The sequence below is a fragment of the Amborella trichopoda genome, chromosome 13, assembly GCF_054954075.1.
Source record: "Amborella trichopoda isolate Santa Cruz 75 chromosome 13, AtrichopodaSantaCruz75HAP2 v2.0, whole genome shotgun sequence".
Lineage (NCBI taxonomy): Eukaryota > Viridiplantae > Streptophyta > Magnoliopsida > Amborellales > Amborellaceae > Amborella > Amborella trichopoda.
The window spans coordinates 11134517-11206605 of record NC_142348.1 but is presented as its reverse complement, the minus strand read 5'-3'; the positions used below and the strand labels follow the sequence as shown (position 1 = coordinate 11206605).

The 72089-nt window shown below is 35.0% G+C and overlaps 1 protein-coding gene and 1 long non-coding RNA gene across 18 annotated transcripts; one reads left to right on the top strand and one right to left on the bottom strand.

Annotated features, from left to right (window-relative positions):
• The first annotated feature begins 22685 nt into the window (after window positions 1–22685).
• Window positions 22686–31551, top strand: ABA4 (abscisic acid (aba)-deficient 4). Of its 17 annotated transcripts, none has more exons than XM_020665930.2 (7): window positions 22716–23031; window positions 23153–23226; window positions 23750–23963; window positions 25913–26013; window positions 30050–30178; window positions 30508–30596; window positions 31169–31551. In XM_020665930.2, exons 1-7 carry the CDS (start codon window positions 23028–23030, stop codon window positions 31305–31307), a joined length of 750 nt encoding a protein of 249 aa, XP_020521589.1. In that variant the 5' UTR covers window positions 22716–23027; the 3' UTR covers window positions 31308–31551. The 17 variants fall into 17 exon arrangements, with proteins under 17 accessions (XP_088711047.1, XP_020521589.1, XP_088711044.1 ...); XM_088854918.1 differs by having other exon boundaries at window positions 30803–31373; XM_011624283.3 differs by having other exon boundaries at window positions 22838–23031; window positions 23134–23226.
• A 1065-nt stretch (window positions 31552–32616) lies between these two features.
• Window positions 32617–70326, bottom strand: LOC110007065 (uncharacterized). The gene is made up of 2 exons (XR_002280584.2): window positions 69996–70326; window positions 32617–33049 (listed from the first exon to the last, which is right to left on the bottom strand). It is a non-coding gene; the product is annotated as an uncharacterized LOC110007065 (long non-coding RNA).
• Window positions 70327–72089: the final 1763 nt, after the last annotated feature.

Sequence of the window (72089 nt, the reverse complement as noted above, 5' to 3'; positions counted from 1 at the left end):
GTAGTAACCTAGAAAATATATAGATAGAGAAATGTCATTTAAAATTTCATAAAAATAAAATTTAGAATGAAACATTCTAATGATATAAATATATATTTACCTAAAACATTCTAATGACATAAATATATATTTACTTGCATAATGAATTGGACATCCAAATTTGGTATTCTACCTTATTTTTATAATCTCGATCACTTTACTAACAAAACTATACTTCTCCCCAATAGCTGATTTGGCCCTCTCGATACCTTCATAAAGGATGCCCATGGTAGCTTTTTTGTGAGCATCCACTATTCTTAACACCGTGACCAAAGGGGCGGTGGGCTCCACGATACTAGAACATCGAGACCAGAACCTCCTATTTGAGACTATGTCATCCACTTTTAGCCCGGTACTGGACTTTGAGAGGCGGTCATTTAACCACTCTTCACTGATAAACAATCTCTTTATTGCACCTTCAGATTCCTGAATGGAGTCCACAGCCAAGTAATCTGTCGCAAAGTGGGTTATGGCAGGCCTAATTATCTCTTTTTTCTTAGACTGTTCTCTGAACAAAAATAAAATTTTAGAATGGTTAATATAAATCTTGACACCAATCTCGCTTCCTATAGAGTCTCCTTCACAATTTTGATCTCACCGATCTCCTCTAACATAAGATCGATGTTGTGTGCAACACACGGGGTCCATACTAGATGCTTCCTCTTATCTATCAACTTGCTGCGCACAGAAACACATGCGCGTAATAAATTGGACTACATGTTTATCTCCCACCTCCTCCACTATCTGATCATATAGTCGTACGTAGAAGTTTGCATCCTTCTTCATCCCTGCTACGTCTTTGTTAGACAAAAAAGCTGTACCTTTTGGGGAATAGGCCAAGAAGTCTAAAAACTCATTTTTGCTAACTTTATTCGACCAACCATCACTCATGAGAGTAATGCCTGTTCTTGGTCAACTCTGTTTATATTCTTCAATCCACTTTCTAACTTCCTCGACCTCTTCATCCAATATTGGCCCACTGAGCTCATATGTCGTCAGGCGTTTTACCCTTGGCCCGGTTCTCTTGATTGCGTTGACCATAGGTAGAAAATATGGGCTATTGATTGCATCAAAGGGGATCCCTTTATGGTAGAACCATTTACCAACATATCTGTCCAACGAGTTTATCGTACCTTATACCATGCCTTTGAGGGTCATTTGTTCTGACTTAGGCTTTGAGAGAAATGGGTCTATACGACCATGACCTGCAATACTGGCACTCCTAGATAAGCTAGAAATAATTTCTTCAACGTCTGATTCCTCTTAATACATATTGCCACCAACCCCTCCATACATATTTGAGCTGAGCTCGCCATACATGCTCGAGCTGAGCCCGCCATGCATGTCTGAGCTAGGCCCACCATGCATGCCCATGTCATAACCACCACGCATTCTAAACCCGCGTTCTCTCTGGTATGGTTCCTATAAACTAATTCTTGTGGCCATCTCCAAGTCATTATTATAGTGCTCTTTTGGATCATTCCCGCTTGATGGAGTATATAAACTAGCTATCTCCTCATCCATCTTTTGCTTTGTAATTTTTTTACCTTTGGTAGCCTTGAGAAATGTCGCCATCTGCTTTCTTACATTATTAGGGACTATTGTACGCAGAAACATCTCCCTTAACCCCTGTCAAGTGTTGCTTGAACCTATGCACCCCACTACTTATCACTCTGTGGCAGTAATTACAAATAATTTGTCTTGTTTGTTGGGATCAAGTCTGGCCCCATGTTGTCATGCAGGGTCTTCTGCAAATCTTGTCATGGTTCAACTGTTTTAATATTTAAAAGGTTAAAAATTAACTAGACAGTTCAATATGACAAATGATCACCATGGGTAGTGATAATATGTAGGGGTAGTTCATGAAGTTATATTTGTTGTTAATACAAAATGTTTCTATTGACAAAAATATTTTAGTTTCTACTGGAAAAATAATTTATTTATGCAACATTATAGATAAAAATAGCCTATATCAGCCACTACATATAGAACAAAAAATTTACATTGATATAATATTAATAAAAAATATATTTACAATGGTATAGTAATTCACAATGCCAATACATATGGACTTGTGACAAATCTTCATTTCGACAAACATGAATTAGTTCCTACTGAGAAAAAAAAAATATTTATGCAACATTGTAGATAAAAATATGTCTGTATAAGTCACACTTAGAATCAACAAAAAAATTACAATAATATAGTCATCCATAATGCCACTACATGTATATTTGACACAAAAAACATTTACAATGATATAGTCATTCACAATGCCACAAATAAAATTTACAATGATATAGTTGGCACAATCCCAACTCAATTGAAATGATCACAAATAGTCGTACATCTCAATTACAAATATGCAAGATAATATAATAAAAAATACAAGCTCCAAACATGGCTACAACTCAATTATCAAGAACATACATTTTTTGCATTAAAAATTAATAATAAAATTGAAAAATGCGAGATAATATAATTATCATACATGCCACGATTTTTTTACAATGATATTCACTTTAATTTCTCATGATAATACAGTTTAACAACATGTATTTTTTGCATTAAAAATTTAAAAAATTAAAAATACATTTTTAATACAAAACTACAGTAAAAATATAATACAGTTTAACATCATGTATGTGTTAATGTATTTTTTTGCATTAATAACAAATTAAAAAATACAGTTTTGCATTAAAAATATAATAACATGTATTTTTTTGCATAAATAATCTATCAACATGCAATTTTTTTAACTAAAAATTTAACAATAAAAATTAAAAATATTGTTTAATTCCTCATGATAATAAAAAACTAGTCACAATTTTTCGAAAAATCACGATTTTTCAAAAAAATTGCCCATGAATTTAAAAAAAAAAAAAAAACGCAGTTCTTCACAGACCCACATAACATAAGTCATTCCAACTCAAAATTCCGCCTCAAATCGAATAAATTACATCAAATTGAATACATGTTTTGATAAATAACACTATAAGGAATCAAAGCCCTATAATTTTAACACATTATTATCAAAATATTAAATAAAATCGATTGAATTGAGGGAGAAAAAAAAAACGCAGTTCTTCACAGACATCAGTCATTCAATTCCAAAAATCAAGCTCAAATTGAATAAATCAGATCAAATTGAATACATATGATGATAAACAACACTATAACGAATCAAAACCCTATAAATTTAACACATTATTTGCGAAATATTGAGTGAAATTGATAGAATGGAGGCAAAAAAAAAAAAAAAACTCAATCCATTTTTTCACAGACATCAGTCTTTTTTTCTCAAAAATCAAACTCAAATTAAATAAATATAATCAAATTGAATACATGTGATAATAAACAACACTACAACGAATCAAAAGCTTATAAATTTAACATATTATTTACAAAATAATGAGTAAAATTGATAGAATGGCGGAAAAAAAAAAAAAACGCAGTCCATTTTTTTTTCACAGACATCAGTCTTTTTTTCTCAAAAATCAAACTCAAATTGAATACATGTGATGATAAACAACACTATAACGAATCAAAAGCCTATAAATTTAACATATTATTTGTAAAATATTGAGTGAATTTGATAGAATGGCAGAAAAAAAAAAAAAAACGCAGTCCTTACCTGTTTTTCGTGCACCCGTGGCTTCAAATTCAAATTTAATATGTATTCGTCTAAAATACTCACAAATTATGAACAAAAACTTATGAACAACACTTTTACGATCATTAACCCTCAGATTTTATAAAAAATGATGCCCTCTTTGCTTGAAATAAAAGAAATGGCAAAACCCTAAAACGTTTTTAGGGTTCTTCATAGATCCAAGTTTTTTTTATCAAAATCGGTGATTTTTACTACCTTTTATTAACTGAAATGGCTGAAAAATTTAAAATAAAGCTTGCAAGATTCGATTATAAAGCTGAAAAAGATGAAAAATGATAAGAAAATGACAAAAAACATGAAAATCGTGAAGAACACTATGCAGCCCATTTTCTTGGACGAGTCTCAACAGTGACTCGGTGATTCACTATTGGGAATCGCCCGGTTCTCTCTGGACACGGGCGATTCTCGGTATTGTAGTAGAACCGGCACGGGGTCTGCCGATTCTCAAGTCGAACCGGGCTAGTCCTGTTCTACTTGCCGAGTTTTCAAACACTGCTTGTTAATATATCATTGCATAATAATTAAGGGTTTATCTTTATAAAATAGACATTTGATCCACCATCTTTTTCTCTTACTTTTACCTCTCATTAAGTCGCGTGGCATCTAAGTAAGCCCATTGCATTTAAATTTGACACCTCCTTTATGAGGTGATAGGTGTACTCTCTCTCTAAAATTCTATCTTTCTCTCTAGGGCAAACTCTTAAGTTCTCTACTCACTACTCCATTAGAGCTCACTGTGGAAGTTTGAGGAGACTGTGTAAGAAGGAGTTGGGAGCATTGTTTCTCATCCGGTAGGTAGATTTAGAAGCTATATATTATTAATTTTATTCAAGCATGAGGTGTAGAAGAGTAGAATGTAGGAACACGTGTATAGATGTGCAAGAGTAAGCCTGAAATCTTGGAAATTGAGTGTTAGAATCCATGCGTGGTTAGCCTATATTAATTGTGAAAATGTTTGTAAAATCCTCCTGTGAATTTAGTTAAGTTGAAAAAGGTTTTGACTTAATATTAGACTTTGGCTTGAAAGACATTATATATGCTTTAGTAGGTAGTAAAATTGGGGAATGAATTAGGAAATGAAAATTCCAAGAATTGTGGGTATTTTTGTATTGAATTATTCAATAATTAAATGGTAGCCAAATGGACCCAAATTGGTCTTAAATGAAAGATATGTTTGTCTAATATAATTTTACTTCTTGTAATATCTTAAAATTCTTCATATTTTAGGATTTATAGTCCATAATGTATAAATATATCACTGTTGACTAACAACATAAATTCCAGCCACAGTCACCTACATTTTACCGAACTTTTGGCCAATCAATAAGTGTCCAAATACGTCCAAATCACCATCATTTAAAGGTATATGGGAGCACTCAAAATTGCATGTAAAGACTTTCGTGAAAAAACCACTAGATTGAAAGCTACACCCATTTTATGTGGATTAGGTCATTATTGACAGAACTTTCCAGAAATTGTGCATGCTCAAGTATGAATGCTATTTAGTGAATGCCTATGATATTCAATTAGTGCATGTGAATGTTATACAGTGAATGAAATGTTATTTAGTAAATGTTATGTGATATTCAATTGGTGAATATGAATGCTATACCTTGAAAGCGATGTGAATGCTATTTAGTGAATGTACATATTATGTAGCGAGTATCATGACATGAGTGTGAATGTTAATTAGTGAGTGCCATGAAATATTCATATGCTGAAATGCCATATAATGAATGTTACGTAATGAAATTCTATATGCTGGCAATGTGAAAGGCCTGAGTGCGAAAGAATGAATACTAAGTGAAGAGTGTTGTGATTGATAATAGTGAAGTGATTCAGTGACACCACGCACGAGTTACTCGTGGTGGTATGATGTGACTTGATAAGAGAGTAAGACCGACAATGTTTATTAACTCCATGTAAGGTAGGAGGGAAATTAGGTTGAAAGTGTAATGAGCGGGTCGCCCCCGAATGATAGTAGAAGTCCTAAATAATGGGATTTGGCTTGGCCAGATGACTAGGGCTTCTATTTTGAGAATAGGTGAATCTAAGGAGTGATTGGATATGCGAATATGAATGATGATGATAGTTATATTGATTATATGACAGGCATGATGTTCGATATGCCATCCGTGATAATTATATTGATAAGATTGCTAAATTGAATGTCTTTTCCACTATGAGTGTTTATAGTCAAAAGAATTATTTATGATGCCTGGATGGATATATCACTGATGCATAGCAACTAGATCCTCCTACTGGGCTTTATAGCTCATTTCTCTTTTCCATCCCTGTAGAGTAGAAGCTGCAGATCAAGAATAGCCAGTAGGGTGATCGATCTAATTGACGAATGCTCGTACCTTCCAAGGAGATCTTTTGCTTGTATGTGTCTAGCGACCGTGGGCCATGTTTTTGTCTATATTGAAGTTAGATGTTGTGTTCTTAGGCCTTCGATGCCTTGAACAATTATATTTCTCCAAGTTGTTTATGTAATAATATAAGTTTCAATTTTATTTTACTTAGATCTTGTACATTTTTTTGTAGAGTTTCTTTACTTTCTTGGTTTGCTTGGTTTACCGCTTTATTAAAGCAACGCGCCACTCCGACCTGAGTGGCATTCGCTACGTCTAAATCACAAACCCGTACCCTGTCACCCTCCGACGAGAACGGTAGGGGCCAGGGAGTGGGGTTGTGACAACAGAGGCCGTGGCAGTCACCGTATATTTTTTGCAAAAAAATTACGTGAAAAAAATCTTGTCACAGACATGCTATATCCATGAGGAACTACCACGTACATGCGTGACAGTCTTTAATCCATACCGTCCAAAAAAATCGGACGGCGCCGAGCCTATGAACGAAAAGGATAAAACCTTCATGGGAGGAAGGGCCAAAAGCTTCTACAAAAAAAAAATAAAAGAAAATTTGGAGGAAAGGCCACCCACTGGAAAGAAGTATAAAATTTGCAATAAGAGTGGACATGACCGGCGTAACTGTCTGGTGCTGACGCGTGGGATGTAAGTGCTTGTTTGCTTTATGTATTGAACATAATAAGCATAAGTGATATGGGAATCCTTTTTCTTGGTTATTATATCCATTTGGTATGTGATTTTTTGGTTATCACATCCATTTGGTATGTGATTTTGTCAACGGACAGTGGATATAAGGAGGCGAAAACATTGTTCTCTATCGTCTATAAGCATTGGGAAGACTTTTCTTATGTATATATACTACCAGAAAATCATGACTATGCGATGAACTTTGGACGGTGATGAGGGTAGACGAAATCACTATTCAATTTCGCCTATAGGCGTTGGAAAGAATTTTCCTGTATATATATATATATATATATATATATATATATATATTGAACAGTGATTTCGCCTACCCTCATCACTATTCAAAGTTCATCGCACAGTCACGATTGTCTAGTAGTATTTTAGTTTTAATTTTTGTTTTACAAATCAGAATGATCTGAAATTTAAAGCGTGTGTACATTTTAGTGAGACGTACCAAATAAAAATATAAAAAAAATAATTTGTAAAAATAATTGATCAAAATACCCATGAAAACTTTTGGGGGTATTTTGATCAATGTTTTCATGTAAAATATTTTTTTGATATTTTCGTAGATTCACTTATTTTTTCATGTACATACGCTCCAAATTTCAGGTCATTCCGATTTATAGAAAAAAAATAAAAAATAAACACTACCGAACAATCGTGACCGTGCGATGAACTTTGGATGGTGATGAGGGTAAGCAAAAGCACCGTTCATTTTCACTTATAGGCGTTTTGTAGTATCTTCCACATATATATATATATATATATATATATAACGACCCAGATTTTTTGGGCTTAGAAACACGCGCGGCAGTAGGAGATAGCCGCCGTGCGTGAAGGAGAATTAGTTGACGTGTGTGTAATGTTATCGTCGTGCGTGTAGGAGAGTTAACCGTCGTGCGTGAAGGAGAGTTAGCCGTTGTGCGTGTAATGTAGCCGTCGTGCGTGTGATGTAGCCACCGTGCGTGTAATGCTAAGCCCATGCATGCCCCTTATGAGCCATTTGTCCTCTGCATGCTGTCACACACGCCACTTATCCATTTGCAAGAGGATGGTAGTGCCACCTCGCAATTTTGGGCTGCCACCTCCCTCTCTTGAGCTACTTAAGCCCCTTCTCTCCTCTCCCAAGCCTTTGTTTTTCTCTCCCACTCTTGGAAACCCACTCTCAACACTTAGAGTTTCCACCCCCTTTTTGAAGCCTTTGAGGGAAAGCTTGGGACTTGACTTTGTGGGGAATTTTGGGGACACATTTAATTTTAGGTAAGTGGATCTTATACTTATGTCTCCTTAGTTTTGATTTAAGCACAGTGTGAGCATGGGGATGTGGCTGCATGTTAGTAAATTTGTACTTGTTTGGGCTCTATTTTTCTAGGATTAAGGCTCTCATTTGCATGATAAGTTGAGCACTAAAAATACTTTTGTTGGCTATGAAAATTTGTGGAATAGTACTCATATGCATCTAATTTAAGATGAAAAAGGTCTTAAGTTAATACACATTCTAGTTTGAGAGTTTTTTATCACTCTATAATGTATGCCAAAGCTTTGTTGTGAAATTCCAAGAACTCTACATGTTTTTTAAATAAATTGTTGACTGATCAAACGGTGTTCAAATGACTTCAAACTGCCTTTATTTGAAATATGGATGTGTCTACTTCAAATTTGATTATGAAACTATCTTGAAATTCCTCATGGATTAGGAATTATGCCCCAGAATGTATGGGCATGTCACTGTCGTTTGTTGCAGGAATTCCTAGAACTATTGTTCATATTACATTGAACTTTAACTAGCCAAATTGTGTCCAAACGACTTCAAACAAATTTTAAATGAAAGCTATGTGTGTCTACATCAAATTTGGTCTGAAACCATGTCTGAATTCTTCATAAATTGAGAATTATGCCTCTATTTGTGTGAGTATATCACTATTATTAGTTGCAGAAATTTCAGAAATGTTGTTTGTCTTATGAAAGATTGTTCTCGGACCAATATGTCTCTGATTAAGGCTAAACCCCTTCTAAATGAACGATGGATGAGTTTACCTTCAAGTTGCTTTTGGGACTGTGACTAAGATCCCCATGGAAGGGAAGTTATGTTGAATTTTACGAGGCCTTCATGATGAAAATTGTTCTGTTAAGAAATATTGAATGTGCATGCTTATGATAGAGTGAACGCTCATGAACTCTTGAAAAATTGTGATTTGACATGCTTGGTATGAGTGAATGAATGTTTGAGGTATGCACGTGCATGGTTATGATTTGGAATGATATGAACCCTTATGCAATGGAACACCCATTGGTAGTGGGAATCTGATATTATATAACTATGATATGACTGTGATTATTGATATGAACCACTACGAAATAGGACATCCATTGGTAGTGGGAATCTGTTGTGATAAGCATGTGATATGAATCACAGGGACACCCATTGGTAGTATGATATGAGATTTCTGAGACTTTTGATATAATACACTACGCAATGGGTCATCTGTTGGTAGTGTAATCTATTCTGATGAGATAAGATGCCGGTAGTTATGATCTTACCTCGACCCCAATGATAGGAATGGAGTCGGGAAGTGAATATGAATATTTGCGAGGGTCGTGCCCCCCAGATCTATATGGGCACTATGCATTGGGTCACCCATTGGTAGTGTAACACCTTCTCGCTTAAAAGGCATAAGGAGATGGTTGTGTCTTGTAAGGCCACAGCTTATCGAAAGCCCCAAAGCGCTTTAGGGATTGTATGTGTGCGTGAAGACATTACGAAATGGGTCCACCATTGTTTTCCCTCCTGAATGGGAGTAGAAGTTCCAACCTACATGGTAGCTTAGCCTAATCCATGGGACTTCTACTTCGGGAGTAGGCTGCACTAGGATTGCCTGTATGCACTATGCGATTCGCCTGAAACTCTGATCTGTTATTTTTGAAAAAATGATAAGGTAACTGTTAGCTCATGCGATGTATGATACTCTGACATCTAATTTACACTTCTTCCACCATTGCTAAAAGAATTGCGACACATGACTCCATGTTATGGCACCTGCATGAATCTTGGGCAATGTTTATGAATATCGTTGTATCGGTCGGAATACTTGATGTTGATCCGCTTACTGGGCTTTATAGCTCATCCCTTTAATTTTCCTTATATAGAGTGACAACCTACGGTCCTTGAGAGTAGACTGCTGGCCATTAGCGGTTGGTGGCTGACGTTTTGAGCTTGACGGGAGAAGGCTTTACCATATTAGTAGGTGTCTGGTGGCAATGGCCACCTAGTTGTTTTGTGAGAACTCCTGTATTTTTGCTGTTGGGCCTGTAGTACCTCGAACATGATTGTAATTAAAATTTGAAGCCTGTATATATATGTATATATATATATATATATATATATATATATATATATATATATATATATATATATATATATATATATATATATATATATATATATATATATAAGTTGATTTTATTTTATTTTTTTCAGTTCTTTGTACCTGTGCGCTTGGTTTTTGTTTTTCTTTCGCGGTTTGTTTTGATTCTGCCTCTAAAAAACGTTGAGCGCACTCCCACTTGAGTGGCATTCACTACTTCTGGTTGCAGTCCCGCACTTCGTCGCCCTCCGGCAAGTATGGTAGGGGTCAGGGGTGGGGTCGTGACAATATATATATATATATATATATGTTATGGATATGTGTCCATGGTGGAGGATTCTTTTTGAGTCTATCATGTAATGGTTTAGCATCGATAGCCAAGTTAGGATAAAAATCACTAACATAATTTAAACGTCCTAAGAATCGTTGAAGCTCTTTTTTATCAAGTATTTGATCAGGAAATTTATTAGCAAATTGGATTGATCTATCAATGGGAATGATTGTGCCGTGGTGGATCATGTGTCCTAGAAATCTAAATCAGATATTGAAGGTTCTTTTTGTTGAGAAGTATGTTGGTCACTTACTCTCTTCATTATTGAAGCAAAATTATATTCATCAGGAGATTTATTGATGGGAAGTGTTTTACCTTTATTTTTTGTTATAGAAATGAATCGAGTAATGACATATCTTTTTTCATCTGGATCTGTTATTTTATCGATAATGTCTAGGATGAAATTATCTTCTTGGGTAAGTGTATGAAGATTCTGTGAAGGTATAGGACAACTACAATCATTATCTTTTATTGGAGTAGATGGTTCCGAGTCTGTTGACATAGAAGAATCAGATGAGTCTGTCCACAACAGATCATCGTCGTGTATATTTTCTATATAAGAATTGGAAGAATTATCTGAAGATGTAGAATCATAATTGATAATATTGTATAATTTTGTTTTGATTGTATCATCTAAATGTAATGATTCTATTTTCGTTTTTAATTTACATTGATGTTTATAATGTCCTACTTTACCACACTTATAACATACTGGTAGTTTTCTCTTACCTTTTGTATTTGGAGAAAATTTATTGATAAGTTTTCTTTTAGATTTTTTATATTTTTTATAGTCTTTATTAGATTTGGATTTATACTTGTCTTTTTTATATTTTTTCTTTTTCTTATATAATTTTTCAGGCATTTGTTTCCTATCAAGATAATATCCAAATTGTTCGCAAAAGTCACCAAGTTCTTTCCTCTTGGTTGTTTGTTGTTTATCCAATTGTCTTTTGAGTTTCATATCTGTGCATAAGGCTAAGCCTTCAGCACATATTTCTGCGGAGAGTTTTCCAAGTGTATAAGCTGAATATACAATGATTCCATTATGTTTTTTCCTAAGTCTTTCCTTGACTTTTTCAGCAAATAAATATGGTAGACCGGCTATGAATTTCTCTTTCCAGTGGTTTAGCTGACAATCCTCTCGTATTAATAATCGTGAGAAAAATACATCTTTATACCATTTATAATGAGATAATGTAGGTCAGCGAAGATTAGATAGCAGATCTTCTGATCTTGCTGCTAACAATGTTGTACTACCTACAAAGTGAAGTGTAATGGTATATATGAGAGTATTAACGGCATCACTTTCCGTATAGATTATTTCTTGATTTTGTTCATTTCTGGCTGTCCATTGTCTCGTATTGGTGAGGATTCTATTTTTTGTTTCATCATCCACATAAAAATCCCACCATCCTCGTAACCAGCCAGTAAATCCATTGACTATTGCTTTTGCAACCTCTTGATCTGGGTTGCCTGCCATTTTATTTGCAGAGGCAGACATGGTCATATGTCTCATGACATCTAAAATTTTTAATTTCGATAGACCATCTATAGTCCAGTTGACTATTGATCTTCCTGAATAGGATACTACTTGTTGTATAGCATCCTCTTCAAGTTGGATGTCTACGGGTGTAGGACTTTTATGATATGGAAGGGCAGTAATTGGTTTCCAATTTTTTCCATAACTTATGCTATTCAGATCAATAGGAGTGGTATCCATAAATGCATTCTCTTGATTCTGAATAGTATCTTCAATTATTGATTCTTTTTGGAGCATCATGGTCTCATGCTCTGGTATTTTCGTTTTGCCTTTGTCTGAAGATTCAGGTATTGGACTAGGTATATTTGGTGTAAGAATAGTAATCTTGGGAGATGGTATTCCTTTAATATCTAGTTGAGATAGCTTGGCTATTAATTGATCCATTAATGATTTATTATTGTCTCCAATATGAAATTTATTTTTATTTAATTTTGGAGGTGCTTTGAACAAAACTGCTTTAGGAGGAGAAGGAACTAGTTTTTCTTTGGACACTATTCTTTCTATTCTTTCTGCCTGTTTTCCTAAGGATTGCATATACGAATTTGTATAGTTGTTTTGTTCTACAATATGAGGTATCAATTTTTGTTTCTTACCAAGTTCTTTAGGTAAGACTTTATATGAAGTAGCAATGATATCATATAAAGATTGAGGTGGTTCTCTTTTCGTAGATGGAGTGACTCCTTTAAGTATTATACTCTTTTCAGGAGGATGTGTACTAACAGTTGTAGTACCATCTGTATTGATATAGGTTTTTTCTTCCAAAGATTGAATAGTTTCAAATGAAGGAATATGTAGTTTATCTTGATATTTTTCTTTTAGCCATATAAAATATCCTTTTGGTTCTCTTTCTTTTTTGAGAAATTTATTATATTTTGCTTGTAATAATTCTCTTATTTTTAATGGTATTTTCGAAAGATACCATTCTCTAATTTGTTTATTTTCAGCTGAAATATAATCTTGTTTAATATAATTGATCATGATTTTTCTCTTCTTTCTTTCTACTTTCCTTTCTAATTTTGCTGCTAAACAGGCTGCCATTTCTTCATCAGTATAATGATCATAGGTTACTAAATAGGCTGCTATTTGTTCATCAGTATAGCTACAATTATTGTCTATATTTTCTTCAATTTGTAATGTTAATATTTGAAAATCTTCTATATTGGGTTCAGGAGTATAGGTAGGCAGAACAACATGATCGGCTGTTCGTCGTATGCCTTGGAATTGTAAATCGGAATAAGGTATAGTTTGGGAAGAAGAAGATTGAGAAGGAAGAGGAAGTATAATGACATCAGGAGTAGTAGAACAAGATTTTCTACTTGGTATTATTGGTTTTTTATTTCTTTTCCTGTTCACATTTATATCATCCTGTATTTGTTGGAATTTGATTTCAATTGTCTTTTGAGTTTCATATCTGTGCATAAGGCTAAGCCTTCAGCACATATTTCTGCGGAGAGTTCTCCAAGTGTATAAGCTGAATATACAATGATTCCATTATGTTTTTTCCTAAGTCTTTCCTTGACTTTTTCAGCAAATAAATATGGTAGACCGTCTATGAATTTCTCTTTCCAGTGGTCTAGCTGACAGTCTTCTCGTATTAATAATCGTGAGAAAAATACATCTTTATACCATTTATAATGAGATAATGTAGGACGACAAAGATTAGATAGCAGATCTTCTGATCTTGCTACTAACAATGTTGTACTGCCTACAAAGTGAAGTGTAAAGGTATATATGAGAGTATTAACGGCATCACTTTCCGTATAGATTATTTCTTGATCTTGTTCATTTCTGGCTATCCATTGTCTCGTATTGGTGATGATTCTATTTTTTGTTTCATCATCTAAATGTAATGATTCTATTTTCTTTTGTAATTTACATTGATGTTTATAATGTCCTACTTTACCACACTTATAACATACTGGTAGTTTTCTCTTACCTTTTGTATTTGGAGAAAATTTATTGATAAGTTTTCTTTTAGATTTTTTATATTTTTTATAATCCTTATTAGATTTGGATTTATACCTGTCTTTTTTATATTTTTTCTTTTTCTTATATAATTTTTCAGGCATTTGTTTTCTATCAAGAAAATATCCAAATTGTTCGCAAAAGTCACCAAGTTCTTTTCTCTTAGTTGTTTGTTGTTTATCCAATTCTGAATGTGATCTTCAATGTCATTTATTATAATTTGTTCCTTATTTTTCACTCTAAGTGTTTGAGATGAAGTTGCAGTTTTACTAGTAAGATTCCTAATTAAATTTGTCATCCGTAGGTTGCGAATAATGCCAATCTGGACGATCAAGGGTCCAGCGTGTTCCCCAAAGCGGCTCTCTTGGCCTTGGCGGGTACTTTGCAATGGACTTCTTTCGTCTCTTGCCTTAACTCTCGGACCAACTTTCTTGGATGTAAATTTACTTTGGTTTCTTTAGTAAAGATGTAACTTTTATCTCTTTTTTACAGTTTACTGTTTAAGAACAGTATTACTGTTTGTTTCAGTTTAACTGTTTGCACAGTTCCACTGTTTGAACAGTTCTACTGTATGGCTCTGATACCAAAACGCCCAGGATCTACAGTCCGATCCTATGTATTAATATTTTAGAGAGTCTAAGGTAGTGATTATGAGTCTAGAGAGTCTAGAGTAATTTCTAAAGTAAATATGTAAATATGAGACTATTATATTTCATAATTTCTTGCAGGATTTTATAATAATTTAAAATGAAGAGAATTATGCAAAGGAGGGGTATGATGGATAGATCAATAATAAACCATTGAGCATAATTAAAATCTCCAATTTTGACACTGAATAATATTTTAAATTGCATAATAAAAACGACTTGTATTGATATTACAACCACTGTATAAACAAACTGTATTGATATTACAACCACTGTATAAACAAACTACTACAAACTAACAAACTATTACAAATACTATGAAAACAAACTGTTATGCCATAAACACATAAGTACAAACTTGAGAAACAAATTTGTTACAGACAGACGAAGAAATAAACAAGGATAAAATAGAACTAGAAAGGATTTTGAAAACAGTAGACTTACTGTTTACATATACAGATACAGATGAAATAGAATTTGATCAAATCATAATAGAAGAACCATAAGAGATTCCCGAAATATCAGAAAAGAAACCTTATCTGGTAACTCTCCCTTCAGTTAATCTACTAGACAAAATACTAATTCAAAAATGGTTTGTCCAAGTCAAAATTATAGTGGCAAAAGATTATAGTTTTGAAACTTCAGCCTTAATAGACTTAGGTGCCGATCTGAATTGCATCAATGAAGGTCTTGTACCGTCAAAATATTTTGATAAGACAAGCCCAAATACAGCCAATACCTCTTTTGATTTTCCAACCTATTTACGAAACATGCTGCAAACAATCCCAATGCCTCAAAAGAAATATTAGAACAGCAAATGAAAGAAATATTTGCTGAAGCCAGCCGAAAACCAATTTCGTCTGACGAAACAGTCCAATCATCACCACTACATACCAATCAGTACTTACACCTCAGTGAAGTGGATCCAGCAGAAGAGACAGATCCTGAAGAAGAGGATCCAGAAGAATTCAGTCAGAGACCTTGACATAGATAAAGCTGCACCGACATATAGTCCAAAAGAAGAATAGTCTCATTGTTCATAGGGTAGATTAATACTATGCTTTTTTCTTTCCCAGAAAGCATTAGGATGCTCACTACATATAGTGGTTTCTATTTGTTTTTGTAATGATTGAATCTTTTGTTGGATTAAAGGATCCTGTATTTGTTTTTCTATTTATTTATATTTAATTCCTTGTTTTAATGTACAAAGAAATGTTTCTTTGTTTTGTAATTGACTTTTGACATTGTTTATTTCCTTTAATTTGGGTTTATGTATAAAATCAAAGTGTGTTTTGTTCTACAATATGAGGTATCAATTCTTGTTTCTTACCAAGTTCTTTAGGTAAGACTTTATATGAAGTAGCAATGATATCATATAAAGATTGAGGTGGTTCTCCTTTCGTAGATGGAGTGACTCCTTTAAGTATTATACTCTTTTCAGGAGGATGTGTACTAGCAGTTATAGTACCATTTGTACTGATATAGGTTTTTTCTTCCAAAGTTTGAATAGTTTCAAATGAAGGAATATGTAGTTTATCTTGATATTTTTCTTTTAGCCATATAAAATATCATTTTGGTTCTCTTTCTTTTTTGAGAAATTTATTATATTTTGCTTGTAATAATTCTCTTATTTTTAATGGTATTTTCGAAAGATACCATTCTCTAATTTGTTTATTTTCAACTGAAATATAATCTTGTTTAATATAATTGATCATGATTTTTCTCTTCTTTCTTTCTACTTTCCTTTCTAATTTTGCTGCTAAACAGGCTGCCATTTCTTCATCAGTATAATAATCATAGGTTGCTAAATAGGCTGCTATTTGTTCATCAGTATAGCTACAATTATTGTCTATATTTTCTTCAATTTGTAATGTTAATATTTGAAAATCTTCTATATTGGGTTCAGGAGTATAGGTAGGCAGAACAACATGATCGGCTGTTCGTCGTATGCCTTGGAATTGTAAATCGGAATAAGGTATAGTTTGGGAAGAAGAAGATTGAGAAGGAAGAGGAAGTATAATGACATCAGGAGTAGTAGAACAAGATTTTCTACTTGGTATTATTGGTTTTTTATTTCTTTTCTTGTTCACATTTATATCATCCTGTATTTGTTGGAATTTGATTTCAATATTTCCATCTGGATGTTCAATTATTTGATTTGAAATATTATGACTTGGTACTTCTTGGGGTTGATTTGCATGTTGCAATGCCCAAGACTGTGGTAGCACAATATCTGACCATTTTATTGTTTTAGGTACAATAGTATGGGATTTTTCCATATTTGTTTGGAATAATATTGTTTGATCTTTCTTATCCATTCTCATAATATTAGGACAAAGGGTATTCATTACCTTATAATATATTCTGTATGCTATAGCTAAATTCTGGGAACCATGTACTATATGGAATTCATGGGTTTTCAGATTTATTGATAGTATATCTAAGATATTTGGGTCAGTTAAAGTGTGTATATATATATATATATATATATATATATATATGTATGTATATATATATGTATCTATGTATATATATATATATATATATACATATATATATATATATATATATATATATATATATATATATATATATATACATATATGTATGTATATATCTATATATATATATATATATATGTATATATCTATATATATATATATATATATATATATATATATATATATATATATATATATATATATATATATATATAAACACTACGCAACGCCTATAGGTGAAAATTAACAGTAATTTTGCCTATGCTCATCACCGTTCAAAGTTCATCGCATGATCACAGTTATCTAGTAATGTTTCAATTTTCATTTCTTTTCTATAAATCGGAATGATATGAAATTTAGAGTGTATGTTCATCAAAACTAGGAGAATCTAATAAAAATATAAAAACAATAATTTGTAAAATATAAATTGACCAAAAAACCCCTGAAATTTTATAGGGGTATTTTGGTCAATTTATATTTTACAAAATAATTTTTTCATTTTTTTATTAGGTGCACCTCACTAAGATGTATATAAACTCTAAATTTTAGATCATTCCAACTTATAGAAAAAAATAAAAATTGAAACACTACCGGACAATTGTGACCGTGCGATGACTTTTGGATGGTGACGAGGGTAGGAGAAATCACTGTTCATTTTCACCTATAGGCGTTGGGAAGAATTTTCCATATAAGTGAAAATGTACAGTGATTTCGTCAACCCTCATCACCGTCCAAAGTTCATCGCAAGATCACGATTGTCCTGTAGTTTTTCAATTTCATTTTTCACAAATCAAAATGATTTGAAATTTGGAAGGTATGTACATCTTAGTGAGGCGCATCTAATAAAAATATGAAAAAAATAATTTAAAAAATATAAATTGACCAAAATACCCCCGTAAATTTTTGGGGGTATTTTGGTCAATCTATATTTTTGAATTATTTTTTTTTCATATTTTTATTAGGTGCGCCTTACTAAGATGTATATACACTCCAATTTTGAAGTAATTTGGATTTTTAGAAAAAAAATGAAAAATGAAACACTATCAAACAATTGTGATTGTGCGATGAAGTTTGGATAATGATGAGGGTACGAAATCACTGTTCATTTTGCCTATAGGAGTTGGGAAGAGTTTTCACGCACACACATACACACACACACATATATATATATTGAATATTTGGGATTGATCAAATATATAAGAAAAGGAATAATATTAAATAGAATAATTCATTATAAAAATTTGAGACTTGAACGTAAAATATATACAAAAAAACCTCTTTTAAATATTTTTTTTTAAAAAAAGTTTTGTTGATTTCCCTAAAGGATGAGGTTTGCATTAGGTTGCAACTTAACAAACAAAGTACGGCGCACCTCCAAACTTTGCTATGAGATTCAATTTTGGTGTAGAAATTTTTTGGTTGGCTTAAGAATCTATTTTTATCACTAAATATAAGAATTTAAAATCTAAAAATTAATCAAATCAAACAGATCTATAAACATCTGAAAATCTTGAAAATGGGCGGTCCAGATAATGTGTTGCAATATATATATATATATATATATATATATATATATATATATATATATGGGAAAAGATGTTGTGCGCCTAGGTGCATACTGCTGCAATAAACGCCCACAATCTGGGTCGATCTGACAATCACGGATGTCTGATAGTGTTTTAATTTTAATTTATTTTTTAAAAATACAAATTACTTGAAATTTTAGACATGTATTCTTCGAAAATAAGTTGATCTACGAAAAATATCAAAAAAAATTTACATGAAATAAATTGATCAAAATATCCCCGAAACTTTTTGAGGGGTATTTTGGTCAATTTTTTTCCACGAATTATTTTTTTATATTTTTATTAGGTGAAAATTAATGAGAAGAATACACGTCTAAAATTTAAAGTGATTTGGATTTATAGAAAAATATTTAAAATTCAAATATTATTGAACATCTGTGAGCGTCAGATCGGCCACAGAATGGCCCAGATTCAATCTAGGCCATTGACATATGGGCATACAACAGTGACTCTTATATATATATATATATATATATATATATATATATATATATATATACGCTGAGATTAGCCCACTAGCTCACATGAATATATGGGCCCAGTCGATCTGAGGGTCACGACCTCATTTCATATTTTAATTTTAATTGTTTTATACAAATCGTAATAATTTGAAATTTTAGGTGTGTATTCTTCTCATCAAGACACGCCTAATAAAAATATTTTATAAATAATTTTCAAAAACAAAATTGACCAAAATATCTCTGAAACATTACAAGGGTATTTTGTTCAATTTATTTATTACGAACTATTTTTTTGATATTTTTATTAGATTCTCATATTTTTTAAGAATACATGCATAAAATTTCAAATTATTTTAAGAATACGTCTATGATCGGTTGATTGGCTCAGATTCATTCTGGGCCGTGGGTATTTACTGTAGCAGTATGCACCTGGGCACACAATGTCTTTTCCCATATATATATATATATATATATATATATATATATATATATATATATATATATATATATATATATATATATATATATATATATATATATATATATATGAGCAATGATCCAATGCAATGGTTGCATCATAGTATAATGCAACAACACTTCTAGAAAACACGTTTGTGGTATTTGTATGACCCCAAATTTTGCACGCACACTCTCGTCATCTCAATAATCAATCCCCCCAAAAAAAAAGTTCAATTTGAACCCTAGATAAGGTCAAAATGAATCCGTTCCAAAAACGAATCTAGACTATTCATTTTGTGAATTTTAATATCATAGCCTTTATAAACTCAAAATCATTTTCTTTCTTTTTTAACATTGTTCATCTAATGATAATAAAGCCATCCAAAAAAAATTGGAAATGGAAAAATCCTTCTAAGGCCTAGATCTAAGCATCTCCCCAAAATGAACGGCCTATGTTAATTGGACTAAAAAAATACTTTCTAGATTGTGTTTTCCATTTTTTCTTTTTTTGTGATTGTTCATTATAATGAAAAAAGTATATATTTCAAAGTTTGGATCAAACAAATGGCCAAAAGATGGGTTTTTAAGGTTATTGCATCATATTTCTTTACATACTTTACAACGGTTGCATGAAATCATTGCCTATATATATATATATATATATATATATATATATATATATATATATATATATATATATATATATATATATATATATATATATATATATATATATATATATATATATATATATATATATATATATATATAGGGCACTGCCCACATATGGGTAGTGATTTCATGCAATAGTTGTATAGTAATATAATGCAACAACCTCCAAAAATCATGTTGGGGCAATTTTTTTGATCCAAATTTTAAAATATACATTAGTTTCATTCTAATGAACAATTACAAAAAAGAAAAATTTGAAATTGCAACCTAGAAAGTATTTTTTTAGCTTAGAACTAGGCCCCAAAATAATCTTTTTCTTTCCAAATTTTTTAGATAATTTTTTAATCATTAGATTAACAATATGAAAAAAGAAAAAAAATGATTTTAAATTCATAAAGGCCCAGATCTTGAAATTCATCAACTGGACGATCTAGATTTGTAATTGGAAGGAACTCATTTTGACTATATATATAGGGTGCAAATTAGTTTTTTTTAAAAAAATTGATTATTGAGATGAAATGAATATGTGTGCAGAATTTTAAGCCATACAAATACCACAAACATGGTTTTCTAGAAGTGTGGTAGCCTTATCTATGATACAACCGTTAGATGAAATCACTGCCAATTTAAAGGTTGTATGGGGAATGATTTCATGCAACGGCTGTATAGTAGTATTATACAACCATCTTCAAAAACCATTTTAGAGACATTTGTTTGACATAAATTTTTAAATGTACACTCTTTTCATTCTGAAGAACAATCACAAAAAGGAAAATTTTGAAAAAATACTCTAGAAAGTTTTCATTCTAGCCCAATTAATATGAGTCATCCATTTTATTGAGATGGTTAGATATAGGCCTCAGAAGGATTGTTATTCCCAAAAAATTTTTATAGCGTTATCATCACTAGATTAATAATGCTAAAAAATAAAAAAGTGATTTTTAATTATTTAAGACATAGATATTGAAATTCACCAAATGGATGGTCGAGATTCACTGTTGGATGGGTACTAATTTTGACCATATCTAGGGTGCAAATTGAATTTTTTTTTTTTTTTTTTTTTTCCGTAGGATTGATTATGAGGATGAAGAGAATGTGTGTACAAAATTTGAGGTTATACAAATGCCAAGAATATGGTTTTCTAGAGATGTGGAAGACATTACAAAACGCATATGGGCGAAAATGAATAGTATTTTCACCCATAGTCTCGGTAGCTTCCGATTTTTTTCGACGGCATGGATTAAAGACCGTCACGCATGTCCATGGTAGTCCATCACAGATATAGCATGTCCGTGATGGTTTTATTCACGCAAATTTGACGCAAAAAATATACAGTGACCACCACAGCCCCCGTAGGTCCGTGGCAGTATTTAGACAAAACCGTCACGGACATAGCATGTCTATGATGGGGGGTGAAACACTATAGTAATTCGCCTATAGGCGGTTTTAAGACTTTTCATATATATATATATATATATATATATATATATATATATATATATATATATATATATATATATATATATATATATATATATATATAATATTTGTTGAAATATATAGTATTTTAATAAATTTACCTATATATATGATGTGCATGTATATATTTAAAGAGTGTGGTTTTTATAAAGTTGCAACCTTAAACAATCCAATTAAGGCGCACCTCCAAATTTTATCATAACATGTAATTTTGGTGTAAAAAATTCTTAGGATTATCTTAAAATCTATTTTCATCTCTAACTATAAATTTTTAAACTCCAAAAAATGGTTAAGATTCAGTATATCTATAAGCATATAAAAAATCTTGAAAATAGACTGCCTAGATAATGTGTTGCAAGATGCACTATTTCTGTGAATCAACATCATTTTTTTTTTCATATCATACATCTCGATGTTGAGATGATCAATTTAGGATTTTTCAACATTAAACCAACCTTTTCAGATAGATTTTTGAGGTGCATCTTTAATTCTACATTTTAAGGTTGAACTTTATATATACTTTTTCCTTACATTTAGACATTTTTTTTTTTTGAGTTAAAACAATGCTAATAATCTCCATATACAAACATCATAAAGATCCCACAATCTAAAAGGTTTTTACGGAAATTTGTTTCATGCAACGGGACTATATTTCTACATTTGTGGTCCCCGAGTTATAAAGCATCCATCTTAAAGAGGGATGTAAATAAGTGGTCTATCTAAAAATAATTGAAACTAACCGTCCAAATGTTTGCTTATAAAATTATTATTTTTACTTTTTAAAATTTATTTATTTTTTCATATTCATGATCTCCATGTTAAAGATTACATGTCCATAAAAATTAGGTCCAAAAATCCCTCTCCAAAACAAATTTTTAAGAGGCCACTCATTTCTACATGGACTCATACAAATCCTCTTCTTTTCTGAAAGCCCTTGGTTCTCAAGCCTTGCTTTCACCCCTAGTGGATTGTGAATTCTAGCTGGAAAGGTCAAAGGTGTTATTGCATACTTACTCTTCCAAATTCATATATGGTCAGGACTTTCCAATCACATAGCAATTCCTTCAGAGTGGGCTACTCCAAACTCCAAACTTTAGATATATGGACAATAGGCCCCGAAAAGGAAAATAATTACTTTAATGGTGTACTTCTTCTTGTGAGCGACCAGTGCGGAACAACCCACATGGGCCCATCTGGGAAATTGTCCAAATGCTCACCTGCTTGTATAATGGAGTCAGCTGCTTTTGATGGGTGCGCCAAATTTTTATTAAATTCAATGACTTTTCACAGCACTATGATTTTGCCTTTTCCCTGGAACTTAGCAAACTGTATCTCTTCATGAGTTTTCTCCAGGTGGCTCGTATTTTTACAGGTAGCTCTCTCGTGCTCTTCTTGCTCAATAAAATGGCGCTCTTTTACTCATGCAAGGCTTCAAACTCTCTGCAGGTGCACCTTTTATTCATGTATATGTGTTGGATGTTTCATTCATTCGCTATTTGTTCTTCATTATCTGTCCACTGGTGGCCTTTTCATGATGTTTTGATGGAAAATATAAAAACCCAACTTGGTATTTGAGAACTGGTTTTCTCATTTCACTGATGATGACACTTGTGAATTGTCTGAGAAAAATCCCCATTCTCTAATAAATACAGTAGCTTGCCAAACCATTTTACACATGGTTTTTGGACTTGGTTGTTGTAGTGCCTCCAATGGGCAACTATCATAGTCATGGTTATGTTAGAGGGCTTACTAATCAGTGTGTCTTGTGTGCTATGTCATGCTTGCAGATCTTTGCAAATTATGAGGGTTATATTTGTAATCTTGGTTCTCCTTGTTTAACAAATTCTGAAACTTTGGATGCCTTCCTATTTCTGATGATTTGGGAAAATCAGTCATTGGATGCAAATTTGTGCACAAATGCTGAAATCAAACCTCTTTTTTATACTGTAACATATTCATTCTCTTGTAGGTCCATTGGTCATACCACCCTAGACAATTCAGCCACTTGTATAGTTTGAAAAGAAAGGATGTCTTGGCTTTCACAGAAATGGGAATTGAACACAGACATAGTCACATTCTGAGAAGGGAGCCGAGCTTTATTGGAGGAACCAAACTTATACTTATTCCGCGGAAAATGACATCCTTACCCTCTAATACCAAGGGATTACGTGTTTCTGCTTCGTGTAATACTTCTATATTTGCGGCTGTATTTTGCTTCTAAATGCATTATTTGTTGATTTATTTATGTTCTTTTTGTTTATTAGATTAGATGTGCTGATATCCAAAATGTATGTAGGTTTAGTGTGCCTGTTATGCAAACAAGGATATTGAATATTTGATCCATACACAATGTTTCATTCTGATTGTTCTAAGTCTGTTATTGAAAAAGCCAAGATGTGTGCTTTATAATTACGTTGATCCTACTGAGACAATATGGCTTTCTCAAATGTTAAATTTTGGCTTTCAATGTATGAATGTGCTTCCTCAATTGAATGTACTATTCAGATTTTTTTATTTTTGTAATTGTCCTCTATAATTCTTCACTACAAAGAAATCACAACAGTCTTTGAAACTTTGGTTTTCTCAGAGAATGCTACTCCTCGTTTATAATCTTTACGTTGTGATGTTATGTTGGAATGTATGTGCCATCCCTGGACAGAAAAATCAGTGTTTGTCCTTGTTAGAAAAGAAAACGTATTCTCTCAATGTGTGTGTGTATGTGCACATGCTCACTTTGGAGTTTAGATGGAGTTTCGATACATTTGTGTCTAGCTGAGTGTGATAATAAGTGTTCTTCAAAAAGAGGTAGCCTCGGGCATTTTTTTTTCTTATGTTTGAAGTTAGTTGTCACTAAAAATTTCTAGGCATGTTTACTGCCCCTAACAGCCCACAACAGTCTCTAGGGTCTTTTGCATCATGCATCATGATACTCTTGCTCAGAAGTTCTAAGAAGTGTAAAAGTGTAGAAAAGTCGTCTTTAATGACTTCAGAGTTTCATTATGGGCATCACTTTTAGTCCCCATGATGTTTTTCGTCTTTACTTCATTTTTATCTCCCAAAAAAAAAACCGTCAAGTTGCATTTTTTTTTCATGTTTCTTGGTTTGGTAATTGTCAAGTTGTTGATTTTTAATGCAAAAATTGGGAAAGCGACGATGTTAGTTTGCTAGCTCAAATGACACATTTCCTGATAATTTCCTTTTAGTCAAAACGAAATGTTTAAAATTTCTGTTATGTATGTTCTGACGTATATGGAGATTTGAACCATCTTCCAGCAAAAATCTGATTTATGTTTTTGTGATCCCTCATGCTTGAAAGTACAATTTTTCCAAAACAGATGGATGAATATAGGATGTGAATTGAAACAGAAAATCTTTACCGTTTCATTTAAACATGAGTTGTTTTAATGAAAATGGAAATACACTTGTCTGGTTGGATAAAGTTGTTCTAGTTTTAGTTAGCACTGATTTGGTGCTTTTCATTTGGCAGGCCTTTTGCCAATTTGAAATGCATCGGTGCATTTCTTTGCGCCAGCTCAGCTTAAACAAGTCCCTCATGTTGTAAAAAGGCCCAATTTCATTATCATGTGCTTCCATGACTCTGTATGTTCTTAGTGAAGTCAATTGCCTGATTCTTCTCTGCTTTGTCTATGTTTTATGATAGCGGTCTAATATTAGCATTAGAATAAAATGCAAGGTTCCAAAATTTGAAGTTCTGAATGTGGTCAAAATAAAATATCGATCAAAGTCAAAAGAGAAATGAGAAATGGAATAAAACCAAAATCTATGACTTCAGTCAAAGTTCACCTCTAAGATTGAAGAAAATGTGCCAATTTTTATAAATGCAAGACGCACACGCACAGAGTCAATGATTGCTGAAATTTAGACAAAAGTTAGCAGGCTTCAGCCTGAGTTTCAGAGGAACAACTCCTGCACTTTGTATAGACGTTAGCCCTCTAGGCTATTTTTGGTTTTCCCAGTCGAAATTGGGCCCAATCTGCCTGATTACTACATGCAAATAATACTTTTAAAGGCTGCCCAATGCATCTTGTCTGCATGGAGCATGTTGGGGAGGTCTTTTATTGCATATAGAAAGAGCATTCTCTCACGTTTTCTCATAACTGATCTCCTACAGGGTTCACAAGTTCACAGATTGCTAGTGGAGTCTTCACAATGGGAACGGCTGCTGTTCTTCCATTCTACACGCTCATGGTTCTAGCCCCTAAAGTGGAACTGGTGAGATGAAGATACCATAGTTAATTTCCCTTTCTTGCAGACTTTTCTTGTCTAACCTATAAGTTTTCTTGGTGAGGATAAAAGGAATCTTATCTAAATTATCTCAAATTTCTTGCAGACTTTTCTTGTCTAACCTCTAAGTTTTCTTGGTGAGGATAAAGGAATTTTATCTAAATTATCTCACAATTTGAGAAAAATAAATTTCAAAGAAACCATACGATAATAAAATGAAAAAACAAATCTTTGACACAGAAAAATTGGTATAAAGCCTAGGACAGTAAATATTACGTGAGGCTGGTGGTGCTGCTAAATGTAATGAACTACATAAGCATTTATATTTCAAGCAAAGTATATAGCGAGCTATTTAATCCAGTTGTAACTATAAAAGAAGAAGCTATTTTTTCCAATATTCAAAAGCCTCGTCCCAATTGGAGTTCACGGCATTAGGAGTGAGGGTGGGAGGGAGGGAAGGAGTTCTAAAGTGATGTCTATGACATACTTATTAACATGGAAATTTGCTGTATAGAGCGAGAGAGAGAGCTTTAAGATCATGTCTATGACATACTTATTAACATGGAAATTGCTATGTAGTTTAAAATGTGTAATGTGCATCATGAATAAAGAATTGGCAAAAACATATTGTAACATAAAGAACTACCAATAATAATTTATTGAAGTGAGAAACATAAAGAACTAAATATAGTTCACTAAGTCGACTTACTGACAAGGTTACTTTGATATCAATCATATTTGGCGCAACTGGCCTTGGGTTAGAAGATACTCTGGATGTGTGACACTTCCAGCCTCTGAAAGTTTATTTCTCAGGACTACGGATAGAGGGCAACACACTCAAAGTGACTTAGTGGGATATCTTGGCCACCGCTAGCCTTTGGAGACTGATGCATGTGCTAGAAAACTCCCCAAAGATTGTTAGTGGAGAGGGATGTCTTGATTATGGGATCTTTTTACATGCATATAGCTTTGTGAAAAAGGGGAAGATTGCATGTCAATGACTCTTTCCTTTGTAATGCTTTGTTTTATGCATCCATGTGTTATTATATTATTGAAGGAAGATCTAGATTTTATTGTTTTCTTTTTATTTATTTTTTGGAAAATTTAACTGCATTTCATCACCCAAAATTGATGTACAAATATGGCTTTTCAATGTACAACACAGGGCCTACAGACACTAGATCCCAAAATTATACCCCACTCATCAAACAATGTTACCGCTATATGTTTTGGTGACTCCATCACAAGCAAGCGGATTGGCTTTTCCTCATTAGACTCACACCTCACATGGTTGAAGGAAGCTTGCATATCCTTTATGAGTGTCCTTTTCTTCAAATACATGGAGGCACCAAGGACATGTCCTTACCCATCGCCCAGCTGATGACTTTGTTTACTTCCCCCTCCCCCTTATTATGATTCAGTACCATCTTGTATAAATGTTTCTAAGCCCCCTCAAAATGCCTCTGATGCCGGCAGGCCTTGAATTCCCATTTGAACTTCCATTGAAGTTCAATACCCATCCCTCAGATGGCAAGTTCCATTTAGTAGATATACCATACTCAAAGTCAGCCACTGAAAAACCCCCAAAACCCCTTTGTAGATCTGGCCCACAAGATCATTGTAGCCTTGACTCATTCTTGCAGCTTGTTTGCCTTGTTTCCCTTGTCATTGAATTTTCCTGTCATTCCTCTCTGGCGATATCAGCGAAGGTATAGCCAACAGGGTTAATTTCCTAATTAATTAGGACATTCTTAGGCAGTGGTGGGGTGAATCATTGTACAAACAAATTCTTGATAAATGCATGATAGACCCATAATACCAAACAAAGGTTAGCACAAACATCCATACTTGCATAGGTGCCATATAATGTAAGAATTTGTGATTTTAAAATCCCCTTTGTACATTGTACAGTTCTTTGGGATTCACATTCCTGTCATAGCTAACACCTTGTTCGAAACTACCACCCATTAGAAACCTTGGGTATTTGGCGCTCCTAGGATCATCCAATCCCCATGAGCTATGGATTTCCTCAGTGGTTCTGGTGATGATTCGATGCACTGACCTCAGCCAGAACTCCATATCAGCTTATCTACTACTTCCAGGTTGAAAAAAGGTCTGTTTCAAGTCCTGTAGCATCTTTCTTTAATGCTCACATGACATCCCGAGTCCAATGCGTCTTGTAGAAAGTATCATTCACTGTTTCAGTAACTGTGATATTTGGATTAGTAGCCAAAGCTTAGGGTATTGTTCACGCTGAGGTTGATTTCCAATTTACTAAACCAAAACCTTGTGTGTGTCTACCATTTCCCACATGCATTTTTCCACAAATATTTACCTGCAGCTGTTTATACCATTCCATTTCTCAGAGAATCTACCTTTGCTAGAATACTCCGCAGCCACCCAACTTCTCCAGTGCCATGCTTGCCACCTGCTGTCATCACTGGTCAGACAGCTTTCTGGACCTTCACCACCACTTTCAATAGCACAGCCTTCTTCATGTCCTTGATTTTGCGGATGCTCAGCCTCCCTTTACACTTCGGCTTACATGCCATGTCCTAAATCACTCAATGAAATTTGCGTTTAATCACTTAATCACCCCGAAAGAAGGTCTGGCGTTGTCATTTTAGTTGTGTTTGTGATATACAAGGAAATGGAATAGAGGAACATATAGCTGACGGCTCTGTCAATGTTATCCTGCCTCCCAATGACAAAAGTCTAGGTTTCCGAGCTGCTGTCTTTCTGCTATATCTTTACATGAACCCTTATAAAGCTCTTTTGGTTTGCATAGGCACAACTGCGGACATGGTATTTGTTGGCAGCTTGTCAACGCCACTTCCTACACATACTGTCAAACCCTGGAGTTCTTGAGACAGAGACCCTATCAGTTTAGTTGTGGACATGCTAACTCTTAAGCCACCTCAAAAGCATCTCAAAAACATCTATAGGCTGTTCATTTGTTCCTTGCTTGCATCACAGGATACTAACATATCATTTGCATATTGCATATTGGAAACCGATAGGCCTTTCAGCAAGGCCTTCAATCCTGATTCGGTTGAACCGCATAGACCCCATCTAGCATATGACTGGAGCTATTCAGCACAATTAAGAACAAGAAAGTGGGGAGAGAGGGTCTTGTTGGAAAATCCTTAGGTAGTGCATTGATAAGCACTTAAAAAATGTAAAAGTGGGCAAACAACTTGAATTACAGTTCATTTCTCCATCAGTCTCATTTTGTCATCAGGAACTGCCCAGCCCCAGAATGGAAAGCTTTTCTGAAATCTAATTTGCATGTTTCTATGGGATTTGTTCTATAGCTTGTATGCACTCGTGCTCCCAAGGCTCTGTGAAGTATCTGCTTATCCTTGACAAATGCAGCGTGTGGTTGAGAGTTGAGAGATTACGGGAGGCAATACTTCTCCCAGCCTACCAGCAATGACTTTTGCTAGTATCTTATAGACATTCCTCAGTAAATTAGGGGCTCTTAGATATTTTATCTAGCACCAATAGAAAGAAAATATCTGGAATTACTGTAGTAACTTTTTTTTCGCAGGTAATTCTTTTTTTTTCCTGCATTATGCCTTTGATAGATTCCTACAAATACATGCCTGTCATCCTATATTAACAATTTTGAATATTGACTAATGTAGTGTTTTACTAGAAAAGCATATATTCTTTTATCAATTTTGTAAGTTTGCAATACCAGTAATCTACTCAATATGCTTCCAATTCATGAAGGCCTAGTGTGTTGCTTTGTGTATTTGTGTGGGTTACATAGATAAGTGTGTAATTTCACTATCTTTACATTTCTTTATTTTTTCTACTTGTCTTGGGTAATGATTTCATATATTTCATTTATGTTCCTTTCTGTCCATAGCTATCCCTTAACATTTTTAATATATTGTTAATTCAGAGGAAAGCTTATGAATCAAAGTTCCATTTTTATTCTCAATCTGCTCTAAGCTTCAGTGCACTCATGATAATATTGATTATGATCATATATTTTCTGTATTACTATAAAATACAGACCAGGAGATCCATGGAAAGCAATATACCCTACATTGTGCTTGGAGCTTTGTATGCTTATCTTCTCTATCTCTCTTGGACACCTGACACCCTACGGCTAATGTTTACTAGTAAATACTGGCTCCCTGAGGTGTGTATTTAATAGTTCCACATTGCCTATTAGTGTTGACATACTGCACGTCTCCACACTCTCTTTTGTTTGGCTCTCTATGTTATGAGGACAAAGTACACATAAAAGGACCACCTCAATTCCTGATGATATACAGGGAGATCCACTTCCCTGGGGCTGGATAGGACATTCATCCAGCTATATATAACCTCCACCGTGTATTATCAGAACAGTGGATTGTCCTCTGAATTACCATATAACATCCTTGATTGCATTCTGAAATACACTTCCCATGTTGTGTCCGCTCCATCTTTCTTAATTAGTGATACTATATGAGGCTCTTTGTGCAGTTGCCTGGTATAGCACAAATGTTCTCGAATGAGATGACTCTGGCTTCTGCATGGCTCCACTTATTGACTGTTGATCTTTTTGCAGCAAGGTATGCTATAAAGAAGTTTTTAGTTGTTCCATATATCTACTTCTGTAGCATGGCAAAGGATAATAATAGGTCGTCCTTTTGTAGTTTGCTTTAGTGCTAATAATATATTATTTCTTGAATCTGATGTCATTGCATGTGAAATGTGACTTGACTCAAATTATGAAGTCTTTCATCCTCTCTAAGAGTTTCATAATGAATCTTCTTAGGTACCTTTTGCCTCCTTTCCTCCAAATTTAGGATGCAGCAAAGGAATCCAATCATACAAAACAGTCATTTTTGTGAATATACCCTCCCTACGTTAGGATTCATGATTACTTTAGATGCTCGACCTCTAAAAGACCACAGTTCCTTAGTATTGACTTGGTATTCCATTCCTGTAGACCATGAGTGGTTGAATACCATGCAATATCTGGTCTTTCTTTTCCATGTAGAATGTCATTATTCTACATCTATGTAAAGAAAAATACATGTAATTTGATATAGTTATTTTGTTAATCTCTCTCTCTCTCTCTCTCTTTTTGGAAGATATGGGGCAGCTGCATATTAAGTGTCTTCTATGATTTCGTGTTCAGGCAGGTGTACCATGATGGACTTAAGAACCGGGTTGAGACCCGGCACTCAGTCTCTCTATGTCTACTTTTCTGTCCAATTGGGATCATATCCCATGCACTAACAAAGATACTCTCAAAGAGCACTGATGATATGAAATGACATGTAGGCATTTCTCTTGTGAAGGACACATTAATATGGAAAATTGATGGATTTTGTGCCTTCTTATTCATGGTTTTTGGGTTAAAAGAATGAGCACCCATCGGCACAAGGCCAACTACATGAAGCCCTGACTGGTGTAGAAGGCAATGTGCTCATTTTGGGGCTACGTCAATGTTCAATTTCATAAAACCAGAATGTATTTTCTTTCCAGATATTGTTTTCACAGAAGTGCGTGTATTGAAAATGAAGTGGCATAGAAATGTACACATGGTTCACAAACAGTAAATAACATGTCATCTCGACTGTTAGTTGTCAACAGCTGATGGTTCAAGATGAACATGTATAAGCCAATTGAGCATAAGAATTGGTAAAGTCAACCATCCGTCGTCCACAATGGTCGGTTGATGTGATTTGAATTCACTATTTACATGCTGCAATGTATCATGGAATATTTTCCTATGGAAATTCAAGAACGGGGGTAACACTCAACATACTGGTAAAATTTGCTAACCCCTTAAAATGAGCTCTCTGTGTCTCACTCGCTCTAGACATATTCGCACAAGGCTATTTCTGAGCTGTATAATAGAATTTAGCCGAGATTGTAAAACAATTAAATTTGGCAATTAAAGTTAGTAAAGACGGACAAAAATCATTGTTTGGCAAATAACTTGGGGGTGTGTAGTTGAGTGAGAGAGCATCAAACTGTTTTAAGCTACTCAGAGGACTTCCGAACGGAATTCTCCTTTTCCTGAATCCGAGTTCTAAGGCTATGCTTCTGGTCTTGGCCAACAGGAAGAAAAGACATACTAGACATTGCCTCAAATCCCAAATAAAGGTGAATGCTTTCACTCTAACAAGGCTTGATCTCAGCCCAAATTGATTGGAATCCTGATAGAACTTGCTGAATTCCTATTTAAAATTTTCTTTTTCAATAATATGTAACACACATAATGCAAATGAAAGCTACTTTTGAGACCAAAGCAAGTGTTCTTCATGCAATTTTTGTCCGATAAAGAGAGAAGCTTGGTCGATTTGATCGCTCATAATGGCAAAATTGGCAAGATTATGTAAGAACTAGACCAAAGCTTTTCCTAAATTTGCCAAGAATATCTCTAATTTGGCAAATGCTGTATAGGCTCATACAAGCCCCAACCCCAAAATATTTGTTTTTTTTTTTTTCTTTTTACTTTTTTGGGTAAATCCAAAATGGTTTCTTCACCAAAAGAAAGAAAATCACAAACACAAACTGACAAAACTAAAAGTGGGTTGAATGTGCGAGCACAAAAATTTGTTTTCCACCATAATGGTCTAGAGTTTAACCTTGAAGGACTCCATTTCCACTATTAATGGTGTACAATTTACAGTATGTGGCAAAACTCGCTAAAAACTGATGAGCTACAAGCTGTGCAGATAGAAAGAACTCACAATGTGCGGAAGCCTCTGGAAGTCAATAGCAATATTACAGTACTAATTTGATACAAATACATATGACCAGAAAAGATTTACTCTCAAGCAGGAAAACTCATAGATAATACTGGTAATTACATGTACGTCAATATTACTTATTCTGTCATCTCTTGTGCCAAACTCTGTAAACTTGAGCTTTAAAAATCTTAATAAGTGCATGTGTCTCGTTCAGAGTCGAGTCCCAAGACATTCGCAAGCACATCTAAAGCTTTGGCATCTCCCATTCAATAACCTTTGAAGTCTTGGCTTTCCAATCACCTCTCCTGTCAACATCCCTGAGCCCAAAAGGTTTGGACTTCCAAAATTACTAACCTTGTACTCCTTGCTCTGGGTGGCTATGATTTCCAACGCCAGCACAGGGAGTCGCAATGAATCTATATTTCCTTGCCAGGAAAACTGCAAGAATTCTGACAATTTTTCTATAATAAAGTGTTTGTGTACGAGTATGTTTGTTGTGCATGCATGTGTGTGTGAGAGAGAGAGAGACTTTCTACAATGCAGCCCGCTCCATTGCCATGCATGCTACTTGTGCTCAAGTGGGAAGGAGGGAGAATTTCTAAAATGCAGCCTGCTCCATTGCCAGGCATGCTACTTGTGCGCAAGTGGGAAGAAGTGTGTATCAGGACGATGGTATTTATATAATTCAAGATTCTACTAATATCAACAATCAATCATTTTTCTAGGTAAACTTTCTCAACAAAAAAATAATCAAACATTTTTCTAGGTAAACTTTCTCAACAAAAAAACAATCAATCATTTTTCTACCGATTAAGGTTTCTAACACTTTAAGAGTAATGGTTTAAAGAGACTACTCATGTTTGTAATTATTCTAAGAATGGTACTCTGAAAAAGAGAGAGAGAGAGAGAGAGAGAGAGAGAGAGAGAGGAGAGAGAGAAATTAATCCAAAACCAAGGCACGTGTACTTCATATAATTGAGAAAAAAGCACAAAAAAATTTGGGTATTCAAACTATTCTGCATTGAGGTTACCATACCCGATATGGTTAAGTAAAAAGCATACTCGAATAGCCTCAGTATACAATCAATTCAATATTAAGGCCACCGCAATTGGTTAAAAAATGAGTTAACACACTTGATTCACTAGTTCAAAATCGATCCAAAATTAAAAGAAACCAACAAGTTCGATAAAGCTACAAAGCAGATATATATTTGAAGTAACCCTCATGGTGGCAAACAAACACCTCAAGACCTAGAAATGTAAGAAGAAATTATGACAATTATTAAGTGAAAGAAGCACTTAAAGAAATAATATTCATTCCAAACACCAAATACTTTCTGAGATTGATAAGTTGATTGCACAAGTGGATGACGATAAAGCTATTAACATTGTCCAAAACCTTGCAAAAATGTTCGATTTCTATACTTTCTTTAATAGAACATTGCCAACTCCCAACACACTAAGGCCCAATTGAGGTGGAGAAAGTAGATATCATATTTGACTATGCCATATCACAAACTAAGCCAAAACAAGTTTTTCTTGTTCCAATCCCAATCAGGTTTTGTAGCCTCCTTCAAATCAACAGGGTCCAAAAACGGACGAGCAAACATGATGCCATGGCGTTCTACATAGAAATACTTCGCAAAGGTTTTGAGCAATATTACATGGACATTGATGAGTATTGGTGACTCCAAGGATCTAAGGTGTTCATTACTTCGGTAGAACCACGTATGTAAGATTATTATTTAAAGATAAAAAAAAAAAAATTTCTCTATAGTATAATTTTCCTTTCCATACCACATAAGAATCGGATGCTGAGGTGGTTAGAGTAAAGGGCAGCATGCCCAAAATGGCTTGAGATAGAACCTTGTTATGAGCCCCACCATAGTCTTCGATTGTTTTTTATAGAGCCAGGTTTCCTCAAGTGTGGACATGCAAACACTAACCAAAAGGTGAAGTATTCTGATGAAACTGGTTTTGTGATCCCCATTGACCAAAACTTGTTAGCCCAAGTTCAAATCCTACCTCAAGCAATACTTTCAAATAACTAAAATGACTTTTCAAAATTGATTTCTAAAATAACGTTTTGGTGATTTGTACAGGTTGACGGGCCTCAGCCGAGTCAACCTGAGTCTGGCCCAAATTTATATGGAAACTTGACGTGAGACCATTTTTTACGAATTAAAAAATAGTCCCCATTATTTTATATTTTACACTAAAGTCCTTTTTGTCAGTTTTTTTCCCCAAAAATACCCCCGTTTCGGCACTTCCCCAAAATTTTCTTTTTTCAAGTGAAGAATGGCCCCGACATTTCAAGTGCCAAATCCATTATTTCAAGTGAAAGAAAGGTTCGGCACTTGAAGCGAAAGAGCCATCTTTCACTAAAAAACTAAGTGTTATAATGGTTCCGCATTTTGGCACTTAACAATTTTTTCTTAATCAAGTGTCACGTGGAACTTAACACTTGTTTTAAGTGTCATATGACACTTCATTTAAGTGAGGTGTCAAACCCATGTAACACTTAAAATTTTTTTAATGGAAGATGAGTAGGCACTTAAGATGAGTGGCACTTTAAGTGCCGAACCCATCTTTCACTCATAATAATGGGTTCAGCACTTGAACCATTCAACCCATTTTTTACTTGAAAAAACATGGTTCGGCACTAGAAGCGCCGAATTGGATATTTTGGTGAAAAAATCTAACAAGAAAAGGTACATGGGTGTGAAACATGAAAACTATTTTTATTCCAAAAATATAATGGATTTTTATGTTAATTTCGGCCAATGAACACAAGTTTTGCTAGGAGAAAGGAGTTAATATACAAGGATGATGGATAGATCTAATTCACCAATCTTGGGAGAGAGGAAAGAGAGATAAAGTGGAGTGCGCTGAAAGTTGATGCAAAAGCTGGGCAACTGCAGCTTTCTCCTTTCTCTAATTCCCCTTATAAATTTTCTAAACCACTCGACTTATTAATTGGGATAAGTCTTGGATGACGATGATGATCATGGGCTTTCTCCATTACCAGTCCGCTATCAAATACACGAACAACTGAATAACAAAAAAGATTTCACACATACAAAGTTTTACCCATACATATACACAATTTAACTTAAAACTTTTGCAAAACTATACTTAATTTCTGCAACAAATAATACTGTTCTGCTTTCTTCTTTGACTAGTAATTGTTTGCTAATAATTGTTTCAAAATTTGGACCCTAAACTATTTTGTTTGTCATCTTGAGAGAGAGTTTAGATACATGACACCCTTTTTTCTCCTTCACATTTAGTGAAAATTTTGATGCAGCTTATCAAACATGACAGTTGTTACAACCTTGCTCAACTTCATGCTTGTATGCAACAAGTATATTGCACTCAGGTAGAACAAGTTTTGTTGCCCTGCTATCAACTCGATTGGATACAACGTCTAAAGATGTGTCTTTTTAAACAGACTGAATACAGTTTCCTATAAGTTGATCACTTTTATTACTAAGTAGATTTGAGGGTTTTTGTTCTGATATCAAATTAATTGAATACTTAGACTAAGGATGTTTCTTCTTACATAAATTGAGGACAAATTCCTATGTGTCGGGACACATTATTAGTCCCATCATTTAGCTGAGTTTCATTCTCAATTAGATTGAGCACAATTGCCTCATAGTTGAATTAATATTGTTCGCAAATAGAAGCAGTACTCCATTCTCAATTAGATTGAGTAAAATTACGTCAAAGTTGAATTAATACTGTTCTCAAATAGAAGCAGTATGTTTTATGTTATTGTAATTGAAGCACACTTGCCCAGATGTTAGATCTATTAAATATGAAGTCAGTTCACATTGATATTGAATATTTTTCCTCTCAAATCTACAAGGGGTAGTAGCCACGGTAGTGTTTTAAGAGTAAGAATGACAACATCTGAGTGACTGAATTCATTAAATATAACAAATTCAACATCTGAGTAATTGAGTTCAAAGTACAAGAGCATGAAACTCACAAGGTCCATTTGTGAGTAAAATTAATCCACAGCCAAAACAATAGTGTTCTCAATCTAACCAAGAAAGAAACACAAAAAAAAGAGAATATCAAAAGTATACCCCATATAGGGAACCATACCCAAACAATCTAAGTAAAAAACATACTCAAATCTATTTCAGGGGACGGCCTTCTGTGTCTCCACACACATAAATATGTGTCTAGGGACAAGGGCCATCCCATCTTTTAACTGATGACCCTAAGCCCCAACAAAAAGTGGTGCAGCATAATGGCAGGCACTTTGTAAGTCCATCATTATGGACTACCTAACAAAAGTTGTTAGGTGGCTTGGGCCCATACAATCAAAGATGAGACAGTTTTTGTCCCCAAACACATCTACTATATATGTGCATCAGGACACATAAAAAGTTCTCCAAAAGTATTGAATCAAGGGAAAACTTTCTCTCAATCCCTAACCACATCTAAAGTGAAGATGAGCTTTCTATGGATCCCCATACACATATAATTTATGTGTCTGGGGACCAACAGTCATCCGATCTTGATCTAACTGTTGGTAGTGAGCCGACAACAATGTCACATATTAATTACAATCTATCAAAAATAGTTGTCATTAATATGCCTACCCACAAAAGTTGTTACTAATATGTAACATTATTGTCGGTTCACAGCCAATCATCAATCAAGATCAGATAGTTGTCGGCACCCAAGCACATAAATTATAAGTGAATGGAGACCCATAGAAAGGTTTTCCTATAAAATAAGTGCCCAGGACTCAGAGATCAAGCAACTTTGAGCCGCTTGACTAAACCCAAACACATCTAGTTTATATGTGTGTCAGGATACATAAAACGTTTTCCAAAAGTATTCAATGAAGGGAAACTTTCTCTCAGTCCCTAACCACATACAAAGTAAAAGATGAGCTTCCCATGGGTCCCTATGCACGTATAATTTATGTGTCTGGAGACCAACAACCATCTGATATTGATCTAACTATTAATAGTGAGCCGACAACAATGTCACATTAATTGCAATCTATCAAAAATAGTTGTCACTAATATGTATACCTAAAAATATTGTCACTAATATGTAATATTATTGTCGGTTCATAGCCAATCATCAATCAAGATCAAATACTTGTCGGCGCCCAAATACAAATTATAAATGAATGGGGATCTATAGAAAGGTTTCCCCATAAAATAAGTGCCCAGGACTCAGAGATCAAGCAACTTTGAGCTGCTTGACAAAACCTGTTGAGCTTGCCATTATGAAACGGTTGACAAAGTAGCCCACCATTATTGTCTACCGCTTTTTTGTAGCAAAGGCTCATCAATCACACCATTTTTTTTCAGAGTTCAATCTTTGATCAAATGGCTCTGTGATGCAACCCAGAATACTTCTCTTGAGTATCTAGATAAAAGAGATAAGGTTAAAGTTGACAAGAGGAAATGCAGAAGGGGGCTAGTCATTGAATCTATCCTTTTATATTTTTTATTTAATTTTTGAGTCATTTTGTTCAAGGGGTATAAGTAGTAATATCTAGAGTCTTTTATGTCATTTTTATTCACTTGAAGTCTTTTATAATAAACGACAATGATTAGATTAGTTTGATGGCCAGGATTAAGTCTTGGTTAGGATTTTCTTATATAAGAGATGTACTCAAGCATAATGGATGATCTTGTTATGGACTTTTATTCCAAACCCTAGAGCAGCAAGTGCTCCTTCAGAGCTCGACGATCAATACGAACGGTATTAAAGCATGATATCGTAGCATATTACTGTAGCATCAACTTTTGTGCCCAAGATCTGATCAAGAACCATGCCTCCACACAGAGGAAAAAGAGGAATAGCGGCAACCTTGGAAGCTTTTGATTCTAGTTCGCGAGAAGGGATTACAAATCTAAGGAGAATGGTTGAAACCACAGCTCTGCGTTTGGTGCAGATGGAAGCCTCATCTCAGGAGGAAGAGATCGAGGTAGATGAGTCGGTGACCAAGTTGAGGTCAGACGGGGTCAGATTCATGGTGTGATCCTAGTCAAGAGTTTGGTTCATAGTGTCATTGACCTAGGCACGAAATCGATAATGGTTTGAGTAGGTGTTATGGAACTCTATCCAAGGACAACCATGGAAAAACTTTGTTCTCACCAAATGGTTCTCAAGACCAATACATTGTGGATTGGGACTCACCACCAATCTTTGACAAGTACCGGGATGAAATTTTGGGTATTGAGAAACAAGTGGGTGATCATAGCTTTAATGGTGATCCAATTCGTAAAGACGATCAAGAAGAAGATCCTACCATTGGAGAGGATTTTGTAGATGCTCCTATTTTTTATGAAGATCAGGGTGAATGTCAAGGAGTCGTTCCCAAAATATTGGAGGTAAATGGTATCTTAGTCCCCAAAGAAAGCAGAGGAGAATCGTATTTTTCTTCTTTGAGTTTTACCTGAATTTGGGGCATCACATGATATTCCCACCAAAGAGTTCAAGGGATTTTCTCTTGAACCCTTAGCAGGTGAGTTTAATATAAGAGATGCTTACCAAAGGGTTGCTGAAATCTATGAGAGAACTCAGGTTGAGTTGTTGATCTAGGGCACAAAAATCGATATACCACGCTACATTACCACGCTTACTGATCATCGAGCTCTAATACCACCCTGGTGCAGACGGTAGACATAATAGCTTGGAGCTAGGGTTTAGCAAAAAAAAAAAGATAAGGAAGATCCAAAATTAGAGAAGAAACCAAAACCTAAACATAGGGAGGGTACCAATTTTCATTATTTGGCTAGATTTACAAAGGAAGTGAAACAATCTAGGGTTGTGTTTGCACTTGTGAGGAAGGACGAGCCGATGAGTAATTCTGTCATTGAGGTGGTTCGACTACTTTTGGATGAGTTTTATGATGTTTTCCCCCATGAGCTACACCGAAGATTTACCCCCATGCTTTATGTGCAGCACCACATTGATTTGATGCTAGGTGTTATCTTGCCTAACAAGCCACACTATCAAATGAGCCCACAAGAGCATGTAGAGCTTTGCAGATAGGTAGAAGAGTTATTGACTAGGGTTATATCACGGAGAGCATGAGCCATTGTGTTGTCCTAGCGTTTCTTACTCTTGAAAAGGACGACAGCTGGCGGATGTGTAGACAATAGGGTAATAAACAAAAGTACAATGAAATATAGGTTTCTCATACCCCGGCTTGATGATATGTTGGACCAGCTTGCGGGTGCTCAGGTGTTCTCGAAGATAGACTTGAAAAGTGGTTATCATCAAATTCAGATTAGACACGAAGTTGAGTGGAAGACAGCCTTCAAGACTCGAGAAGGCCTATATGAGTGGATGGTCATGCCTTTTAGGTTATCTAATGCCCCAAGCATGCGAGTCATAAAAAATGTTCTCAAGCAATTTATTGGTAGATTTGTTGCAGTGTATTTTGAAGATATTTTAATTTACAGCAGTTCTACTAACCTGCAGTTGCAGCATTTGCGTGAGGTTTTGCTTACTTTGCCAGGGAGAAATTATGCCAACATGAAGAAGTGCACTTTGATGGCTGACCGTGTGGTTTTACTGGGTTTTTGGAGAAGGTGTTAAAGTTGATGAATCCAAGGTTCGAGCAATTGTAGATTGACCGGTGCTGAAGTCTATCCATGATGTGTGTAGACTTCACAATTTAGCCTCATTCTATCGGCGCTTCATGCATCATTTCAGCACTACTATGGCACCTTTCACTGACTATATGAAGAACAAAGTCAACAAAGTCTTCCAATGGAAACCACAAGCAGAAAAAGGCTTCAATGAGTTGCAGCTATCGGCAGCACCAGTCTTTGTGCTTCCAAACTTTGACAAAGTCTTCAAAATAGATTGTGATGCTTCTAAGGTCGGTATTGGTGAGGTGTTAAGTCAATATGGTAGGCCCGCAGCTTATTTCAGCGAGAAATTGAATAGTACCAACCTGGGGGATTCTACTTATGATGTCAAGTCCTATACTATTGTGCAAACTTACGCCATTGGAGACACTACTTGATCCAGCAAGAATTCATTCTTTATTCCGATAATGAGGCATTAAAGCACATTAATGGCCAGAATAAGTTGAATAATCGACATGCCAAGTGGGTGGCATACCTCCAAGAGCTCACTTTTACCCTAAAGCATAAATCCGACACACAAAATAAGGTGGCAGATGCACCAAGTAGGAGAGCCTCTTTGCTTACTACTATGCAGGAGAAAATGTTGGGATTTGACACTTTCTGAGACCTTTTCTCAGCAGGCACAAACTTCAGGAAAATTCTTCTGGATGTTGATTTGGCTGGCGTCATGATTACGTTGTGCATGATGGATTTCTTTTCAAAGGGAACCGTCTGTATGTTCATGATTGTTCTTTGAGGCAACAAATTATCCAAGAGCCACATGGAAAGGGACACTTTGGCAGAGATACGACTTTGCCTTTGGTTAGTGCTGATTATCATTAGCCAAAGTTAAAGCGGGATGTGAGTAGATATGTGGACAGATGCCATATTTGTCAATTCTCTAATGGGATTGCTACTAATGTTGGCATATACATGCCATTACCCATTCCAAAGTCGCCCTGGACAAATCTGAGCATGGATTTTGTCCTTGGTTTGCCACATACACAGCAAGGTATGGACTTAGTTTTTGTTGTGATTGATCGATTTCCTAAGATGGCTCATTATCTAGTTTGTAGAACGACCATGGTTGCCTTGCATATTGCACATCTGTTCTTCAAGGAGATCATTAGATTGCATGGTGCCTAAATCTATTACTTCTGACCGTGATCGAAAGCTTATTAGTCATTTTGGTGGAGCTTGTGGAAGAAGCTTGGCACTTCGCTAACTTTCAGCACTCCGTATCATCCACAAAAAGATGGTCATACTTCTAAAGTGGTGAATCGAAGCTTGGGTAATTTGAGTCAGAGTCTTAGTGGGCAACAATCTTAACCAATGGGATCAGATCTTATCTCACTCTAAGTTTGCTTTAAACAGGTCCAACAATCACTCCAAGGTTTTAATCCTTTTGAGATTGTTTATGGGCAAAACCCAAGGATTACTCTTGATTTAGCTCCAGTTCCTCATATCAACAAAGTTAGTGGCAATGTGGAGAACTTCATCGAACACATCAAATTTGTTCATGACACGGTTAGGCAGCAGCTAGAAGAGTCAAATGCCAAATATAAAGCAGCCGCTGACAAGCATCACTAGCAAATGATTTTTGATGTTGGTGATTTTGTGTGGGCAGTCTTGACTAAGGGATTCCCAGCTGGGGAATATCACAAGTTGAGCCAGCAAATGATTGGACCCTGTGAAGTGGCGCACAAGATTAATGACAATGCCTACAAATTGATGCTTCTCAACCATATTATCACTTTTGATTTTTTAATGTCAAGCATCTCATTCCATATCGTGGTGATACCTCAGACGACGAGCCGCCAAATTTGAGGGCAAGAGGAAGGGGAGGGCTAATACAACCCATAATACTGCTCTCAAGTGTCTAAATAAGAGAGATAATATTAAAGCTTACAAGAGGAACCGTAAAACGGCACAATTGTCATTGAGTATGTCCTTTTATGCCTTTTATTTATTTCTTGAGTCATTTTATTCAAGGGGCATGGGCATAAGTAGTAATTTCTAGAGCCTTTTATGTCTTTTTATTCACTTAAGGTCTTTTATAATAAATAGGCAATAGCCATATCTAGATTAGTTGGATGGGCAGGATTAAGTCTTGTTTAGGGATTTCTTATATAAGAGATGTACTAAAGCATAATGGATGATCTTGTTGTGGACTTATATTCAATACCTTAGAGCAATAAGTGCTCCTTTTATCTTTGGTTTTTTAATCTCTCTAATTTTGGATCTTCCTAATCACATATACTTTATATGTGATTAGGGACACAGATCAGCCCATCAATCAATCCAGTATTAAGGCAACTATAGTTAGTCTATTGAAGTATGCACAATAATTGGTTCATATTAGTATGAAACTGATTGGATATTGAACTATCCACAATACTGGATTCATATTAGTATGAAACTGATTGAATATTGATGCAACTATTACATTCAACAAAGATGCAAAGAATTCATCATCATCATCCAAGCATCATCCCAATTATTTGGGGTCAACTCATCCAAGCCTTATCCCAATTCACCATCATCATCATCATGCAAAGAATTTCTATCCTAAACTTGAACTATGAAATGCGTATTACATATCTAAGTGGCCCTCAATGGGGCAAACAAACAATTTGAGGCCTAAGAATTTTTATAAGACATTAAAACAAAATTACGAAATTTAAGTATCTAGAGAAGCAAGACACATTCGAAAAATAAAATATAATTCTAAAAAGATTGAGAGGATATGTACATATGTGCATTGACAAAACTTGTTGATCCATCCAAAGACCAAAACCATGCAAAAGTTGTAGTGTTTTTGTTCTACTCTGAATAAGGTATACCTTGTTTCTCGCACACTAGTATGTTATGTGAGTTTTAGATGTTCACTAGTAGCTCTCACACACATCAGGTAACCAGAACACCATTATTACAAGTATAACTACAACCACCACTACTTCATTAAAATCATGTTTCACTATTGGACATTTCATAATTGTGAATCAATAAACATAAGAACAAACTAACAACCACGAATAGTAAAAGATAATAGTTCACAATGAATCCTCTCCAAAAAACAATAAAAAAGGAAAAAGAAAGAGAAAGAGAGATGTTTGAGAAGATTTCTCAAACTAACAACCACAGAATAAAAGTTAATAGTTCACAATGAATCCTATTAAGAAAAGTGGGAAAAATCACATATGGACTGGTTATGTTTACCGGAATTACATTTTGGTCCCAAATTTTGGTAAATTTATGCCGAGGTCCCCTTTCTTGTTTCTTTCATTACAATTTTGCTCCTGATCTGAGGTTGCAGACATCAAACCATATTTTTTTTGTTCTTCTTATTTTTGTGATTTCTAGAGTAGTAAGATGCCCCAAATATCGAACTAACGATTTCTAGGGCAGTCTGATATTGGAAACATCGGACTACCCCACACTTAGCTTTTTTTTTAAATACACCGGTCCAATGCTTCCAACATCGGATTGCTTTTGAAAATAAAAAAATATATAAAATTGGGTAGGTCGAATATCTCTAATATCGGACCTCCCAAATTTTCCTTTTCATTTGCTTCATAATTTTTATTTGCAATGGTGAACTAAACCAAAAGCTTATTGGGTGGGTGGGCCATGGCAACAACAACAAAGGTGAAAAATCAATGCAAGGACACTACATCATGCAATGTGACGTGGGTCCAGCAGTAGAGGTAGGCAGGAATCTCACACCTAACCACCTGCTCACTCGCTCACCCCAAATCCAACAATGTCAGCCAGAAGAGACGTTTCCCTCATCCATGTAACATTGCATAGGAACCCATGTTAAAAACAAAAAAAAAATTGGGCGGCCTGATGTTAGAGATATCGAACCGGCCCAATTATCTATATTTTTTTTAATTTCAAATGCGGTCCGATATTCGCAACATCGGACCGGCATATTTAAAAAAAAATGCGAAGTATGGGGCAGTCTGATGTTTTCAATATCGGACAACCCTAGAAATGGGTTGGTCTGGTATCTGGGGTATCAAACTCCCCCAGAGAACACAAAAATAAAAAACAAAAAAATCTGGTCCAATGTTTACAACATCAAACCAGTGGAAAAATTGGAATAAAAAAATGAAAAAGAGGGACCTCGACACAAAATTTGGGAAAATGTAGACCAATCCTTAATTCTGGTAAGATTTTACTAATTTTTCAAAAAAAATACTTGACAAAAAATCTAGAATTTCTTAAAAATTTTCCGATTTTAAAAAATTTGACAAATCTTCAAATTTTGATTTTTGTCAATCTCAAATAGGCTTAAAAATAGTTTTCGAGGGTTAGCCTACTTCCCCATCCCCACCAAAAAAAAAATTCCCCCCCCTTCAAAGGGAGAAAAAGACACTTTTGACCATAGTCCAAGGGCAATTTCTGCCCTTGGGCCATGAACGACCAAGATGGGTGCCTCGGCTAAGATGTGATATGCACGGCTTGGAGGGCCTCATCAACCTAAGCAAAGCGCTTGAGCACCCGCCTTGCCTCGGTGCTGCCACTTGGGCATGACAAAAAACTGCTTATTTTTACATTACTACTTCACACTTCTAAATTCTGTGTACTGAAATATAAAACCCTGAACCAAGCAAATCTCTTTATATCCATTTGACATTATCCTAATCTTTTTCATCTCTTACATCAATTCTATTATAATTTCCCTACGCAATCTTTTTGACCTTGAACATTAGCATTTATATGCTTCCAATTACCTTTCAGCAGTTGCCCATATCACACAATATCATACGCTAATTTAACATGAGGGCTTCGCAGACCAAGTCAAGCCCTACCACTAGCATCACTTCAAATGGTCAAAATCTCCTTTCAAAATTTGGTATTTGAAATGGCAAATTGATCATTGTACATGTGCGCCAAGCCAGGCTGATCTGAATACAATCCAAAGGGTGAAACTCCTAAGGCCCAAGCCTGACATTACGTAGAGTTCTTGGGGGCAGAACCATAGTTGTTGGAAATGCCTAGGAACCCAAATCGTTTTAGGAACCGGAATCGTAGCCGGCTAGAAGATTCATGTCTTAGGAATCGTTGTCCGTACAATAAGAATCGTTGGGCACGAGATTCCTAGTTTTTGAGAATCGTGTTTCGACTGAAAGAGATCCAAGTTTCATCCACTTATGGAATCGAGATTCCATCCTCCTCGGAATCAGGATTCCCATCCTCCTGGAATCGACACTACAGGAGTCAAGATTTTTAAACATACAGAATCAAGTTTCCGACATCTATGGAATCGAGTTTCTAACATATGTGGAATAGAGATATGTTGTTGTTTCGAATCGAGATTGTAACATATTTGAAATCAAGTTTTTAAAGTATATAAATCAGAGATTCATGCCAGATTACAGTAATATGGACTACGGAATGCGTTTGACAACCCTTACTAGGAATCAAGATTTCATTTTTATGGAGAAGGAAGCCACAAGCACATCTTGAGCCTCATCAACTTTAGAACCTATATTGGATGTCTCTTATTAGAAGGTTTGTTGAATTTTAAAGTGATTGTGTTGACTATTGAACTTATGGTCATTATATACAAAAGACAAGTTTTCCTAAATTGTGATTTTGACTTCATTATTATAAAGACAAAATAGGATTATGTCTACGCCATGATTTTACTTTTAATTGTTTATGTTGTATTTACCAATTATATTTTAAATTTAAAGTAAAGGCTATCTAGGGTGGCAGAAGTGAAATAATGAAACCCTGCAACCACTAGAAACATTCCAAGGAAAATTTCTACTCCAATTGACATAGAATCAAGATTTAATCCTCGCTAAAATCCAGATTCAATATATTTGGGAATGTCAACCCACAATTAATGCGTTCAAGTTTTCAAAGATGTATTGGATCGAGATTTTGAAATTAAGGAATCGAGTTTCCTTGGTTCCGATAAATGGTTTCTAAAGATGTGTTGAATCGAGATTCCGAAATTAAGGAATCGAGTTTCCTTAGTTTCGAAAAAAGTTTTCTAAAGATGTGTCGAATCGAGATTCCGAAATTAAGGAATCGAGTTTCTTGGTTCCTAAAAATGGTTTCCGTGGAGATTCCTTAAAGGAAATGCAAAATCAGGTTTTGGAACCAGAAACGCGACGTCGGTGGATAGATTCCGGTAACTATGGGAAGAACTCCTAAATTTAATTACTTCTAGGAATTTTGATATGTGGGTGCATCTTTACTTTGGAACAGTAGGTGCTTCTGAGAATTGTTCTTCCATTTCCTCGTTGCAATTTTTCTTCCATTTTAGCTACTATTTTCTGTTACATCGATGTCAACCAATTATGGAGGGAAAGAGAGTATTTCCACTTACCCAAAAAAAACAGAGAGAGTATTTCCCCATTATGAGCTTATGGAGTGGGTTTAGTAAGCACATACATGGAAGGCCCAAGCAAACCCATTTGAAGGCAGCCAAGAGAATTTTCCAATATTTAAAAAGTATAGAGGATTTTGGATCTTTCTTCTCATTCAAATGAAAGTAAGCTTGTCGGTTATTATGTTAATGATTGGGGTGATTATTTGAAAGATAGAATATAGGCCCTGCAAAGCTTTTACTTGCTGCTCAAGGAAATAACACATTATTATTTTGTCTAGTTGCGAATTTGAATATTGGGCAGCATCTACATGTTTTGTCATGCTATTCGGTTAAGAAATATGTTAAAGAACTTGCACGTCCTTCAAGATAGCCTTACAAAGTATCAATATTGACAACAAATCAGCCATTGATTGGTGCCTGTTTTCTATGAGATAAAAGTGCACATGTAGATATGTGATTACATTCCATCTAGAAGCATGTCAAAAACAACGAAGTTGAGTGGGTCTTTTGCAGGTCGGAAGATCAAGTTTCTGATATCTTGACAATGCCCTAGAAGTCCCACATCTTACCATGTAAGGACTTTGAATTTGTTCAAAAAATATAGGAGAAGCAAGCATGCCATACTTGGATGCCTTAACACTTGGATAGGATGCCTTAACACTTGGACAGGCTTTAAATTTAGTAAGCAAACAAAGAAAGCTAGGAACACACCACTTTTGGGGGAGATTAGCTCTGCTCTAATTCTAAAACTAAATAGGGACAGTGCAACACTTTCTCAGGGACGAAATCACTCTAATAAACATCACACAAACAGAGAAAAACATCAAATTACAGATGTCCTATAGTTCCATAGTATTGCCTTAAGTGCCTCTCACAATTCCACACATCCATCTCTTTATACAATTGTCTACTTCCTCTTAACATTTTCCAAATAAAACACCTCTAATTATAAATGTTAGAAAAAGAAAAGGTTTAAAAGGGAAAATGTTTGAAAGTGATTAACAGTGTAGTAGTTACAGAAAGCAAAAGTCTAAAAAGTTTTTTACTTTGAGAACCAGTGGGAAGTGAATCTAAATACTTCAAGCAAATTTCGAGAAGTCCAAGAAGAAATTCAAGGCATTTGAAAATTCAATTGATGATTTCTTTCTCGAGATTTTCATTTGAAGAAAGAATAAAAATTGTGAACTAAGGGGTGATATAATGCAATTCAGAAATTATAAAAGGGGTAGTTTGGAAAAGAAAATAGGATGTTCTTGAAGTAGTAAAATCAAACAAGTGTTTCGGAAAAAGGTTATGTCCATTGAATGTTTGGCTGGAAAATTGTATAAAATTTTTTCTAAATACATGTACTGCATTCAAAACATCAAATCAATTTTGAAGGTTTGATGAAGACATCAATATTTTATTTAAGAAGAAAATTTTCATTCAAATGGGTATATTTTTTAAAAACATCATAATTAGAATACCTTCATTTTATGAGGAATATTTTAAACTATCGTCTTAAATGTTTAATTGATAAATATAATTAGTTCACCATTAATTATAAGTTAAAATTTCTGATAAAGCAGCTTATTTAATTAAATAATTAAAATCATAGGAAACTAATATTAACATTCGTTTATTTTAGCAGTATTTAAATAGTGTCCCCAAAAATTTTTAGTTTCATGCATAGGTCCCTTTCTTCAATACATAAAAATTACATGTACAAGAGAAAAATTATGTTGTTTTAAAGATAAAGTTAAATACCCAAGAGAGAGAGATAGAGAAATCTTAAATGTATCCAAGAGAGAGAAGAGAAAAATTATGTTGTTTTAAAGATAAAGATAAATACCCAAGAGAGAGAGATAGAGAAATCTTATATGTATCCAAGAGAGAGAGAGAGAGAGAGAGAGAAATCTTAAATGTATCCAAGAGAGAGAGAGATAGACTAAACCTCTTAAATGCATTTAAGAGAGAGGGCTCACTTTTTTAGAAAAGAGAGAGAGAGAGACAGTAAACCTCTTAAATGCATTTAAGAGCGAGGGATCACTTTTTTAAGAAAAGAGAGAGAGAGAGGGAGAGATGGGCGCCTCTTGATTGCATTTATGAGCTAGAAAGAGAGATTACATGCCTTTTAATGCTTCATTGAGAGAAAGATTATGGTCATCTTTTAAGATAAAGAGAGAGAAATTGTGTGCCTCTTAAATACATCAAAAAGAGAGAGAGATTGCGCTTGAAGTGGTTTTCATAAATGGAGTTGGGAAGAAAATGAAGCGTGCCTCTAATGAACGAAAAAGAGTGGGCGAGAGAGCGAGAGTCTGCGAGCGTTGGGAGGAAGACAAATCATACCTATAATGAAGAGAAGATAGAGAGAGAGAGAGAGAGAAAGAGAGAGTGTCTTGCCAACATAATAAGGAGAGGAAAGAAGAAAAACTGAGAGAGTCCAAAACAAAAATGGTTCATTAGAAAAATCCAACTAATATGGGGAACAAAAAAATGAGAGAAACAGAAAAGATCAATCCAATTGAAGAAGATTGGAAAGAAGACTGGAATGAGAAAACTGAGACAATCATGTATTTTTTAAATATTTATTTATCATTTACAAATTTTTTCTTATAGTATGTAGTATTTTTATGGAAAAACTACGACTTGGGGTTTGTCTTTTAACGAGGAATTTCAAATATAGAAATTATTTTGTTAGTTGTAACCTTTTTATCAGTATCAAGTATTTTTTCATTCATTTTCAGATTTTTTTTTTTTTTACTATAACTAGTTTTTTAATGGAAGATAATCGTTAAATTAATAGAGTGCTCAATTTATAATTTTTTTATGAGATAAAGGTTGTAGTAAAGCTTTTTAAACCACATCATAATCTTGCGAAAATTTAAGCGGATGCGATATTTACAATAGTAAGGTTATATCTGAACTTAACATTTATTTTGAAATATGATTTTTTGAAATAGGCTTTCCTCTTAAATTAGAGTTTTTGGTTTAATGTAATGTCTTTGAAATTAACATTTTCTTTCAAGAAATCATAGTTTTTGGGTTTTTCCTCTCTCACTCTCACTCTCACTCTCTCTTTCTCTCTCTCTCTATGAATATTTTTATGCATATATGTTGAAATTAATAGTGCTTTTTTATTCTTAATTTTATTTTGGTTTATTGCTTATTGTGCTATCTAATATAGATTTTCTCCAAAGGTTTGAAATAATGCTTTGGAAGATAATCACCAAATTAAGAATGAGCTTTTCAATGAAAGATCGTCGTCAAATTAATATAGGGTGTTCAATTTAAGGTTTTTTATGAGATAGAGGCTTTACTAAAGCTTTTAAGGGAAATCATAATCTTTGCAAAATTACTGTTTATGAGGGATTAACAATATTTAGATTTATCTCTGAATTGGAATAAAAGTTCTAACCATGCTTTTATATTAAATTAGAGCATTTGGGTTCGGGGAATGTCATCGAAATTAACAATTTTGTTTGGGGCATGTCGTTGAAATTAACAATTTTTATTATATTATAACGCATTTTGCTTCTAAAATACACATGCGACACATGTGCGTTTTGGAATATATATATATATATATATATATATATATATATATATATATATATATATATATATATATGAAAAAGTTAAAGTTAGCCCACTAGCTAATGCCACAATGTTAGCCCAACAGCCCAGATTGAATCTAGATATATATATATATATATATATATATATATATATATATATATATATATATATATATATATATATATATATATATATATGAAAAGTTAATGTTAGCCCACTAGCTAATGCTACAGTGTTAACCCAACAGCCCAGATTGAATCTAGGCGGATCGAATGGTCACGATTGCATTTTGTATTTGTCTTTTAAGTTTTTTTATTTTACAAATCCAAATAGCTTGAAATTTTGAAAGTTTATTCTTTAAAAATAAGACAATCTAAAAAAAAATTAAAAAATAATTCATAAAAAATAAATTAACCAAAATACCCTCAAATCGAAGGTATTTTGGTCAATTTATATTTCATGAATTATTTTTTTAATATTTTTATTAAGTGCACCTTGATGAGAAGAAGGAACGCTTAAAATTCCATATAATTTGGATTCGTAGAAAAATATTAAAATTATATTATAAAATGAGGTTGTAACCACCAGGTTGGCCCAGATTCAAATCTGAATCGTTGGGCTAACACTACAGCCATTAGCTAGTAGGCTAACCTCAGCTTTTCTTTATATATATATATATATATATATATATATATATATACAAAAATAAGAAGAAAAGAAACATTTATTAGCATTGACCATGTGTGGTGACATCCTACATTTATAAAAAAAACATAAATAAAAACAACAATAACAATTTTGTAGATTTTAAGGCAATTAACGTAAAAATCCCTTTTTTAATTATGAAAAAATTACATACATATCCATTATAGTTTCCGTTATTACAGCTCTACCAAATAGTTTACGTTATTACCACTGTGACCTTTTTTTTTTGTCGAAACAGAAATTTTAAAAAAAGACAACTTTACCCTTTTTCGGTTGTTGAATTGAACAACTAAATTTAAAGTATTTTCGGTTGTTCACAATTGAAAACGGGGCCAATTTCGGTTTTTGAATAACCGAAAATTTAAAATTTTTGGTTCTTCAAGAACCAAATTTTTTTTCTCTCTTGTGGGTATGCATAAGCTCTCTCTACCTCTCGCTCTACATTACATGGGTAAAAATATTTTTTTTTTTAAACTCTCTCTCCACTTCACCCGGCGTCTTTTTTTTTTGGGGTAAGTTTATAATCCCTGAGATTTCTCAAATATTTAGGGGCTCAAACTAGCTGTCCCCCCTTGATTTTATCAGATAACCATGACTTCAAAGAGGTAGAGAGAGAATACAATACAAGATATCTCCTAATCTTCTAATCTCATAAGCCCTAAGATTTCTCCTAAATTTAGGGGCTCAAACTAGTTGTTCCCCTTTGATTTTATCGGATAACTATGATTTCATAGAGGTAGAGAAAATACGCCACAAGAGAGAAAAAACATTTTTCGGTTCTTGAAGAAACGACAATTTAAAATTTTTGATTCTTCAACAACCGAAAATTTAAAATTTTCGGTTCTTCAAGAACTGAAATTGGTGCATTTTCGATTGTTGAACAACTAAAAAAACTTGAATTCGGTTGTTCAAAAATCAAAAAAGGGTAAAGCCATCTTTTTTTGAAATTTTTGTTTTAACATGAAAAAAGCGGACATGATGGTAATAACAGAAACTATTCGATAGAGCCATAATAATGGAAACTATAATGAATATGTATGTAATTTTCCCTTTAATTAAAAAATAATCCTCATTTTTCATATTTTACTCCGGCATCCATTTCTTGTCTTGTTTTTTGTTTTTCCCCCATATACCTAGCCGCATTTGAAATTTTTTCTTTAAGAACTCGGTCTAGCACTTGAAGTACCGCACCGACTTCTTCATGAAAGTGTCTGGTCGGCACTCGAATTGCCAAACCAACCTTTGCCAAGTTTTGTGCCAGAAGCCGGTCAAGCACTTGAAGTGTCGGACCGCCTTCTTTTTGGATTCGGCACTTCATGCCCGGGACCGATAAAAAAAATCGAAATAAAGGGGGGTGAGGTTCCTAAGAGACCAAGAGAGAGAGAAAGATAAAGTGGGAGAAATGGTCGAGATGAAGGGTGAGGGCTAGACAGACTTTTGAGAAAATAGAGAGGAAGGAAGAGAGATAGGTGTGTTGCCCTTTTTATGGTGTGTGTGTGTTAATTGGTGAAAATAGAGAGGAAGGAAGAGAGATAGGTGTGTTGCCCTTTTTATGGTGTGTGTGCGTTAATTGGTGAACAGTATGACTCCAAGTACCAGAGAACAAACCACAAGAAAGAACAAAACAACTTCACTATATATAGAAAGGATAGTTACACATGGGTTTGCAAGTTCTCCCGGGCCAGAATATGGGGAACCCTCTTAGACCTCGTCTTGATGCTATCATCTAAATGCCCCCACACACTCCAAAAGGAATGTTAGGATGGGGAAGTAAAAGGGAACATAACAGATCTATCAAGGTGGAGGGATATGAGCCTGCCCTTTGATGCCTTCAAGGATATGAGCTTGAAGTGCACTGTGACCTTCTCTTCCCACAAGGCAAATTGCTTTGTGGAGTGGTTTTGGTTCTTCTCCTACAAGGGTTTGAGCTAATAGGGAGCTTGGCTTGCTATGGTCAGGCTTGGAATGGGTTAGGAATAGGTTTCTCTCTCTCTCCAATAGAAAGCTTTAGGCTCCAGTTAAGATTTTCTCTCCCTAAACAAGCTTTCTCTCTCTCTAAACCTCCCAAATTTCAACTCTTGGACCTTCTAACCTCCAGAATGATCAAGGCTTAAGGCATTTATAAACATGGGTGAGAATTAAAAAATTGGATCATACATGATGGGAAGACTAACCTTTTGTCCCTTTTTTATTCAAGGAAAATGGTTTGATAAGGCTGCAGCCCTAGTAAAATAAGTAAAGCCTCACCTCATAACTCATCGGAAATTGCAATTCAAGCATTGGAAAACATTTACATCGATCATTTCGGCTTGAACAATATGGTTGTGAAAAAAACAATTAGGATTTCAAGCTCTAGAAATCATAGTTGCTGGAAACACCTTGGAACCCAAATCGTTTCACGAATCGAAATCGCAGAATCATGGCTGCCTAGAAGATTCCTATTTTTGGAATCGACATCCGTACAATGGGAATCGTGGGGAACGAGATTCTTAATTTCCTGGAATCGCATCTCAACCAAGATAGATTCGAGATTCATCCACATCTGGAAACAAGATTTCGGCCTCTTTGGAATCGAGATTCCCACCCCATGGAATCGACACTCAAGGAGTCAAGATTCATTTATATGTGGAATCAAGATTCCGACATCTATGAAATTGAGTTTTTGACATATGTGGAACAAAGATATGTTGCAGTTTAGAATCATGATTCCAACATCTTTAGAATCGAGTTTCTGACGTATATGTATCTGAGATCCATGCCAATTCATAATTGAGAATTACATTAGTATGGAATGAATGCGTTTGACCCCTACCAGGAATTGAGATTTCAATATACGGAGTAGGAAGCCCCATACACACCTTGAGCCATATCAACTTTAGAACCTATATCAGATGTCTCTTATTAGACTCGTAGAGCCAATTTTAAAGTGATTGTGTTGATTATTGATCTAAAGGTCAAATAATCAACTGGAAAATTATATACAAAAGATACGTATTTCTAAATTGTGATGTTGACTTCATTATTACATAGACAAAATAGGATTATGTACACAAAATAGGATTGTCGATTTTTAAAAGATATGGAAGCAAGACTTCATATTGATTGAATCGCACTTCCCTTCTCCTATGAACCAATGTACTATATAAGTTATAGATTCTAGATTCAAAACCCCAACAAAACAAGAATCATTACATGTGGAATCATATATCATTTGACGTGGACTCAAGATTCAATATTTGTTGGAGTCATGATTCGATGAATTTGGAAATGACTTTCCACAAATAATGGGTTCAAGATTCTAAAGATCTATTTAAACAAGATTCCTAAATTAAGGAATCGAGATTCCTTGGTTCCAAGAAACGGTTTCAATGAAGATTCCTTAACGAAATCGCCGAATCGGGTTTCCGAACCGGAATCGCAAGGCCGGCTAAGAGATTCCGGTAATTATACTAGAAATAGTGTATATTTTTAACAAATTATCTAGACCGCCAATTTCGCCCTAAAAAAAAGTGTTCAAAGATCCGCAAGATCTGTACGATTTTTTTAGTTTCAAATTTTATCGTCGCTATTGGAAATTGATTTTAAAGCCATCATGGAGATTTTTGTTGCCAAAAGTGCTTTCCATACGAGGATTTGAGGTGAGGTTTTATTTGGTTTTCATAAAGCCTAGGCCTTATATAAACTTCAGCCTTTATTCAAAGGGCTTAATTATGGGTTTTTGGAAGGAAATATCAATGGGTTGCCCTTAAAAACTTTGGGCCTTCCCATATCATCAACTTCCCTTGTTCTCTCTCTCTCTTTCCTTTTTTTTTTGGGTAGATCAATAGGGAAAGGATATCATACCCGTGATAGGAATGGAACTCAAGACGTCTTGTTGTGGCACTAACCGCCCTGACCACCACCGTTGGAGAATGGAACTTCCCTTGTTATTTTGGCCAAACTTTCATGGATTCATAACCACTTTCACTCCATAAATCATAGAGACTTAGAGAGTCAAGTTAGGATTATTTTGCCTCAAATTTTATCCAAAGACTCGTATTCATGGAGTTAAGGGGATTTATGGGGACATAGGCCTTTTGACAGCAACATCAGTTTTTTTGGCTATTTTTGGGCTTCAATCTCAACAGGAACCTTGGTATATGAATGATTAGACGATTGAACAAGGTGTATCCCTACAAAATTTCAGCTCAAAACGCCTCACAGTTGGGGAGAAATTGACCAAGAAATGGCCATTATCAATGTTCAAAAACACGGACATAAACAAGTTGGGGGGGCATTTGTTTATCTGTATGTGTGTGTGTAAGAAAGCATCTGGGCCAATGTGTGTCTGAGAAAGGTCTCACACCTCGAACCTAGGAGGACATGTTCGTTTTCTTTTTTTTTTATGTAGAGAGAGAATATAAGTCCGTGAGAGAGGGGAGCCTCACATTGAACACTTGGAGGTCATCTGCTTTTTTTTCTTGTTCTTATAAGTAAAGTGAGAGCATATGGGTGCATGTTTGTGTCTATGTATACGTGTGAGAGAGAGAGGCCTTGCATCAAACAATTGGAGGGCATCTTCAGTTTCCTCCTCTTCTTATACGTAGAGAGAAAGGATGGGTCTGTTAGCCAGAGAGAAGAGCATTGAGCCCTTAGCCATTTTTATAGGCCTTAACTATTTTTAAAATTTTTTTTTAAGGGGTTTAATACCTTTTTTTTTTTTGGGTGGCACTAGTCGTAGGGAAAAATTACTTATTTTGCCCTTGGTTAAGGGTCTTTTCTGCCCTTGGCCAAGTTGCTCCAAGGCGACCAACTTGAGGCAACTGCCTAGGTGGCGCCTTGGCCGCCTAGGCGCCCAAGTACGCCCAGAGCGCTGCATAAGAGTTTTAACCTCTCGGCAGCCTAGGCGGCCAGCCTGCAACCCATGAAAACCCTTTTAATCACCTACTTGTGCATAAATCTAGTATCACTCCCAACAAGGAAATCCATGATATATATGGAACAAATGAGCCTTAAGATACAATCACTCCAAATTTCAGCTCATTTCACCATAGGGTTTGATATGGCCAAAAAAGTGAAAGGGTACCGTCCTAGATTTTGTTGTCTTTTTAGCCAGTAATAGTGCCTGACACTCCATGTGAATAGTATGGTCACCAACATGTTCCCTCAACGATCCTTTTGGAAAAGGCAACAAACAGCATCAGAATGTCTTGAAATTTGAGACAAGCTTTTTAACGGCATGCCTGCCATTCCACCAAGTTTCAAACCCATCAGATGTCGTTTTCCTTGTGTTGCTTTGTAAACTGACCTATTTTTCCAATGTAGTTAGTTCACAATCCGTAGTCTCCAAATTGGCAATCACATATCTCGAGCTCCAGATATCCAAAAGCCCTGACTTTTGAAGGTATATTGGGAACCTCCTTGATTAAACTTTCGCCATGATAGCCTTCTAAGCCCAACAGGTCAGGATTTGACCCTTATCCCTTATTAACCATCCGTGTCGCAGTTTTGGGTCAAAATAGTGCCAAACGGCCACGATTTTTATCTGCAAGTCCTCTTGCACAAATTACAAGGATCCTCCAAAACTGGCCTTGGTGTGCAATCGTTTTATTGGCCTCTTGAGGTTCTCTGACAATATTTCACAGTTCCGATGTATATGCTATTGACAACCTGTTGGATTGATCAACTTTGTGTTTTCACAGTGGCGGAGTAGTCGCTCTTTGGGTACCACCTTCCTCCATACCTTTTAAGAGTTTGTCCCACAGTTGTTGGGATCTCTCAAACTAGGTGTCCGCACCAAAATCTCACACCCGCTTTTTGGGAAAGGGGTCTTCAAAGGATCTCGATTCTTAAATTTCCGGATTTCGATAATTAATATTAGGCATCTTGATCCCCATCTTAGAGACTAAGACAATGACCAAAACAATGATTCCAAGCGAACTTGAAACACAACTATCCTTTAATATAGTTGCATTGCTCGCTAACTATAAACAATGAGATCCCTACCTTAAAAAGTATGCATAGTCCTAGACCATATATACCACTTACAGTACAAAGTAAGATCTTCAAAAGGTTAGGATTGAGATCCCTAACATCTAAGGATCTCAATCCCTAGCATATGCATTGTATGGACAATGCTCCCAACTATAGGAATCTTCAAGCCTTTCACAATCCCCTCGCTCCTGATCCCTATTCCGCTCATGGTTCGCTCCTAATCCCAACAACTATGGTTTGTCCGGGTAAATATGAGGCCCTCGATACCCATGCCTAGGTTTAAGCATGTTATCAAGAGTGAGTTGCTACAGTATGATCCAATTTTGTGCTCATCTCAAACAAGACTAGTTTGATATCATGTTTGATCCTCGGATATAGAAATACACCCAAACAATAGGGCGAACAGAGAGATAGGGAGAGGGAGAGAGAGAGAGAAAGGAAGGGTAAGAGGTTGTTGGGGCTTTTGAGAAAGAGAGAGAGAGAGAGGGAGAGGGAGAGAAATAGAGTGAGAGATAGAGAGGGAGAGGAAGAGAATTAAGAGTAGAGATGGAGAGAGATTGGACAATATCAAACCCCCACCCTCTTTTTTTGTTTGATCACCTTTTTTTTTTTCTAGTCGGTATGACACTACACCCGAAGGACCGAAAGGAAAGCGGTCCGACACTCCAAGTGCCAAACCGATTTCTGGTAAAAAAGTTAGCAAAGGTTGGTCCGACACTTGGAGTGTCGGCCAAACACTACTAAAGAGAAGCCCGTTCGATACTTGAAGTGCCAAACTGAGTTCTCAAAGAAGAAATTTCACATGCGGTCCACCACCCGAAGTACCGGACAAGGGCTATTTTAGACAAAAATAAAAACTGACAAAATAATGGACCCCTGCATCAAGTATGTAAAAACAGAGATTATCTTTAATTCTGAAAATAAAATGATTTTTACGTTAATTTCTCTAAATTTTATGACAAAAAAATGTTAATAAAAAAATTTTAAAAAAAATCTAATAATGATATTTTATGTTTCAAAATTTAAAATATAAAAAAAAATCAACAATTAACAGACTCGTACGAAATACATCCAAAATTAATATAAAATTGCTTTTGCTGAGACCCACAGTGTAGAGAGCCATTTGCTTTCTCCACAACTTTATTGCCTTCAGCACAACCCATACAATCAAAAGTAACTAATTTAGTAATCCATAATTAATATCTTCGATGAATCTTGTATGAGTTTTACTTTTCTGACATATTTAAAATACATGAAACTTCTTTGTAAAATTGTCTTATCATTTGCAAAACTTCATACAGTCATTGTTTTTGTGATTACAATTGTTCTTTAAATGTTTAATCTTATGGCATAGGTTTACCTACTCAAACAACTATATTTCAAATGTCCCAATGGTCCTACAATGGTGGTAGTTAAAGTAGAGTGGTGTTTAGTAAATTTCTTATAACTAGAAATGTTTCTGTATAAGAAAGACATGCATGACAAAAAAATAAGCATTTAAAGACAGCAAGTATAAAAAGCTATGCCCTAATAGATGCATACTTCACATGCTAGATATAATATAAAGGGTAACAAGTAAAAGATTCATAAAAGATAAATATTAAACTTATAAAACATTTGTTTTCACTTGAATTGGTTGTGCTGAATGCTGTTGTGCTTCAGGAAATTTGCCTTTTGCACAAGCTGATTACCTTAGGCAAACAAATAATTTGCGGCTCAGAACATTGAGAAGATATTTGTAATAATAAAGTTCCGTGATGCTAACATTTGTAAAAATTTCAAATGTATCCTCACTAAATGATTAAGCTACCCATATAAAGCAACTTTTTCCCTAAAAAACAATATGTTTAGTAAATACACTATTCACAACCCATTCTAACCTTAATCTTTGAATTTTGAAGGGTTTTTGGGTGGGGGGGTGTGTTCAAATCAATCTTCACAATATTTTACTTACTTTTTTAACAAATATTATATTTAACTTTTCTGATTTCATAATTTTATTACCCAAATGGCATCTCAAAGTCCTGACCAGGAATTGTTTGTCAATTAGAAATTAGTTTAGATTTATGATATTTTTTCTTCAAATTTACAGTAATTTTTTGTGCAGATTTATTGAACATGATAGTCGCTTTAATCTTGGATTTATTTCATATTTATTTGGATGAAGTATGTTACATGACAGATATGAATACAGTTGAACTCATCAAATTGATTGGATTAAATTAAGAATATTTTTTCTCAAAATAAACTGCCTATATATTGGATTTTTTTAATATTTATATCATTTAAAAAAGTTTTTTACTTACTCACATTCATTACAATTACCTCAATGTTGAACAAACAGACAAGTTCTACACTCTTATAATATGAGCACAATAGGCCAGATGTCATGTCTAGCATACTATGTATGATCAGATGACCAATGTTGAATTCTTTTTACTTCAAATCTATGAGAGATAGTGGAAATGGTAGTGCTATAACAGTGAAAATGATCTAATATTAGGGCAACTAAACCATAGTTAGTAAATCATCTGATAGCAATAAATATGTGGGCAACAAAATTAGTATTAATGAATTAAATGGGCTGAAAATTTCAAGCGTTTATAAAACTCTGACAAAAAAGAAGTGACCATTTCAATTTGCCACATAAACGAGTTTTCCTGGTTAAAAAGATGAACTCTTAGTCAAATATTAGATCATCATTAAGGCATCATCATTCTTAAGCAGTAAAAATCATTCCACAAACTAGATTTGAATAAGACTAAAGTATGGAAAGTCTATGACAAGGCTCACGAAGGTCAGATGTAATAGCAAAGTAAGGGAGGGAGGGAGGTACGTAGAGAGAGAGAGAGACATAGAGAGAGGGATGGACGGATGGATGGATGGATGGAGCTTGGTCCAATAAACCAAGAGAGATAGATACCCGTAAAGAACTATAATGTAATTTTAAGAATTTTTCCAAAGGTGTTTTGGATAAAGATACACTATATTGCATTGTCTTAAAAAGAAACGAGCTGGTTTTAAGCTAATTTGAAAATCACACCTTTTAAAGTGTTTCTTGAAAAAATGAAGTCTGTTAGAAAAAATTATGTTTTAACCGTTGTATTGCTAATTATGAACTGAACTCAATGAATACAAGAAATCCATCGATCAAGCAATTCCACTTAAGAAGTATACTAGTACGTAACTCACTGGCTCCTTATGAGCACAATGTTAATCCAACACATCTGTACTTAATCCAACCAAAAAGCACAAAAAAAATGATCTGAGTACTAAAAAATACCTAAAAGAGGCAACCATACTCTATCTAAGACAAGAACACCCCCAATCTACTCAGTACAAAATCAGTCTACAATTAAGGTGAACTGTAGCTAGTTTTCGAGTGTGCAACATATTTTGTTCACACCAATACAAATGCAATCCAAGACCGAGAGAAGCATCATGTTCTACAAAGCGATCAATGAGTTCTACCCCAAATTAAAACTACAGAAAGCATATCACAGATCTGAAGTAAACCTCAAGGTGGCAAACAAACAATTCAAGGCCCAGGACTTTGAGAAAACATTAAAATAAAATTAATTAAATAAAGCCTGTGGGGCACAATATTCATCTGGAGACCTAATATAATTTTGTGAAGATTGATAAAGTTGATTTCATCTAAGTATGAAAAAACATTAGAGGACATGCCAAAATCTAAAAAAGTTGTGGGGATTTTTTTTTGTTTTAATGGACTATTGCCAATTTCTTACACAATATATGTAAATTGTTAATATAACTAGGATTATATGACATATTCCTGCACCATGAAGCGTTCACTAGCCGATAAATGATGGAGAACTACTACCTCTACTCCAACTCATCACTAGTACCACTACCACAACTATCATACTACTAGCACCACCATTAACACTTACTAATACTACTACCACCACCACTTCATAATGTAAAGCCGAAAATAAGCAAATCTACCTATGCCCCTCTTATATACTTGAATCCCTTTCGTATCTTATGCAAATTCTATCATATTTTCCTCTCTATGATCTTACTGACCTTGCACAAGACATTCATATGCCATTATTTGCCTCACAAAAACTGTGCTTCTATCAATATACTTCTACCATGTAGAGTAATTTTCTGGAAGACATATGTTTATCATGAATAAGCATCAATGATTAAAAAGTCGGCGAGTCGCAACGAACTCGCTCGAGTAGGCACGGGAATCGGTCCTCCCGTGTCGATTCCACTAAAACATGTTGGATTGTCCGGTTCTAGAGAACAACCGACGATTCTATACAGTAAATCGACACATGACGTCAAGAATCGCCCGGTTTTTCTACAGTAGCGTGTGTATGAAGTGGGCATTCTTGTAATTTTTCGGCTTAAAATGGGCCAAGGGCTAAGAACCTGAGTCCACACACCTCACCATGTCCCTAGCCACCGGGCCTTCAGCTTCCACACTGGTTCGTACATGATACGAGTGACGAGTACCAAGAAAGTATTTATTTACTTGTCTTCTTCCACCTTTTTGATGTGGGATATTTTGAGTAAAAGGTATTAGCTTGAAAAGTTGATATATTATAGTATATTATACTAAAAAATAATACGACAAACATTTCTTGTAAAAAAAATATAAAAGGTTCTTGTTCAAAATCATTCTTTATTGTTGTTCATTTATAATGATTATATACTTCATCCATGATAATTCCATGATTTTTCTTTTGTGTGATGTAATTTAATGGTTAAAATAAGTTCATACAGGGAAAGAACATCTCAATATTTGCACATTAATTAAAAAAATGAAAGTTAATAATGTAGTACCCTGATTTCTTATTGGATTCCTAAAAAATAACATTCATAATGAATCTTAATAATTTTTTTGAATTTTTTATAAGGCTTAATCCAACCAATTTGGCCGCTTCCCGATCCAAATCCCCGATGCACCGATCCGGATGGGTTTTTGGGGTGATATTAATAGCCCGAAAAAAATGCTATAATATATCAAACTTTCAAGCTAATACCTTTTACTCACAATATCCCATATCGAAAAGGTGAAAGAGGACAGAAGTGAATAAATACTTTCTTGGTACTCGGTACTCGTATCACGTGCGAACCCGTGTGGACGCTAAAGGCCCGGTAGCTAGAGACGCATGGTGAGGTGTGTGGACCCAAGTTCTCTTAGCCCTTGGCCCATTTTAAGCTGAAAACTACAAGAATGCCCAAGTCATACACACGCTACTGTAGAAGAACCGGGCTATTCATGACGTCATGAGGCAAAGAACTGGGAGATTCATAACGTCATGTAGCGATTTACTGTATAGAATCGCCGATTCGTCTCTAGAGCCAGGCGATCCAGCGTGTTTTAGTAGAATCGACATGAAAGGACTGATTCTCGTGCCAACTCGGGCAAGTCCGTTGCGACTTGCCGAGTTTTAAATCACTGATAAGCATTAATAGCCTCGGATGGTCTTCCTGACTAGACACACATCTCCATTTTTTATCACTTATAATGATGCATTCCCAAAATTTTAGAATTTTCTATCCGATTTAATTTTTTAGGACTCATAGCATGGTGACTTCCTAAAACATTGGGCTTTCTTTCTACCATCATAATTTTGGATATACGTCATGAGTTTTAGTGGACCTGAAGAGATTAAATTCATGGGAGCACCTCAATAGCTTGAGGGACAAAATATGTTGCACGGATTCTGGTATGAATATCTATGTTAGATATGGTTAAGTGCCAAATTCTTAGAGCATTAAAAAGTAGGAATCGACAAGAAGCCGGTGTTTGTATGTGTGTTTGTATATGTGTGTGCACGTGTGTGAATGCTTGCTAAAGTCAATTGCTAACCACCTAAGCCTAGGCCCGACTCAAAAAAAGGGGTAGGCCAGCTTTGTTTGGTTTTTTGGGACAAACTTCAAGGATTTGAACCCTTTGACCTCCCACATCCAAACAATTATTTCTACCACTAAACCAAAGCTTAAGGGGCTTTGCCGCTTTGGGTAGTTCAATGGGGAAGAGGTCCCCTACACGTAACAGGAATAGAAGCTCAAAAAACTTTGTTTGATTTTTTTGGGACAAACTTCAAGGATTTGAACAAATGACCATCCACACCCAAACTGATATGCCTACCACTAACATAAAGTTTAATGTAACATAAAAACTAATAAAAGATTAATATTCCTTTCATCATACCATGGAAGATTAGATGTATAAAGACAAATATGATGTACCAATCAAAAAGGAAGAAAGATATCCAAAAATGCTTCGACTCGTTGCAATAAAAATCTGAAGCCTTGTGGACTTTTAAAGTCCAGAAGGTCCAATTGTCATCATCATTCAAGCCTTATCCCAATTATTTGGGGGGTCGGCTACATGAATATTGTTCCTCCATTCTTCTCTATCAAGACCATACCCTCAGTATGACCAAAAGTCACCTTATCTTTTCCATTACTTTTATCTATGTTCTTGTGGGCCCAATGATTCAAAAAGCGGACCGCCCAGCGCTTAGGCGGCACCTAGGTGGTTCGAAAGGCCTAGGCATAGGCGGCCAATCTAGGCGGTTCATCCATGGGCGACCGCCTAAGCGGGCACCCAACCCTAGGCGGCCACCCAAGGCCTGCGCCCTGCCCAGGGGCAGAAATTGATTTCGGTAGGGGCAATTTTGGTCTTTTTTTTTGTTTTTAAGGGCCAAAAATTAGGGTTTTAAGTTCATTTGAACCTTTAAACTTGTTGGAGCCAATTCAGAGAAAGAAAGCCCCCAAAAATCTAGTTTTTGGTGAATTTTTTAGGATCGAAAGGTTTCTCAAAGTTAACAAAAATTGATCAAAACATCACCCATTGATATTAGATCTACTTTTTTATGTTTTGCAAAGTTATTAGGGGGGGTTTTTTAGAAGATTTTGAGTATTTAGAAGCATCTTTGAGGTGGAAGTTTGAAGATTGAGCAATCAAACTCAAAATAAGTGATTTTTTTTTATTGCTCTAGTAATTTGCATTATTTCTTAGATGTCTTCTCCGGGATCTAATAAGAGTGCTGATCCCGATTGGAAATATAGCTATAACCGAGATCCTAATAATAAAAATTGCATGAGATGCAAATTTTGTGAAAAGGATACAAAAGGGGGCACAAACCGGTTCAAAAAACATCTTGCCGATATCAAGGGGGGATGTTGCCCCATGTAAAAAAACACCTGATGTTGTTAAAGAGGAAATAAACAATTTTTTTAACATGATGAAAATGAAAAAAGATGAGAGATTTGCCTCTATAGCAGAGATTAAGTCTGGGGTTCGAGTCAATTTTGATGATGATGATAGTGATGAGAAAAAGATTGGGGAGGGATGTCAAAAGGTTGAGCAATCCATTATTAAGGGAAAGGGGAAGGGAGTTGTAATTGCTTCTCGTTCTGGAACTAAGAAGCCTCGGGTTAGAGGCCCTATGGATAGTTTTTTTACCTCGGCCTGACCCTGAGGTTTTAGGAGAGAAAACAAAAAAGTAAACCACCATTGAAAATAGAATCAAGAAAGAAGAGAGAGATAGAGCTGCATAGTATTTTGCTACATGGTTTTATGAGGCGGGCATTCCTTTCAATACCGCTCGCTTAAGCAGCTTCCATACTGCGATAGAGGCAGGTGGCCAATTTGGCCCTAGGATGAAAGCCCCAACCCCATATGAGCTTTTAGAGCCTTTTTTAAAAAAGGCAGTGAGTGCCACGAAGGAAGCTGTAGAGCTTAAAAATGATGCATGGGCTTAGTATGGAGTTTCTATTATGACTGATGCTTGGAGTGATAGGAAGAGATCAAGTCAAATGAATTTGCTTGTGAATTGCCCTGCAGGAACTGTCTTTTTTAGGTCTATTGATGCCTCTGATCATATACATGATGTCCATTACATATTTCAAGTGATAGAGAAGGGAATCAAGGAGGTTGGAGAGCATCTTGTTGCACAAGTTGTCACAAACAATGCTGCTCCTATTGTTGCTGCATCTAATTTGTTGCGCATAGTTTATCCTAGAATCTTTTGGACACCATGTGCAGCACATTGTATAGACCTCATGCTTGAGGCTCTTGGCGGTTTAACCGAGATATCAGGTGTAGTGAAGAAGGCCAAGTTAGTTACAAATTTTATTTATAGCCACTATCTCACCTTCAGCATGATGCGTACCTTTACAAAGAAGAAAGAGATTGTGAGGCCTGGGCTCACGAGATTTGCGACCTGGTACTTATGCCTAGATAGCATACATTCGAGGAGAGTGCAGTTGAGGCAAATGTTTATCTCGGATGAGTGGAGAGCATGCAAGTGGTCTAAGGATCAGGTTGGGAAGAAGGTGAGAGATATTATACTTTCAAAGGCTTTTTGGAGAGGGGTGAAGGGTGTTCTTAAGGTATTTTTCCTCTTGTCAAAGTCCTTCGCATGGTTGATAGTGACAAGCCTTCTATGGGCTATATATATGATGCTATGAAGAAATGCGAAAGAGAGATAGCCCAAAAATATCAATGATGAAAAAACCCGCTACAAGCCTGTTTGGGAGATTATTGATGAGAAGTGGGATAGGCAGCTACATCGGCCATTGCATGCAGCTTGGTATTATTTGAACCCAGCTTTTTTTTATATTGACAACGATATACAAACAAATGACACAATTATGAATGGATTTAATGAGTGTGTAGAGGTGCTAGTCCCTGATCCTGATATGCAGGATATTATAAGTGCTGGTGAGTTGATAAATTACAAATGCTCATTAAAGTCTTTTGGGAGTCCAATGGCGATGAGGCAAAAGACCAAAATTAATCTAGGTATTAATAATATTCTTAAGTTCATCTTCATAAAGTTCAAGTAATCAAGTAATTCTATTATTTATTCGTGATTTTTTTCTATATCTTTACAACCCATTGGTGGAGCCAACATGGGTGTAGTTCTCCAAATTTACAAAAGTTGGCCATTCGGACCTTAAACCTAACCACTTCTTCATCCGGTTGTGAGCGCAATTGGAGCACTTTTGAAGGGTAAGGCCGTAAGGGTAATTTGTATAATTTTATAAATAATACATGAACCATAGATATTAGATTTTAATTAGTTTCATTTGATTTTGTTAGATTCATAAAAAGAAAAGGAACAGGCTTGAATCAAAGAGGCTCAATGACCTAGTCTATGTCAAGTACAATCGATTCTTGAAGGAGAGGTTTGCTAAGAAAGATAAGAGAGACCCCATCAGATCAAAAAATATGAACCATGCTATGGAGTGATTAATTGATGATGATAAGGTCGAGGGGCATAAAGGATTGACATGGGACATGGTCATTGATGCTTCAGGGACATCAGTGGACCCTCCTAGGGCCACTAGATCTTCCACACATAGAACAAGGATGGAGGAAGTGGAGGAAGAAGAGGCTGATTCAAAAAAGACAGAGGAGGACGGAGACGATCAATATGTCGAGGAGGATGACGACTCCGTCGACTCCAATGAATATGATGCCAATGCAGCTGACCCAAGATTTTATGATGACGAATGAGAATGAATGATGAATGTTGAATGTTGAATAATTATTAAACTTTAAAGTTTGAACTTTGATTAAAGTATTGTGTATTGAACTATTAAATATTCTTTTGAGTTTTCAAGTATTACTTTCATAGTTTCATAACTCAATTTTGTTTTCTTCCTCATGGTGGTGTACTGCAGTACTGGTGTGATATTATTTGATAACTTGGTTGGTTGGAAAATTTTAAGTTTTAATTGGATACGGAATATAAACCGACTTATGGATTATGCTTATGCTTATGCTTATGGGGTGTGTGCTAAATGCTAATATGTAGTATAATTTGAATTATGTACTACAACACATATAACTGATACTGACATAACTGCAGAATCCGTATTTGGATTCAACTGGGCCACTCAGGTTCTGAGCACCTGCCTAGGCGCTGGGCAGACTGGGGGGCCTAAGACCCACCTAGCACTTTTTGAAACATTGTGCGGGCCTTCCCCTTGCCCTTTTAGAGCCTTCCAGTTGAATCCAATTGCACCTCCTAATCGGTGTATTAGGTTGCACATGGCCATCCCACCTACGTTCCATTGTATGTATTCATACTAAATTCTATCCTTTCTTATCTTGCCACTCATCTATCTCAACCTTCATGTCTTAGCTACATCCATCCTATGGATATGTTGTTTTTTGACCACCCAACATTCTATCCCATAAAGCATGGCTGGCCTTACAACCATCCTATAGAACTTCCCCTTCAATCTCCATAGCATATGGCAATCACATAAAACTCCGGATGCAATCTCCACTGCGCCCACCCAACTCTAATTCTATGTATGACATTTTCCTCAATCTCTTCACTCTCCTAGATTATCGACCTTAGATATCAAAAACAATCTCTTTTAGATTTTTCTTAACCATCAATCTCAAATACTTCCTCGTTTCTATTCTTATTACTACTAAACTTGTATTCCATACATTCTGTCTTAGTATGGCTAGTTTTAAAACATTTAGATTCTAGAGCATCTCTCCAATGTTATAACTTGGCATTGACGCCGCCTCTAATCTCATCGATCAAGACTGTATCATCCATGAACAACATACACCACGGTACCTCCGCTTGTAGGTGCCTGGTTAACTCGCCCATAACCAAAACAAAGAGATATGGACTTATAGCTGACCATTGATGTAGGCCCATTGTCATTGAGAACTCACTTGTCTCTCTAGAAGGCCAAATTGTGTATAACCAAAATTTCAAATTACAAATCAAATAATGTATATAAGTAATCATAGCAAGCTGTCCCAACCAATCACTTCTGAACCGACACACTCTTACCATACCAGAATGACCCAAAGGAGCTAGGATGCGCTATTTGGACCAAGTCCATGTAGAATCTTTCCTTCTTTTTAGATAATAAATCCATAGTTACTTTATTCATAATTTAAAAATCTAATTTCAAACAGAAGTCAAGTGAGGACCCCAACGCTTACCCAAACAACCATATCGATTTTAGCCTAAGTTCAAATCTCATCACTAGCATCACTGCAAATGACCAAAATGCCATTGCAAAATTTACCTTGGCATGGGCATTTTAATCATTTGCACATGATGGATGGGCTATGCTGATCTGACTACAATTAGACAAACCAAACCCCTTAGGTCCACAATCTACCTAAATAGGAGCTCTAGCACACAGGCCAAAATTAGCGAGCCATATACTTGGGCTAAAGTTAGTCAGTCCTGTAAGACCCCCCAACCCATCCCTAATTCATGTGGAAATAAGCATATCTAGCTTCATAAGCATATCTAGCTTCAAAATATACAAAATATTCAAAAACCGGTACCCTCCCATCCAAAGACAAATCTCATATAGCTCTTGTCCTAAAAAACCCTATACAGCAAATCAGCAATTCCTTATTGGGTTCTAGCTAATACCTTGAGCTTCAAACTTCCTATAGAACACGAGATTTAAGAACTTTATTTTCTTGTGGGTTTTTTATTTTATTTTTATTTTTTTGGGGGGCAGGGGGGGGGGGTGGGGGGTGGGTGGGTTAAGAGTGTTCACAGCCTAAAAAAATCTTGGGGTTTACTAATTGGCTTGAGATTGAGTCTCTCTTGATCTCTTCCTTTTCTTGGGATTCCAGCATAACAGGAAATTTTTAAGGGCGTGCTTATTGTCTTGAGGGCCTTCTAATTTGCTTAAGTGCGATCATGGTCTGCAAGTATTCTTTGGGCTCTTATTTGATGATGTAGATATGTTTATTTGGCTTTATTTTCCCGTACATAAGTATTCGTTGTACCATCATGCATTTCATACTTTCGAACCATTGTAGTAAATTTTGGTACTAGCAACTTTTGCATTGCATGCACATAGTTGCAAGATGAGGACTGGAGATTACGTTAATCGCACAACCTTATTGTGCAAGAATATGATTCTTATACCAAGAGAGTCCCTTAAAGATTTCTACTCTTCCAATCATGCATATATTTGAAATAAGTCAAAACATAAGGTCTTCAGTTCAAACAGTCGTTCTTCTACTTCATTCTATCCATGTAGCTTAACTATCCCCTCAAAGAGGACAAAAAAAAAAAAAAAAAGGAGGATGAAAAGGCAAAGTGGTTAGACTTATTTACTTAACAAGTACTATGGTTGACTTAGATTTCACCGTAGTGTCAACAAGATAGAATGCAGTTTCTATTTCACTTCAGATTTTTTATGAGGTTTTCCTCAAACTCTATATTTCCTGCTCTCGCCACTCTCCAATCTCCATTTGCTGCCAATACATAGCATGGGTAATGGTCTAGCCTTATTTCATTATCCAATTAATCAAAATTGAACACCTCAGATAAAAACTCTACGCTCCGTATAATTCATACCCAAAAGAGGAATTAAACCAGGAAATGGGAAATGGAAGATGATAAATTAATACGTAAGAAACCAATCCTCATTTTATAAAATCAGTTTTGAAAAAATAAATAAATAATTCAATCAATCAAAATGAAACTGACTGAAATCTCCAAATTGGTGCTCTATAGATTCCACACCAAAAAAAGAGGCGCTCAAACAGAAATGATACTGGAAGTAGGGAAACTTAGCATGTAATCTATACCTAATGCATAAAATCAGCCAAAAAGAAGGATAAATCAAGCTAGATTCTAGGTGAAACAGAAAATCCAATCAGCAACCATATATAATAAAAGAATGCCAACCAGTAATGGATCCTAATGCCTAAAATCAGTTTAAAAAAAAAAAAAAGGAGGAAGAAATCCAATAAATATCCATCTTCCATTTACAGTAAAAAGGAAAAAAAAGAAGCGTTACAACAGAAATGATACCGAAAGTAGGGAAAGTTAGCATGTAATATATCCCTAATGCATCAAATCAGCCAAAAAGAAGGATAAATCAAGCTACATTCAAGGTGAAACCAGAAAAAACAATCAGCAACCATATATAATAAAAGAAGCAGACCAGTAATGGATCCTAATGCCTAAAATCCTAACTAAGACGAAAAAAAATGATCAAATAACAACCAGAACAAGTAAACAATGATTCACAAGAATAAAACATAACCTGATTGAAGATATGAGCTGGGATTCATCATAAAACTCGCAGAAAAAATCAGAAGGGCCACCTATTTTCCATGTACACAGTTCGCTGAGAAGCTTTCCTCTCGTAAATTCCGCTTCTGAACTGGGATCCAATGATGAGAGCTACGATGATTGGGTGAAACCCCAATTCTTCCTCTGAAATCATGCTGAGATGACGAAGCCCTAGATCTTTTCCTCCCTGAAACAACACACGAAATGGGAACCCTAATCCTCCATAAACCAAGGCCATGACAATATCGGTAAAAACCCTCACAAGGGATGGGGATACCACGCATCTGCCGTCCGTCGTTATAAAGGGATGGTGGAGATGACATTCTTAAACAATGCTGTACAATGAAACGTTCCGATTGTTTACACTCGTCGCGCATGCACCGAGCAGTATACGAGATGAGCGTCTACGAATCCGCCTTTGTAAGTGGAGTAGTGGACAGTGAAGATGAAATCCCGACCGTTCCTTTCCGCCTAAAACAACAATTGGATAACGAATTGGGATAAGAAGGAATTTTATCCATGATGATATTTTAATATGTTTATGAATTTGAACCATTCCAACTCATTGCCACTTTAGGAAAGGGGCTGGTGTAGCATTTCCACACCAAGGTACCACATTGTGTTATTCATTCCCACCATTTATACCCGTCTTTCCATTATCAAATGAGTACCCATTATCAAATGACATATTATTATTTTTTCTCGTTTTTTATCTCTTATTTCTAGTGTTATCAGACCTATATATATCAAGGTTTAAGAAAACGGATCGACGACCCAAATCGGCTACCCAAAAACTGTGTTGGAGCAGTAAATAGGCGTGTCAGATTGAAGATTGCCGAATCGGCAAGTTTCGTCCCAAAAACCTTTTAAAAAATCATTATATATCTCTAAAAATAGTATTCTTTTAGTTTCTAAAAAAAATTTAGGAATGGTACATTATGTACTTTCATTACTTTATAAAAATAGGTAAATACTGAGACATTGTTTTCCTATCTGTATAATTATTAACTATAATATAATATTATAATATTGTATCAAAATAGCTTAAAAATATTAGAAAACACTTGCATGTTGTAAGATTAAAAATAATACTTTCCCATATAAAGTGAAATTAGTACCACATCAAAATATCAAACATGTATTAATTCACTTTACTCATCTAAAATTATCACAGCCTAACTAACTATAATATTATATACTGAAATTAAAATTGTTTGTTTACATTTTATACTTATTTTAATATACAAATAAGAACAAATATAAAATGTCCTATAATATCATCTAATTTTAAAAATCTTATTTACAATTATAAGAACAAATACTATATTACATAATTATAATGTAAATAAATTAATAAAATACAAGATTTAGTTATCAATGTATGTTATCAATTATAATATTATAATAAATATGATTAAAAAAATATTAGAACTTCCATATCATATGATTAAAAACAAAAATAAAACCCCTTTGAATTTTAATGTTATATTAAAAAATTGAAAAATATTTTTACCCTAAAAATGGAAAATAAAGATATTAAAATTTAAAAAATAAAAAAATATCTCTCGGCAACACGTACAGCAGCTACAAAAAAAATTAATATGTAACAAAGCCTACTGATAAAGTCATTTTACTAATATATAGCAAAAACTTTTATATGACAGTTTTTTACTATTAATTAATTTATTTAATTAAAAAAATATGTTGATTTAATATAGCACATTAAGATGGGGATGTGGCATACTCTTAATTAAAAATTTTAATATGGTACATTAAGGTGGTTGGGAGGGGAGAAAGCTAGGTAGGTTGGGGCATGCTAGGCTAGAATGCTAGGTTGTTAGAGGAGTGCTACGCTAGAAGGCTAAGTAGGTTGGGGCGTGCCAGGCTAAAAGGCTAGGTGGGTTAACGAATACTAGGCTAGAAGACTAGGTAGGTTAGAGGACCACTCAATAATCCAACGGCATTTTCGCATCACCTGTCTTAGGAAGCAATACTTGCAACAATAGAAAAAGTACTAGGCACGAGGCTTAAGTAACCTGAAGGACCCCGAGGTTGCGACATTGAC

Excerpts from the sequence above, each read along its gene's own strand:
- ABA4 (XM_006842246.4), top strand. The coding sequence starts at position 23,119 with ATGAGTTTTCTCCAGGTGGCTCGTATTTTTACAGGTAGCTCTCTCGTG. Across the intron at positions 23,227-23,749 it reads AGGCTTCAAACTCTCTGCAG|GTCCATTGGTCATACCACCC; the intron begins GTGCACCTTTTA and ends ATTCTCTTGTAG. Across the intron at positions 23,964-25,912 it reads ATTACGTGTTTCTGCTTCGT|GGTTCACAAGTTCACAGATT; the intron begins GTAATACTTCTA and ends GATCTCCTACAG.